The following is a 72,089-nucleotide window of genomic DNA, read 5'->3' as shown; positions in this document are numbered from 1 at the left end:
TTATTGAAAGTAGACAGTGCAATGCTCAATGTCAAGAAGACTCAGCAAAGGCCAATAAGGTATTAGCATGTATAAAAATGGGCAAATGAAGACAATGTAATTATGCCACTGTGGAAATCGTTGATAAAGGCTTATCTAGAATACAGTGTATAGTTCTGAACACCATTTCATAAAATGACACATTGGAACTTGAAAAGGTTCAGAGAAGAGCAATGAAAAGGGTTTTCAAGTAACTGGGTTATGAGGAAAAACTAGCCAGGTTAGATATATTTAAGTTTAAGATTAGATATAATTAATATATTACAAATTTATAAAGGGTCAATACAGTAAACTATCCGGCAATTTGATTACCAAGGTCAACCCCTAAGATTAGAGGAGAGGAAATAAACTTCTCACCCAGTAAAGGAAGGGTTTATTTACAGTAAGGGCAATTAAGATACTATTAAGATATTAAGATAAAATACTCTGCCAGAGAAGGTTGTGATGATAGATTCTAATGATACATTTAAAAATTCGTTACACAAAATGTTTTCAGAAAATTGTATCCAGATTCAAAATCATTACTTGTAAAGTACTGTAGTGGACTCAAATTGAACAGCTATTTAGGGAACTCTGGTTTATAATGGATAGGTGCCGGTGGTAACCTTATCCGGGTCATTAAGATGAAAGGAGATCAAACATACAGTAAGTTGAACTTGATGTTGTACGTTACTATTTATATGCTGCCCTGTCAAAGTAGGCAACAGTTTACAGTAGCTTTCTGGGGTTGTAGTCATCACATTGTTACACACCTTTCAATGAAAACATAAAAATATATAACAATACAGGAATTGGTCACCCCGCCAGAGTGAAAACCTGCCCTGTGCAAGGCGGCCTAGCTGCAAATCACCATTGAATAATTTTCACAGTGTGTGCATTCTGTGCATAACCCAGAATCTACTATGCCTGTGTGATAGAAACAGGCTGATCGAGGCCAGGACTGATGTTACACAACCTCCCTGAGAAGGTTAGGGTATGCCTGTGTTTTCTCTGACACTCCCAGATAATGGGCAGTTACCACCCCCAAATGCTGGCTTCCTGTCAGTCACACAGCGGCCAGCTTGCAAATAAAATAATATACTGTGATCCGTACGCATGTGCAGTCACTTGATAATCGGTTGCCATATGAATTCACATGACAGCGATCAGGTCTGAATACACACCAATGCTCTTTGATATGCACAAATACAATTTGAAAAAAGTATTTGACTTAAATGAAAACGACTGCAGTAAACTTTACATTGTCACATAAAGTAATGCACCTCTAAAGTATTTTCTACTTACATCAAGTCACACTTTTAGATTGCACAGATAGCTTCTGGGAATAATTAGTAGGCATTTTGTTGTTCAATTTGTTGTGCTCTGTAAGTAACTCACAGAGTGTAATCTGACCGCAGGCAGGTGTGTCCTCATATATCTACCTTTTGTACCATAGGCCTAATTCAGTATGGATCACTATGGCTATGTGTGCTGCCTTCACATTGCACATGCATTTATGCATATTGCAAATCACTGTAACAGTGTCTGATTGACAGGAAGCCGGTGTTTAGGGGTGAAATCATGGTGTGTTTGTAAAATTTTCTGGCTCTGATGTCAGAAATGTCCACTTCCAGCCAGGTTTTTTAACACATTAGTGGAAACCTTACACTTACTCAGAACTCTTTGAGGTTTTGGTTGTTGCAAATGTATGGGGCGTTTATTCTTTCTTTCTGATCAGCAACTTTTTCTTGACGGGCAACTGCCTTCTCTCTAATTAGCAATTCATGCTGAATTAGGCCCCATATGTGGTAAGGTAATTTCTATGCTTATAACTTTTTCCTCAGTTTTGCTACTTCGGATCTATTACCTGCATGGCAAGGGTCACTGGTATTATACTGTACTCAGTGGCATAACTATGCCATGCGCCCCCCCCCCCCCCACCAGAAATTAAATTAATGCAAATGACTATCACAAAATGGCTGCCCCCTAACAGCATACCGTTTCTGATTTAAGTGTCTGTTTTAAGTCTGTTGTATAGTCATTTGCATTACCAGGAGCCAGGAGGAGCACCGTTCGAACCATTGGAAAGGAGATTTGCGGGTCCTGATGGCGGCACATTTGAAGGGTAAGGGAGACTGGTCAGCATATCAATAGCCCTGCAGACCCCCGGTGCCCACACTTAACTCAGCGCCTCCCCACGACCTGGGGTCTGCGGAGCTATTGTTACGCCACTGACTGTACTTATCTTTTAAGCTTTATTGTGCACTTTTCCCTCAAGCTTGCAGCTTACCGAATCCCTGTGACTCTGCTCCGCCACCCTGGTGAAACACTTCATAGTAAAATGAATCTCTAAAAGGTCAAATTAAAGTCCAATCTTCAAACTCTTAAATACTGTACCTCCACTTGTAATACAATACATAATCCTCATAGTTGCTAGACAGACTAGCACAAGATACAAAGAATGCCAGTGGTCAACCAGCAATATAAAAAAAAACAGAACGGGTGCAGTAACAATAGATACTGTACATTGTGAACTAAGGCCTCTACTGTCTTAATGTCCAGACAAAATAAAGTGTCTTTGGTGCTAGGGACTAAAGTGGCGTATTGTGTCACCCTGCAGCCACCACGCTGGAGGAATGCCATCCTCCAAATATTAGCACAACAAAGGAAAGAAGCGTGGGGCACTCAAAGGGACACGACAAATGAATAAAACTAATTAAAGACAACCACACAAAACTGTACATATAATAAAAAGTATAAGAGCAATTAATACATATACCAGCTGATAGTTGTTTCCAAATATCATTTGTAAATTCAGATGATATAATGCTATAATAAGTCCCTGCTGATAACCAGTTTGTGGTTATCATCAGATTCCGCTATTAGTGATAACAGGCAGCTCCAGGGGCACTTTTGAACTTGCACGGTTCAATGCAGGAAGCCAGCTTGAAAGGTACTGGTAGCGCTTACTCTGTTTGGCATCCCATATCTCCCAGCTGAATGTCCTTTGACAGGGCCGTAACTAGGGGGGGGCTAGGGGGTCACGCGCACCGGGCGCTGGAGGGGGAGGGGGCGCTTCAATGAAGAAGCGAGTCTGCGAAACGGCCGTCTGATCCCTTGGGCACACCCCCCAATCCCTTCCGTCACACTGACACATACCAGATGTCAGCTGACGGTGGGACTTTGTGTGCAGCTGCCGCTGGAACCAGCAACCCGGCGGTTCCTTTTCCTTTTCCGGCTAACGCTTAGCAGCCAAAGAGGGGGAGACCAAGCATCGGGCAGGCACCACTGTCAGTGACGCAACGATCCTTGTTTCTCCTGGCTTAGTGGGTGACGGACGCTGCCAGGTATCTCTGACCTAGCATTTACATTTCTTTTTAATTTCTGTTGCTAGGGACACGGTGCAATCGCACGGACGTTGTCCCCTATCTGCCTCCTCTCATCCCGGGGAATCCACATGTCGCTCGTGTATCGCTCGCTCTCCACCTCTACTCATGTAAGTGGGGAGCAGCAGCGTACACCCGCCACAGGGACCCCACTGTCTAAACTATACTTTGTCACTCTCCCTTAGTTTCTCTCCCTCTTGGGAATCTCTGCACCTGCCCAGGTGTCGCTCACTCCCCACCTCTGCTGCTGGCAAGTGGGCAGCAGCAGCACATACTGGACGAACAGGGACAACCACTTTTCTATCCAGTACCTTCTTCTACACAGGTGCACACTCATCCCTAGTGTTTGGACCAACACCCCCCCCCCCCCCAAAAAAAAAATGCCCTAAATTTTTAGTGCACGTCTTGGGCGCGCACTGTCCTTATTTGTAATACTATATAAAGTATCATCTTGTTTGTTGGTTTAATATCACCCTTCTGCTGTCTGTAAGCATATATATATATATATATATATACTGTATATATTTTTTTTTTTTGGGGGGGGGGACACTAAATGAATGTCTTGCCCCGGGCACCAGAAACCCTAGTTTCGGCCCTGCCTTTGATGTTGCGGCTGGCCAAATTTCACCAGCAATAGCTGTCTCCTGCATGCAGCTGTAGGAAGCATGTGGTGGCTGATTAGCGCTCTGCCACAACATAGTCAACAGAGCTGTGATGCAGTCTTGGGTCAAACGATTTATTGAAATGAGTTGAGTCACAAGGCTCAGCTCGGTGAAGTGTGTTGAATCAGTGACATCATCGAGTCACTACTCATATGGAATTAAAGGCACAGGGAGACAGTGCACGGCTCACAGCACACTCAGGGAGTTGCAGAGGCTCAGTCACTCAGTGTGCTGGCAGACAGGAAGTAAGAGTGACTGGGCTCATGACTCCTCCCCGAGGCAGCAGTGGGCTAGCAGCGGCAGCATGCAGCGGCCAGGAGGGCTCGGTCCTGCTGCTATCCCCGGGCTGCAGCCTGATTCACAGCGGCGTTTCTGCAACCCTGATCCTCTCTCCAAGCCCGAGCTGGGAGACTCGCCGAGGCTGCTGTGCGCTGCGGACCCCCTGGGTGGAGGCTGTGTGGCGGAGTGTCCGTGCTCCTAGTGACGGAGGACAGTGGTCAGTGCACTGCCGATCTAGGACAGAGCACAGGGATGCTGGCACTCACTGGCACATGCTGATCAGGTGATCACTATAGTAAGCAGCACACGCCTCCCCTTACTGCCAGTGGGGGATGCCCACTGCCCACCAATGTGGGTTTTTTTTTCGTTTGGGGGGGGGGGGGGGCAGTCTGTCTGGGCTGTCCTGGGCCTCACAATATGTAATGGCAGCCCTGGGACTGATTATATCATCTGAATTTACAAATGATCCTTTGGAAACAACAAGTATCAGCTAGTATATGTATTAATTGCTCTTATACTTTTTTATTATATGTACAGTTTTGTGTGTTTGTCTTTAATTAATTTTATTAATTTGTTGTGTACCTTTTATTCATTTGTTCTGTACCTTTGAGCACCCCATGCTTCTTTCCTTTGTTGTCTTAATGTCCACTCTGCTTTTAAACTATTTGGTGTCGAGCCTGTGAAGGTCCAGCTTGGATCTGATAACATTTGTTTGTCCAACTTGATTTTTCAACAAGTATATATTTTACTAAGTGCTTGATTAATTTTTTTTTTTAATGCACTGGGAAAAAATAAGAAAAAATTATATTAATAGCCGTTAGTAACATTTTCCTTAAAATCTTAATGGCTAAAGAGTGTTTCCATATTTGTTTGATATAGCAGATGAGCGTAGGAGTCCATTGGAAGCATGACATGTGAATTTACATGAAATCTGCACTTACAATCTGTTATCATCTAGAATTTTTCTGTGTGCTACAAATTTCCTCCTCACTTGGCTATGTTTAGAGAATGTAATTTCAGCTGACTGTAACATGTTGCACACATATGTTGGCAACTGCATAAAGTACATATATACTGTAGCAAGCTCAACAAAAGCTCAGAGACCCATGGTAGGATATACACTTATCAGTCATATGGGTGTTTTGAAAACATTTCAATCCTTCATTACAGTATATTACATTATTTTCTTCTAATATTTCATTTAAAATAATATAAGAACTTGTTATTACTGCAGAACTCCCCCCAGTACCATTTGATAAAAAAAAACTGGTGATAGAAATTTTTTATTAACCCTTTCAGGTCCAACGTATAGTCAGGCTCAACAGCCTTAGCACTAGTAGCAGATCCAATGGTGAGCCACTCTAAAATAAGAACATTAACATCATTCAACATGTAATGTAGACCATTTTTTTTTTTTTTTTTTTATTAATTTAAACATTTAAGCCAGACTGTTTGAATTGAAAAAAAAAATGGACTGCAAAGGGTTAATGATAAAAGAGATGTGATAATAATGGTTTTGGTTCTAATTCATCAATGGATTTTGGTTTAGATTTTGCCAAAACTGACCACACTGGTTTTCATATCCAAAAATTTATAAAAACAACATTTTAGTAATTCAATTGTCTGTATCAGCCAGTACATAATAGTGCCAAATATACTGTAAATTCATAATATAATGGCCATTATTCAATGGCCGGGGGTCGAGGGCAGCAGCGAATCCTGTGTAGGATTCGCTGCACTTTCGCCCAGATTCTCCCTGCTGGGAGATTCGCTGGCAGCTGCCCGTTCACATTATTCAACGCGTCAGGGGCTCTCAGCCCCTGACGGCGATAATTACCTTCTGCGGCGAATTGCACTCTGCTCTCTCCCCTGCTGCTGTGGCTACAATGCCACTGCAGGGGATTGAGCGGAGTCACAGCGGGGGAGCACGCTGATGCTGCCAGGAGCCCCCGCACAGCTTGAGGACGGGGACGGGTCCAGCAGCAGTAGCAGACTTCCAGCTCCAGCAGTCCCAGCGCTGACATCTGCTATCACCACGCTGGGGCTGCCAGAGCCGGAGGACTGCTGCTGCTGGAGCCTTCCCCGCCCTCAGGCTGTGCGGGGGCTCCGTGTTGATCAGATGTGCCGGAGGTCTGCTGCTGAGAGCTCGTAAAAGCAGCTCCTGTCCTGCACTGTGCACTGCTCTATCTCCTGTCAGCGTCTCACAGCAGCAGGACAAGACGCTGCTGGTGATGCTGCTGCTGCCGCTTGTGAGGCTCTGAGCGCGATGAATGGTGAGGGCAGCTTGCACTGCTTTGTCCCCCACTGCTAGGATACACAAGTAGGGGGGTCCTGAAACTCCCCCTGTATGTTCTGCATGACTTATCCCCCATAAAATAAATCATGAACCAAAAGCACGGAGGAGTCCGGGTGTCTGACAACTTCCCACATTACAGGCTGCTGCTGCTGCACGGAGCTCTCCTGTGTTCAGGGCTGCCCCACACAAGTGGTGAGTTAACTGTTTGAAGCCTATGGCTTCTGTAGCAATTGCTCATGCAGTGTATGCTTTATTTTATAAAGTACATGTTCAGTTCTCCATAAAAAGCTGCCGAATGCTAAATGGAGAATCATGGCGAATTTCAATGGAGAAAGCAGTTCTCCATTTGAGCATTGAATACACTCTCGGCGAATTCCACTAAAAACCCCATTGAAAATCACAGGCGAATTGCGGAGAATCATTTACGGCGAATCGGCAGACATTCGCTGTTCATTTGTGGCGAATTGCCTCCATTGAATATGGCGAATTTTTTTTTCTAACAGAAAATTCGCCGTTTAACCCAGCGAATTGCCAGATTCACTGAAAAAAACGGCGAATCTGAGGCATTGAATACTGGCCAATGTCTTACTTCAACTGAAATAACCGAACATGGTATAAGCAATGATACACATGAACACAGCCCAAACAGATGAATTCACCCACCTTCTTTTAAAAGTAGTATATACTCATTCTATAAAATAACTATAGAGGATGTTTACATTTTTTTGCAGACTCAAAAAGTTAGAAACAAAGAACTACATTGTCTAAGAAAGAATAGAGTCCTTTGAAATCTTTAACACAAGACATGTCACAAGAATTTTTACCAAAAAAGCTGATGAAGGGAGATGTTTAGTGATGATGAATTGTATGGAATTCATAGCTGAGGCCTTCCGGAAGCTTAATGATCTCTGATTCTATTTAATTTTGTGTAAGGAACCCATTAACCTATTTCTTTATCAAAATGAGAGTGTCTTTTTGATCAAGCTGTCTCCATGTGGGTCATATCCAAGGTGGAATGATGATTCTTGTTTCTCTCCCTCCACATCATTCCTACTTCCTACCACCTTATTATAATTTATAAGTCCTTCATTTTACCTCCAGATCACCCATTACATTTCTGGGAATAATTCTTGAACTTCTACAGTTGAACATGCTGAACACGCATAGATAAATCTTACAAAGGAAGATCAGAGTGGTATGAATTTTGTGTAAGAAATAAAAGATAGCTACACATTACTTTCCAGTATTGTAACAAGAAATTAGCAAGTGTCAATGAGTTATTTTTAATGAAAATAGGAAAAAGTTCCAACTGTATCTGCCCTATGCGATGTAAACAATCACAGGGCAACCCCTCCACTTTGGTGGCAATGCAATCTACTGACTGGTTTTGGCAACAAAAATACTCCTCTATATCTCAGAAATATACAAAATATTGTAACCACTGTAATTTATTTCTATGCTTATTTTTACTTTTATGACAAATAAAAATTAGTTAGTGAAAAAAAAAACAGTAATATGTGCAGATAAGGCAGGTATTAAAAAGCAGATATGTCCCAGTAAGCATTATTATGTATGCAAATCATACAATATAATCACAAGAGTTAGGTCTGGTGGTATTTTCTAATCCTGAGGTAAAAAGGGCTTTAAATGCCATGCAGGAGATTCCACGTGAGCAGAGGCAAATGTGACTCTGTGTTGCTAAATGTATTTATTATTGAATGCTTAGATAGGGAAAGTTAGGTGCTGTATCCCCCGGTCAAAGGCGCGTCTACTGGCTTAGAGCCGACGCTGCCAGTGACTCACATCAGTGAGCTCACATACACTGTGGGATATCTCATCCACACAACAGGGCAGATTTCTGCCAGACCGGGCGCTCAGAACACGGAGGAGAATTACCTATCTCCGTTCATGTATACAGTGCCGCAGACGGCTCTGTATTGTCAAATGTATTTATTGTTGAATGCCTAGATAGGAAAGTTTGGTACTGTACCCCCCCAGTCAAAGGCGCCTCTACTGGCTGAGAGCCGACGCTGCCAGTGACTCACATCAGTGAGTTCACATACACTGTGGGAAATTTTCTCCGCACAGCAGGGCAGATTTCTGCCAGACCAGGGTGCTTACAACACGAAGAAGAATCACCTATCTCCGTCCGTATACACAGTGCCGCAAAAGGCTGTACATACCCTCTAGCAGGGAGCGCTTATACAGGCTACAGCCGGCGCTGTTATTTTTCTATAACAGTGGGATTATCTCTGAGGCGAAAAATATCCGCACATTCCCACTGCACAGAGGAGGAGTATACTTACCTCTATCCATGCATACAGCAACTAGTGTAGGATCAGAGCGGCTGGGACGCCGCCCGTATCTGGTTCTTAACACTCAAGCCACCAAGCAATTATCAAAGTATTTGAACTCTCATGGTGAATAAAGCATAGTGGCATGGTCCCTATCTCTGCCACTACACTTATCAACTAAACACAGTGAACACATTCTTTCCTCTGCCACGTCAGAATTATTACATCCTTTTTAGATTGTCCAAATTGTTATATGTTGTATGTGTGCTTTTAAACATTTTGCATCTTAAATACTAATAAATAAAGGTTAATTTTTACTCGTTAAAATTAAGTTTCTTTAAAGTGCATCACATAGAGACTTGCTTTCTCTGTAACCCCAAATTTTATATGTTTTTTTCTTGTCCAGTGGTAGCACGCCTCAGTCCAAAATTATGAATTCCCTATGATGACAATGAGGTATTATGTTTAAAATGGGAGAACGTTTCCTCCCCACACCCACATCAGACCAGTGCGACTGACAATCCATTTCCTTGTTCCCCCCTCTTTTTGTCCATGCAGGAGATTGTAAATGACTATTGTGGATGGATTTTTAATTGCCAACATTGAAACTCATGCACCATTTGAACTAATGTGCTTTCATCATTTTTTTACATAAAAAACATACAAACAGGGCCGCACAGTTGAAGCAATTATCAGCATTGAGATCTCCAGTTTGACCCACACAACGGCTTCAAAACACAAAAAAGAAGATGAGAGAGATAGGAGAAAGAGGTGGACAAAATGATGGACAGTAACAGGGATCAGATTATGGAAAGGGTGTAAAGATGCCAGATAAATGGGTACAAAGACAAAAGAGAGAGTGGAAAATGGAATGAGAGAATGAGAAACATTGGGAGGGGAAAGGAGGCACAGAGATGAGCGAGACAGGCTGGGGATATTGGAGAGCAGATCACAGAAATAGAGAAACAAAAAGAGGGGGGTAGCTGGGGGGGTTGAGAAGAAAGAGACATGGGCATATGGCTGGAGATACAAGGGTGTCATAAGGCTGAAGACAAAGGGGGCATTATTCTGAAGATAAATGGGTAGCATGTTGTTGGAAAAACATGGTGTAATTGGGCTGGAAAGACCCTGGGGAAAATCAGGCTCAAAGGCTCGGGCTGGAGAGACACAGTAGTTTAAGATGCAGGAGAGACATGTGGGCCTGAGGCTAAAGAGACATAGGGTGGCATTAGACTGGAGAGACATACAGGCAGTTTGAGGCTGGGGATAACACTGAACAGTTGCTGACACTACTGCTTGGGGGAAATGTGATCCTATAAAAGTAATTAACATGCTTCCAATTACAGCTGTTAGTGGGGAATCCCAGTAGATCTCTACTGTGCATAAAATAGGCTGCTTATATAATGAAGTTGGTTATATAATAGATTATGTGAAACATTGGAGGACACTTATGGTTCTAGGTGTGCCATTTTTAGATACACATTATATATCATGTTGCGATGGAGGCATGCGGTACACATATGACTTGTCTATTTGGTTCAAGGAAACACACAATACATTCTATTTGGTTCTTATCAAACTAAAAATAATTATCTGACTTCAATCATCTAGTGTTCTTAGTTTAATCAACTGTAACACATCATTCATTTCTTACATGTTAATTTCTAACTCCATTGGGGTAGAATGCAATTGAAATAAATCTACTGCTAATTAATTTACTATTTAGTTACTCAAGCCATTCTGCCAGTAAATCTAACAGATACATATTCATTAGATAGATTTTCATTAAATGGACATTTAAGGAATTATTCACCAGAACTGAATTTTAGTTCTTGATTATTAATAGAATGATATTCTGCCAATCACAAAAAGAAAAAAAATTACGTGCTAGGTTGAGAAATGCAAAGGATCATTTTGAACTGATGGTCATGTTCATTTGAGCTCAAAATCAATATTTCCTCTATTGTGACATCACATGGATGCTTTTCAGCATATTGCATCCCATTAGTCATAGTTCAGCTGTATCCACGATGCATTAACAGAAGTCTTTACAGATTTCTTCAATACGGTTTCTGACAAAGGAGTATTTTTTGCTGGATAATACTGTAGATGGCTCTGCGTGATCATAGCATAACTAAATAAAAAAATTGATAAAATTTATATGGACAAAAATGTGGATGAACATTTTATACATAAATATTAGCTATGAGGTGTTTCATAGGGAAAACTGCAGGTGTTTCATAATTTACATTTTTATACAAAGCTCCCTCTAATATAAAGAAGTTCTTAACTTTTATTTAAAAAGTGGTGTGGGCTGCAAATATATTTATGTTATTAAAATGTATTTATATTAAGTGAAGTCACAAAGGAATGGTATATCACTTAAACAGTTACAAATACATGAGATATAATTGATTTATACTGTGTACACACGGGGGCGATAGGGGCTGAAATCGCTGGGAATATGGTCGCTGAGCGACCATATTGCCAGTGATTGGAGTGTGCACCAGCGATAAATCGCCGGGTGCGCGCTCCCATTTTCAGCCCCTGAATGGTTGCTGGTCGGAGGAACATGCTCCTCCAACCAGCAACATCCCCTGCCTCTTCTGCCGGCAGTGTTTAAATTTTCATCTGCGACCATCTCTGGTCGCAGATGAAAATGGGACACGGGGCAATATGATTGCTGAGCAATATATTGCTAGCAATATATTGCCAGTGATCATATTGCCCCGTGTGTACGCACCTTTAGACATTGTTGACATTCATGATGTTTACATCACAACTATGATGTCATAATTGTTCAAGCTATTGTCAGAAGGATGACTAGAGTAAATCAGGATTAGGCTGTGGGGAGAGGTTACGGTTATGTTGCAGATCAAGAAGAGTTTTAGGCACTAGAGAGAGGTTTAGTGTTAAGGCCCCTATACATCAGTGAGATATTGCTGCAAGTTCTTGATACCCCAGTTGCAGGATCAGGGAATTGGGAATTATTAACATGTCTAGAAATCCTAAAACCCTGGATCGAAATGAGAACAGTTAGGATCAGCAATTGAGGGATTTTTAACATGTTTAATTTCCGTGATGTATGAGCATTGATTGTTTACTGCTGATGAGAGGATTCTCGGTTCTGAAAGGAAATCAAATGCTGTATGGGAGCCTGTAAAGGTAGGGATTAGGATCACATCTCTGACCTGGATGTCATAGTCACATGACCCCTGAAATCCTGAGGTCTTACTGGAGTCACCCTAGTCATCAGGATCAGATAAGGGCTGATATGCTAACATTATTCGATGTCAACATTTCATCACTGTCTACATGAGGAATTTTAAAATTATGGACATAATGAAGTTCTCATGAGGACATTAATTTTGACATTATGACTGTCAACATATCAAACCAAAACCAAGATATAAACATTATGAAAATGCATGAAAGATAATTCAGCAGTACATGTTCAAATTAATTATGCTATAAAAAATGGATATGATTCAAAAACTCTATTGTTAAACAGATTGGAGATGCCCAATGGTGAAATAGGTAAGTAAATGAATTGCAGCTAAAGTCAATGCCAGATTATACACCTGTGGTGGGATGAAATGCTGCCCAAATTCGGCAGCTGTGCAGAACTTTTTATTAAAGGCCTATCACAGACAAAGCAAAACCATGCCTTGTAAGTGATTGCCTCTTTAAAAGCATATCCAGGTTCCGCCGGCATTCCGCAACTCCGATAGCATTTCATCCTGCCATAGAAATTAGTATGTCAGGGAAACATTGTTTCAAGATTTCCAGATCCTTAGTCCCAAATGAATAGGCATACCCCACAGAAACATATAAATAAATACATAGTAATAGTAATTAAGGCTAAAAAAAGATGTTAGTCCATTGAGTTCAACCTATCTAACTTGTAACTACTGACTTGAATAAGTCACATCTATAGGATTCCCTTAGTGGCCAAAAATGTATCCAGTTTTGATTTAAATTTATTTACAGTAGTTGCTGTAATCACCCCACCGGCAATGAGTTCTAGAATTTTACTGCTCTAATGTCTTCTTAATTCAGTACGGAATTTATTTTCCTCGAGCCTCAGTACATTCCCCAGTTCCTTATGATTCCCAATCCTGTATTTAAACATACTAATCATATCACCTCTCAACCTCTGTTTCTCCAGTGAAAAAAGATTCAGCCTGATTAACCTATCTTTGTATTCTAGTGATTCAAGACCTTTTATTAGCTAAGTTGCTCTTTTCTGTACCTGTTTCAATTTATTTATTTCCTTTTTAAGGTGCGGTGCCCAGAACTGAACACAGTATTCCAAGTGTGGTCTCACCAATAGCTTGTAAAGAGGCACTATCACATTGGCATCCACTGAACCCACTCCCCTTTTAATGCATGCCATCAGGGCCGGCGCCACCACTAGGCAGCTTTAGGCATTTGCCTAGGGCGCCGGCCACTTGAGGGCGGAACTGAGCCGCCGAGGAGAGTAGGAAGAAATCCTGTATGGTACCCAGCAGGGAGAAGTTTAGCCGTACGCCCCCACCCCAGCCTGGATCCCGCCCGTGGATCAGGATTAAACCCGCTGCCCCCCCCCTTCCCCTTCCCTTCCCCTTCCCTTTCCCTTCCCTGTGCTGGTCGTCCGCATCAGCAGAAATCTTTGGCGCGGGTAGCGCCGGCACCCCCCCCCCTGGAGCCCGCCCATTGAGCTGGAAGCTGGAAATCTTCGTGGCTGCCCCCCCTAGAGTGCGGTAATTCACAGGTTGTGCCCGCTGCCCCCCCGCCATGTGGATCGGGTATTTGCTGGTGAGCACCCGGGAGCTAGAGCGTCTGAGGCGGGGGCATGGTGCGGGGCGCAGGGCAGAGCCAGGTTTGCTGCTGAGAGACGAGTCCGGGAACAGCCCAGGAAGGGAGAGCTGCTGCTGCCGGGGCTTCTATGAGAGCCCGTGTGACCAAGAGACAGCCGGAGCCATGTCCCTGGACCCCGAATCCGTGATCACTGAGAACACCTACAAGGTGAGGCGGACGCTGGGCGGCCACACGTCGCTGTATATGGAGACAGACCCAGGAGATGCTTGGGGAGGGGGGGAGACAGTCGGGGGGGTCGCCTGGGGCGCTGACATGGCTTGCGCCGGCCCTGCATGCCATTGTCTGGTGTTCTTTTGCTGCTGCAGTTGAGCAGTGTGCACTATTACACAATTTTTAATCTATGATGACCCCCAAGTCTTTTTCTACAGCAGAATTCCCTATAATAACTAATTTTAGCCTATAAGTAGCTTGTTCAGTTTTGTTCCCATAATAAAATACTTAAAATTTTTCAATGTTAAACTGGATATTTCATTTTTCCGCCCACCTTTCCAGTTAAATTAAGTCACATTGTAGTGTATCCACATCCTCTCCTGAGTAAATCGCCTTACTCAATTTTGTGTCCTCCGCAAATACTGCAATGTTACTCAATATGGGCCTTATTCTAGTTCACTCTTTCTGACAAAATCCTTCTTAGATGGACAAAACCATGTGCACTGCAGGGGGGCAGATGTAAAATGTGCAGAGAGAATTAGATTTGGGTGAGCTATTTTGTTTCTGTGCAGGGTAAATACTAGCTGCTTTATTTTTACACTACAATATAGATCTCACTTTGAAGTAAAACCCCACCCAAATCTAATTCTCTCTGCACAAGGAACATCTGGCCCCCTTCAGTGCACATGGTTTTGTCCATCTAAGAAGGATTTTGTCATAAAGAGTGAACTAGAATAACGCCCTATGTCACTTCCTATATTATTAATAAATTTATTAAACAAGGTGGGTCCCAATATTGAACCTTGTGGGACTCCACTTTAAGGTCCATACACACTGGGCGACTATGCCCACATATGTGGACAAACAAAGGTGAATCCTGTCCTTCACCCCATATCTGACCCTAAGGATCACATATAAATACAATTTACCTAATTTAATGTTTTTCAATAAGAAACTTTTGGCCTAGGGGCACCATGAAAAAAATTCTGATTGGCCTAGGGTGCCATGATTTAAAAATTTTTGGAAACCCATGCTAGTGCATAAATAGCAGTAGTCAGCAGTAGGATGGCAAAGTCAGCAGTAGGATGGTCCGGCGGGTGGTGCGGGGGGCTGGCATCCCTTCCTCTTGCCGCAGTGTACCTCTGCCCTTGTGTCCAGCGCGCTTCTTCCGGTCTTTGTTCCTCTGGTCCTGAACAGTTTCCAGCCGGGACTTGGTTACATCGGGTAACCAGTCCCCTCTCCATAGAGCTGGTGGTGCGCGGCTTCTGGGTGGGTAGGATCATGGTACCCTCACCGCCCGGTGTCGCGCCCTCCGCTGGCTCTGTGCGCTCGACTCCTGACTTCCTGTCGGAAGGAGACTTTGGTGGGTGTGCTTTACGTGTGGTGGGCCGCCCACGAGGGAAGAGGTGCACTGCGGCAAGGGGATGGGACGACAGCTCCCCGCACCACCCGCCTGACCATCCTACAGCTGACTTTGCAGACTTTTGGACATCCAGGTACCTTTCCAGTGAGCAGTCACCACGGTGACCACACACAACTGTCCCCACTTTCAGTGACAGGTAGCGTAGACTGCTGTCACTCAGGACGGAGACCAAGACCCTCTCTTTCCCCACCCCCACCCTCTCCATTCACTTTGCCCCATTGGCAGTAATACATGTACCTGTCCCTGTGCAATAAATGTCTATATGCATCGTATATCTCTGCCTATTTTGTCTTTGTAGACTGCATCCTCTATATACTCAATAGTGCACATTTGGTAACCTAACATCATCACACAGATATAAATTTACCCGACAGGGAACTTCTGACCGCCAGTGGGCCACCAACATAGAGTGCGCATTTCTAACCCCTATCCATATCTACCAAGACCGGGCCCCCAGACAGGACCCAGAAATTGCTGCACCAATACAAACCAATCAGGGTAGAGCACAGTACTAAAACCCCTACCAACAAATCTGAGCTGCTTTCAGCTTAATATTGACCAGTGTATATGGCCCTTACAAGTGATATTGTAATATTTCTCTTGGCACTGTAAAACATTTTTTATCGAAGAAATCCAATATACTGTAAACTCCAAATTTTAGCTCTTTAAAACAAACACACAATCACAGTTCTGTATACGTCATCTTTCTTAATAAAAATAAAGAAAGTAATGTAGCTAATTTATGATGTTGTTCATGATTTCCCTTGAACTTTTTGGAAATTTGTGACAAATGGGATACATTGTTAAAGCTAAAAAAAAGCTCTTCAGTGGCCACATCCAAGAGCATCCTGTTGTTAATGATATAGGGGTTATTCAGACCTGATTCCTGAAGCGCAATTTAGCAGCATCATGTGATCACCCTGCGATTAGATAGCCGAGGCCCAGTCTGAATGAAATCCTGCCCTGTGCAAGCCTGAAAATTGCTTATCCTGTGAAATTAGCTGGATCGGTCGTTAGCTGCAAATCCGTATGCAAGCAGCTCACAATCTAAAGATTTCTCTACTCTATGCAGTCTGTGCATAGCCCAGGACTTACTTAACGGGTTTGATTAGAAGCAGACAGATCAGGCTGTAGCTGACATCAGGTGAGTGAAATAACTGTAAGGACCAGTGGTGTAGCTAGGTGCCACAGCGCCCGGAGCAAGAGCATGTTTCGCGCCCCCTCCCCCCCCCAATTTGTAGTAGATGAGGCTCCTGCGCAGTGAAAAGTGGGCACGGACCAACATTATACCACACACCGTAATGCCCATTGCACAATTTAGTAAACTTTGTAATTCCAATTACACATAAAGCCACATGCCATAATGTCAATTACACATAAGGCCACACATGATGCCCACGACATACTATATGACACTCCACAATGCCCACGACATACTATATAACACTCCGCAATGCCCACAACATACTATATAACACTCCGCAATGCCCATGACATACTATTTAACACTCCGCAATGCCCATTACATACTATTTAACACTCCGCAATGCCCATGACATACTATATAACACTCCGCAAGGCCCATGACATACTATATAACACTCCGCAATGCCCATGACATACCATATAACACTCTGCAATGCCCATGACATACCATATAACACTCCGCAATGTCCATGACATACCATATAACACACCGCAATGCCCATGACATACTATATAACACACCGCAATGCCCATTGCATAATATATAACACACCATAATGCCCATTACACATTTGACACATAAGTACCACTTACCTACATGCTCAATGCCAGGGGCTTCATGCTCGATGCCAAGGGGCTTCATGCTCAATGCTAAGGGGCTTCATGCTCGATGCCAAGGGGCTTCATGCTCAATGCCAAGGGGGACTGAATTTGCTCGTTTTCAAGGGGGACAGAACTGTGCAGCGGCCTGCTCCCGGCCGCTATTTTCAATTCAATGCACCGCCGGTGGTGTGCAGCAGGGAGGGAGGGTGGGAGCGTTAGTATGCAGCAGGGTACAGTAGGTGGGTGCAGTAGTGTGCAGCAGGGTGGGTGGGTGCAGTAGGGTGCAGCAGGGTGGGAGGGTGTGTGTGGGAGGGTGGGTGCAGTAGTGTGCATCAGGGTGGGTGCAGCAGGGTGGGTTGCAGTAATGTGCAGCAGGGTGGGTTTGCACTAGTGTGCAGCAGGGTGGGTTTGCACTAGTGTGCACCAAGGTGGGTGCAACGGTGGGTGCAACAGGGTGCAAAGGTGGGTTCAGCAGGGTGGGAGGATGCTCGCAGCTTACTTAGCCAGCCAGCCACCGGTTAGCCACTCACCTCACCCGTCACCCCTGCCTGTGCTGCATCCTGAGTCCACCCTCCCCGCAGTGTCCGGGAGAGACTCAGAGAGAAGTGCTGCTATGTAAAATTCATATCTCCCGCTGGATTGCTAGCCAATAGGCGCTCGCAGTCCAGCAGCCACCAGTTTATTGGCTGCTGGACCGCGAGCGCCCATTGGCTAGTGGTCCAGCGTGAGACGTGAATTTTACATAGCAGCACGTCTCTCCCGGACACAGCGGGCGAGCGAGCTGGCGGTGCCGGCAAAGCTCCGGCGCCCGGAGCGTGTGCTCTGCCGGCTCCGGGCTCACTACGCCTCTGGTAAGGACCCTGGGCGCACAGAGGAAAATGATTGGTGTAGGTGTTGAATTTCTTTACAATTACTTCACTCACCTAATCCATGTGGTGTTTGGAACACCAGCTAAGGCACCCAGGCAGCTGTGAGGAGGTGCACAGGGGACATCAGATGATTTTCCCTCAATCAACGGGGCATGCCAGCATTTTCCCAGATACTCAAAGAAAACAGACAGTTACCACCCATAAATGCTGGCTTCCTGTCAATCAACTAGTGTATAGGCAGCAATAAAAAAAGGTAGCAGGATTTTATTGCAGAATGGCCTCACTCATGTGAGCTATGATCCGTCTGCATACACAACAATCGATGATCGCTCACTCTGCAAAATTGCACTCGTGCAACCAGGTTTGAAAAAAGGATTGAGCCGCATGTACAGACAACAGAGGGGTCATCAATGACCCGCCAGTGGGAGCGTGCATCGTCAACAATATAGTGCATACCGACTAGATTAAGTGCGCAAAAATATTATTAATGATGGTCATTATACTGCATATCATTTAAAATGTTGTCTAATGTGTATGTACCTTAAGTTTACAAAGAAATTTACAAAATGGAAAGTTGCAGTTTCTATTTTTTGGTAATGTTTTACAAGATGTTTGCTATATCATATCGGGTTGCAACTCTAAAGTAATTCAAACATGCATGTAAACTATTTTAGTGGCAACAAAACATAAAGGAAGTGTCAAATATATCAAATGTTTTCAGATGTCTTTTGGAATGTTACATTTTTACATAAAGGGCCTTATTCTAGTTCACTCTCAGAGGCAAATTCGTTCTTAGCTGGACAAAACTAGGTGCACTGCAGGTGGGGCAGATGTAACATGTGCAAAGGTAATTAGATTTGGTTGGGGTTTCTCTTCAAAGTGAGATCTATATTGCAGTGTAAAACTAAAGCAGGTAGTATTTTCCCTGCACAGAAACAAAATAACTCACCCAAATCTAAATCTCTCTGCACCTGTTACATCTGCCTCCCTGCAGTGCACATGGTTTTGTCCAGCTACGAAGGAATTTGCCTCTAAGAGTGACCTAGAATTAGGCCCATAGTTCCAAGTAAAACATTTGAAGGAAAAATTAATGACATACATGAAAAGCTTTAAATTTATTCTCATTTTTAAATACTTTTACATGTTGAGAATTATGTGCTGGGTTCATTAAATATAATGAAAATGAAACAGCTGGAAACATTACCGGAAGTAAATACATTCACATGATATGCAAGTAAATAATTTTATGGAACAATTATGAGTAACAGAGCATTTTTTCTCAGCCTTATGAAAATTGCATCATTCACTGTGTTACATATAAATGTAAAGCAAATATGTAAAAAAAAAAAAAAGATATTGATTGATATTCAGAGGCCAGTATAAGCATTAACCTGTATTTAGAATTACACATAATCCTCTTATAAAAGTATGAAGCCTATTAAGTGGGAAGCATCTTATAATGTCAGAATTTAGCATATGGGGAAAAAAATGCCCGTTGGCATTAAAAAAACAGTAGCTTTTGGAAAACTAATCTGAAAATTAATTGAAAAAAAAAAACGTATAATCGAAATCATTTTTCAAACTTTTATATCCATACAAACTCTTAATTTTGAGTACCCAATTACCAAATAACAGTTATCTGCATTTAATGCCTAATATGTTTAAGTACTTTTTTTAAAATAAGAATTTACAACCATTATATTCAGTAAAATTAACTGAATGGAGATCAGACGGAACAAGCACGTTTCTAAATTTAGGGGTGATCCAATATGTACAGTATTTAACATTCTTCCTTGTTCCAAATGTACTGCACTAACATATAGTACATTACTGTACTCTAATGATACCTTAACTCAGGCATGTCCAAACTATAGCCCTCCAGATGTTGTAAAACTACAAGTCCCATCATGCCTTGCCACAGTTTTGCGATTAGGGAATGCTAAAACTATGGCAAGGTATGCTGGGGTGTGTAGTTTCACAACAGCTGGATGGCCACAGTTTGGACATGCCTGCCTTAACTTAACATACATCTTACAGTTGTTCATGCAAGTTACTCCATCTATGACAAACTTTGCAAAATTATATCCTTAAATCTATATATATATATATATATGGCCATATGGGCCACAACTTGTGAAACCCTAATCATTAATTTTACTCTTTTATGTATTGGAAGTATGGCAGTGTAGTATATTATGGATTCCTAGGAGGAGTGTCTGAATTTTTTTTTACTCTGCAATAGGACAGGAATAAAATAGTAATGGGAGGCAAGACCAGTGATTAAAGTGAGGGGGAACAGGGTGGAACTCTAATGTGAGATGGAACAATGTAACCTCTACATTGGCCCTGCACAGTAACTCTCACAGAAAAGCATTCGAGTTTGCAGGGGGGATGCCAAAAACGCAACCACTGTCCCCGTCACTGCCTAATGGGGGGAGTGGAGGGCTTAATTAGGTGGCATAGAGAAATGGAGTGCCCCACCTCTACATGAGCACTTTAAGCCCTGGGTAAGATGTGACTGGTCATCATTAGTCTATTGTATACATTGTGAAAAAGTATGCCGTATGCTTCATCTATAGCCATGTTAGCTACAGTATTAGCTCCTTTATACTAGAAATAGGTATGATATAAATGGTCAGTAGTGTCCAAGTTGACAGATAATAGGCCAACACCAAAGGGTCAACATGCACAAGGTTGACATAGACAAAATATCAACACAAGCAAAAGGTTGGCATGAAAATGGTCAACACGTGTCAATTTATTGTGTCAATGCATTGATCTCATCATGTGGACTCCAAATAAGTGTACTGCGTCCCCTCGCATGGTTTGAGTCTCTCGCTACCTGCGTCTTACTGATATATAGAAAAAGAGAGCTTGTCTTATATAAAATGAGGAAAAACTAAAAACAATTAAACTGCTGAAGAATGGTACCTAAAATAAAATAAAAACACAATATTTTTATAAGGGCGGATGTTTATCAGCTCTTGTTTCAATGGTTGGTGAGGGTACATGGGTGAGGAAATCCGTTTCCTTGAGGTTTCCAGTATGCTAAACTATCCCTATAATACCTTTGTGTCCTCTTCTGGACTTGTAGGGGATCTCAGAGTATTGATTTCTGTCTGGCAGCTTGCTGCTGTGCAGTGGCATGTGGTCCCATCCCATCTTCTCCGTCTGACTGGAAGTTCGGCTGCCTACACTGGAGGTCGTCAACGGTCAGCAATCCAATGTGTTTCGAGCATGCGCTCTTTGCAAAAGGATGCTCCCCTGTAGTTACTTCCCTCTATTTATTCAGTTTTTCCTTCTTTTTTTACACAAAACTTTATTCAAAAAGGTGGAGGTTAAAAACAGGAAGTTTCTAAAATTTGGTAGTAACCATGTGCTTCGGAATTCTAAGTGTGTTGGTAGTAAAATTTTGATGTGAAGATATTCTGAGTCCGTTTTTTTCTTTTATAGGAATGCGTTCAGTTCTATTTCTATATTCAATCCAGCTGGGGTGGATTTATAGAATGGCACTCGGTGCCATCTTTTCCACTCCTAATCAGAGTCCATGTGTCTCTCTCATCTAGCACCCACAGAGTAAGGAATATCCTTCACTGAAATACATTGCATCCTTAGTTTAAATCAATGTGACCTTTAAAATGTTTTCTCCCTTGATCATGTGTTATTACTAAAGAATACTCCTGCCCTGCAAAAATCTAAATATAGTTGAAGGATGGATTAGCAACTATCATTCTGGCTTCAGTAAACTTAAAGGTGAGTCCCTTATTTCATATGATGTGGCCACCTAGTGATTATTATCTAGTGATCACCAGACAATATCAAAGTGCACTGCAGAAATACTAGGAGATGGTGGATAAGAAAACAAAATTACACCCCTTTCACATTGCAAATGCGGGTCATCCCCAGGATTTGAGCACTGGTCCACCTGGGGAGCGACCTGCATTTGCAAGGTGAAGCTCCCCATAGAGACAAGGCAATAAGATGGGTCACCAATGTCAACAGGGGATGAGGCAGAGCACCGGCACATCATTGGGAGGGTGAGGAAACAGCGCTCCCTATAGTGTGAACATGACCTGCGGCATTCATCCCGGATTGCGCGTTCACACTACCCAGAAACCTAGGCCTGACCCGGGTAAAACCTTTCTTTTAATAGGTCAACATGGCTAAGGTCGACAGGGTTGGAAAGTTGACAAAGGCATTAGGTCGACAATGGGAAGGTCGACATTCAAAAGGTCAACATGTTGGGGGGGATATTAAGAGATACATTTACTATACCTTCTAAACATGAAAACAGGTGATGTTGTCCATAGCAAACAATCAGATTCTGTCTATCTTTTCTATATTGCATCCTAGATTAATGATAGATAATAGACAAATTCTAATTGGTTGCTAGAGTATATTTACCATAAAAATATCAATAGAAAATAAATTGTTGAATGTTTTATGTGATGGTTAGACAAAATATATGCAATGAAAGTGCTATTCAATATGCTCTATGTTTATTTGGACTTCATATATTGGCAGTGGCGTAACTATAGCTCCGCAGCCCCCGCGGTGGCGGGGGGCGCAGAGAAATTGGGGGCGCCGCCGGGGGGGCTGCGGGGCTATAGTTACCTGCAGTCTCGCCCGGCTCTCTGTCGGGACCTTCCTGACGTCACGGTCCCGGCCGGCTCCTGCTGCAATGAAAACTGACAATTAGAAAATGGCTGCCCCCATACTGCAGACAGTTTTCTGTCTGCAGTATGGGGGCAGCCATTTTCTAAGAGTCCGTTTTCATTGTAGCAGCAGGAGCCGGCCGGGACCGTGACGTCAGGAAGGTCCCGACAGAGAGCCGGGCGAGACGCAGACCGCGGGTAAGAAGGGGGGGCAGGTTAGGTGCGGCGGGGGGGGGCGCCCCCCCACGTGCGGCGGGGGGGCGCTAAATAGTTAGTTACGCCCCTGTATTTTGGAATACAATATGTTTGTTGTATAATATATATGTAATGTCTCAATAAAAAAAAAAAAAAAAAAAAAGAAATAAAATTGTGGGAGTAGAACATAAATACTATAATTACTGGTTTTGATGGTGAAACATAAAAAAAACCCAAAGTGCCAAAGTGGGCTCAGCAAAAAAAAAAGGGGGGGATTAGTATTCTAGGTAATTTGCAAATCGTTGGTGAGTTATATTTCATAACATTTCCTTTTCAGTGTAATAGAACATTGTTTCTGATAGTATTTTAATATACACTAATATATAGAAAAATGTTCCTGTTAACGTAGTGATTCAACAGAATTACCTCTTTCACTCCTTTCAGCACATTTTATTTAACGTCTGAAGGCTTAGTTGCAATATTGTTGTTTGCTTTACATAATTAAAATTAGGAATTCACTCAAGTGGTAAGACTAATACTTCACAGGTTATCTAGATGTCAACTCAAGCAGGGTTAATACATAAGAACAGGAGAATTCTCATCATTTAAAGCTCAATAAGACTTAATTGGTTTGTGCATTACCAGTGCAATATTAATTGAAAGTAAAATGGCTAAAATAATCCCCAATTTATGTATTCTGCTTGACTGACAGGTTTAGCCTTGAACTGTGCTCTGTTTATATCATTAACTTGAACACAATTTACAACAGCAAATATTATACAATATGTGTTTGACTGTATACCTTGGTAGAGCTTTATGATTTTGACAACACCTACTTGAATGCACACACAATTCCAAATAGTAACATATAGTAACAACTGGCAGTATATATTATATACAATTCTTATATACAATATACAATATACAATTTGCAGTCAGGAAGTGCAGGGCAACCTACTGTAATCAGCAACTTTGTTCTCAATCATGTCATTGCTGGCATCAGTTTCCTATCTCATGCCTTCACTGTTTTTCAAACTGGAGGGAATAATTTGATTTAGGAAGTTCAAGAGCCATTATACCCCGTTCTCACTGCTAAGCAAATCCACAAGTCTAGCATGCTGACACAGTCATTTGCCTTTTAACACAGGTTTTTTTTTTCAGTGTGAACGTGTCAACCCGTGTGGAAATTCCCAGGTCTCCAACCCTGCTTTTTACCCGGGTTTGAGACACGGGTATGCAGACACGGGTTGATCTGTTCACACACAAAGAAAAATCCTTGTTAAAAGACAAATTACCGGGTACAAATGCTTCACCTGGGAATTTTTGCTTTAGCAGGGAGAATGGGGGTCCGTTGGTGCAGTCCTCAGAATTACAATGCCAGGTAAAAGCTGGGTATTTCACAAGAGCAGTATGAACATGGCATTAGAGATATGAGCTATAATCAGAAATAAGCATTATATTTATACTCTGTACATTCTGTAAAGTATAAGCATATGGTAAATCTATCCCACATAATATACTCAATTTATTGGTATGTGGTTATATGAAAAAGGTAGACATGCATTAGGTCGTTATGGTCAAAACATCGACACAAGCAAAAGGACAACATGCGTTTTTCATGATTTTATTTTTTAAACCAACTTGTTCATACTTACTACATAGAGGGAGAATTTAATAGTGTGCCGAGTGCAGTGAGACACTGTACCCAAAGCATTGTGAGCACAGTGAGCCATACAAGGGGACACAGTACACTAATAGGGTAATGGCCACCTATGTCAACATTGACACCCCAAAAAAAGGAAAAACGCAAGCCAACCTTTTTCCATGTTGGATTGTGTATCACAAAGTTCTTAAATTACTGTAGATTATTAGCAATATGACAGTACAGGTTGAGTATGCCGTATACAAAATGCTTGGGACCAGAAGACTTTTGGATAACGGATTCTTCCATATTTTAGAATATTTTTATAATTCAATGATTAAGCACATGAAATACACACAAATTATTATTTGTACATAAAACAAGGTTTTAAAACATGAAACAAAGTTTGTGTACAATCTCAGACACTGAATTTAAATGCCCAGCAATCATTTTCTTGCTCATATTTAGTGCTAGTTACGGTACTTGTTTCCTAGCACGGCCACACCGATATCAATCTTGAGAGTCTTGAGCATCGCGTCGCATCGGTGGTTTTTTGGTAAGGTAACGATGCTCCTGACCGATAAGATACCCCCGATATAGTTATGTACTCACGATGTATTTTTTATGCGTCGTTATTCATATCGGCATCTTGTTGATTGAGTCGGGGCCCTTTAAATTGTGTACCCCCGACCGACGCGATACTACCGATTTACTTATTTTCTCACGATCTTTGTATTAAATCGCGTCGGTCGCGTCGCATGTTTAAGGAAAACACCCCGATGCTCACGATGCACACGATTTTCATCTGTCCCATTGGCCCAACGATTTTCCCGCTGTTTAGGCCCTTTTTAATAGGCCCAATTAATCTATATAGTCCATCCCCCTATAAAATCTACCTAGTAACATATGTTTTAATGTGTTGGAATGTGTGTTTCTATGTCAATATGAAATCTTCCCTCTGTAATCTGCTCAGTTACAGCGTCAATGTCAATATTTACTGTGATAGTCCGGCCCCTTACTTTGACAGCCCCTTCTGTTATTATTTCCCCTACTGCCTTTGTGGGTTTGTCTCGGTAGGAGTGAGACGTGTATTCAGTTGCTAGTGATTTCTTGGACGATTGATCCTTTGCTGGTGATATCTCCCTGATTGATCTTGTGCTTTGAATACCATTTGCTGTTGATCCTGAGCCTTGTGCTGCGGATTGCTGTTCATCGAGTGGATTATTGCTGATCCTGATTATTCTGCGATTGACTTCTGATTGATTTCTGCTGATCCTGACCCTGAGCCGTGCTGATCTTTAGTCCTGAGCTGTGTATTGGTCTGCTGCGGAGTGCTCTGTGGGTGATTTCAAGACCTCTGAGATGGCTGAGGTGAATATGTTCTCACTGCCTACAAGTGAGGAGGAGGCAGTGGCGTTTCTGCAGCGCCATCATCTGCTGCCATCAGAGGCTACGTGCGACAATGGTCATCCGATGCGGCTGAATTTGAAGGAGACCATGTGGCGCTGTAACGTGAGGGACTGCCGTTTGAAGAGGAGTCTGAGAGCAGGACTGTTCTTTCCTGGCTGTCGTTTGCCTTTCTCTACGCTGGTCCGCTTCATATTTTCCTGGGTGCAGGAATTTACCAGCATTGACTACTGCGAGAAGAATTTGTCCCTCTCTAAGAAGACGGCTGTCCTGTACAATAAGTACATGAGGGAGGCCTGCCTGCTGGACCTCATGGCGCAGCCGCAGTGCCGGATCGGAGGTCCCGGCATGATCGTTGAGGTGGATGAGACCCTCTTCGTCAAAAGGCAAGCCAATGTTGGACGAGTTCTGCCTCAGCAATGGGTATTTGGTGGCATATGCAGAGAAACTGGCCAATGTTTCGCCACCAAGGTTGCCACTCGGGATGCCAACACCCTCATGGAAGCTATCCTGCAGTTTGTGGAGCCGGGCTCTCATGTGTACACTGATTGCTGGAGAGCATACAGTACGGCCCAGCTGAATGCTGCAGGATATGAACATGCCCAGGTGAATCACCGTTATAACTTTGTAGACCCTACAACAGGGGTTCATACCCAGAATGTTGAACGGATGTGGGGGGCATGTAAGTGGCGGAATAAACGCCACAGGGGCACCGCCAGGCATATGCTCCAGAGCTATCTGGAAGAATTCATGTGGCGAAAGAGCCTGGGACAAGAGAACCCTTTTGCCCGCATACTAATTGCCCTGACTTTATTGCCCAAGGACTCTTGAGATTTACCCCCATTTCTGTTTCCCCCATTAATGCTCATGTCATATGTTTTGTTTGCCATTGATTATATACAGTTTTTATATTTTCATTTCAAAAGTAAATTTTCAAAAATGCTTTTAAAACACTTGTGTTTCTTGTCTCAGGTGAATGATTTGTGATGGATGAATGCTATGGAGTCACACCACCACTATCCAAATAATTTTTGGAGCGCGGTGAGTGTAGTGGAGCACTAAGTCAAAATCGTGGTAAGCGCAGCAAACCCCAAGAAGCCTGTGTGGGTTATTAACATTATAATTTTCATAGGCTTCTGGGGCTTGGGGCCCTCACCATGGTTTGGACACAGAGAACCACTTTTTTTAAGCATACTAAGCATGATCAACTTGAAGTTGACATGTTTAGTCGACATGTCGACATGATACACATGTTGACATGTTTAAAAGCATATCGCGTCGGCCGCAATGTACTGTGAGCTTAACAGCTCAATGCTGCCGACCGACGTGACATGTACTTGATTAAGCACTGTATAGTGCTTAATCAAGATCTTAACATGTCCGTCGCGTCGGGGCCGTTTTACAACGGCTCCGACCGACGCGACCGATCAGTATAAGCACTATACAGTGCTTAATACTGTTCTTAACATGTCCGTCGCGTCGGGAGCATTTTACAATGGCTCCGACCGACGCGACCGATAAGTATAAGCACTATACAGTGCTTAATACTGTTCTTAACATGTCCGTCGCGTCGGGAGCATTTTACAATGGCTCCGACCGACGCGACCGATCAATTGCAAAGTAACTCCCTGTATTACGCGCTACACCGTCAATATACAAAGAAATATCGCGTCGGTCGGTCTTATGCATTGTCGTGAGCGTAACATCACCGCCCGACCGACGCGATTTTTCTGCCTGCCGGAAAAAAAGCGCCAAAAGCACTCTGGGGAAGGACATCAGCAGCCATTTTGATGGTAATCAGTGAGCACTACGCAGCAGCTGTGTCTGTCTCCCTGCCCCTGCATAAAACAGTAAGTAGATTTACAGACTTACTGAGCATAGGTGGGCCTTTGGGTTTGTGAACAATATATACAGGCTTAGGAGGGTGGGGGTGGGGTGGGGGTGGGGTGGGGGGGGGGATTTGGAGGGGTAGGGGCGCTTACTGTGGTTATACATGTGTCCTTCATATATCATTTGTTTGAGGATTAGGGGTTTATCATTGGCTGTATAGAGTGGATAATGCTTATGTTCAAGGGGTAGTGCTTATCTAAATAGCTATAAAGTGTTTATGTGCAGTAGTTTATGAAGTGTATGACTTTAGTGTCATGGCAATAATGATAATATGGATAACACAGGTTTATGTGCAGAGAATATCATGTGCCTGGAAATGATGTACTGTGTGTTATAATACATAAAAAATAGTCTGTTGTTTCTGATAGTAATGCATGGTGACATAGACTGTAATGATTTCTTGGTACATATTTGTTAAATAGAGCAGTTTGAGGTGTGTTGTGCTTGTTATTGAAATGGTGCAGCAGGCAGTATGCTGTGTCTACTTTATAGTAATGTGCATGTAAAGTGGTTGGTAATTGAAGTGTGAAATGGACCCCACAATTGTTAACACCACCCCCACTATCCACGTGAACCCGAAGCGTGGCGAGCGCAGCGAGCCCCGCGAGGGGCGGCGGTACGTGTCCTCCGACCTTTTCATGCCCTACTATCCACGTCGGCGTGGAGTTGAGAATATAATAGTGTGGCGAGCGCAGCGAGCCACCGAGCCCGAAGCGTGGCGAGCGCAGCGAGCCCCGCGAGGGGACGCGGATACCTTCACAGGTAAGCGCGTCCCCTCGCGGGCTTCACAGGTGTCCGTGGTGATGTGGACACCTGTGAAGCCCGCGAAGAGACGCGCTTACCTGTGAAGGTATCCGCGTCCCCTCGCGGGGCTCGCTGCGCTCGCCACGCTTCGGGCTCGGTGGCTCGCTGCGCTCGCCACACTATTATATTCTCAACTCCACGCCGACGTGGATAGTAGGGCATGAAAAGGTCGGAGGACGCGTACCGCCGCCCCTCGCGGGGCTCGCTGCGCTCGCCACGCTTCGGGTTCACGTGGATAGTGGGGGTGGATTTGTATGTCATTCCAGTTTGATTATTGATGTTTTTTTTATCTGTTTTGTGGAATTGCAGTTGCGGTTATCGGTGAATTAACACCTGAAAGGAATCTAATTCCATTTTTGCAGAGAATAATGTGAGTTGTGCTTAAATTGTGCTTCTAATTAATTTGTTAATGTACCCAAAATGACTTTTTTTCACAGTGTACCAGCCCCACTATCCACGTGAACCCGAAGCGTGGCGAGCGCAGCGAGCCCCGCGAGGGGCGGCGGTACGCGTCCTCCGACCTTTTCATGCCCTACTATCCACGTCGGCGTGGAGTTGAGAATATAATAGTGTGGCGAGCGCAGCGAGCCACCGAGCCCGAAGCGTGGCGAGCGCAGCGAGCCCCGCGAGGGGACGCGGATACCTTCACAGGTAAGCGCGTCCCCTCGCGGGCTTCACAGGTGTCCGTGGTGATGTGGACACCTGTGAAGCCCGCGAAGAGACGCGCTTACCTGTGAAGGTATCCGCGTCCCCTCGCGGGGCTCGCTGCGCTCGCCACGCTTCGGGCTCGGTGGCTCGCTGCGCTCGCCACACTATTATATTCTCAACTCCACGCCGACGTGGATAGTAGGGCGTGAAAAGGTCGGAGGACGCGTACCGCCGCCCCTCGCGGGGCTCGCTGCGCTCGCCACGCTTCGGGTTCACGTGGATAGTGGGGGTGGATTTGTATGTCATTCCAGTTTGATTATTGATTTTTTTTTATCTGTTTTGTGGAATTGCAGTTGCGGTTATCGGTGAATTAACACCTGAAAGGAATCTAATTCCATTTTTGCAGAGAATAATGTGAGTTGTGCTTAAATTGTGCTTCTAATTAATTTGTTAATGTACCCAAAATGACTTTTTTTCACAGTGTACCAGCCCCACTATCCACGTGAACCCGAAGCGTGGCGAGCGCAGCGAGCCCCGCGAGGGGCGGCGGTACGCGTCCTCCGACCTTTTCATGCCCTACTATCCACGTCGGCGTGGAGTTGAGAATATAATAGTGTGGCGAGCGCAGCGAGCCACCGAGCCCGAAGCGTGGCGAGCGCAGCGAGCCCCGCGAGGGGACGCGGATACCTTCACAGGTAAGCGCGTCTCTTCGCGGGCTTCACAGGTGTCCGTGTTGATGTGGACACTTGTGAAGCCCGCGAAGGGATGCGTTTACCTGTGAAGGTATTTGCTTCCCCTCGCGGGGCTCACTGCGCTTGCAACGCTTCGGGTGCGTGTGTATAGTGGAGGGACACAAATATATAATTACTTCTGTTGTCAAATGTGGTGTAAATTGCATTTATTGTATCATATGCTATCAATATCTCAGATAAAAGCTTTTTTTTTTTGCGGTTTCTATTTCAGTTTGATTGTGATTTTTTGGCCCTTTAGGGGAATTAGTTTAAAACTCTTTTTTTTTTACACCTGCTACTGACTGAGGTAAATATTAGTGGTTTTTTTGTAGTGTGTTAATGAATAACAGTGCAGTGCGTTCATTTTAATAGTGTAAACCTAATTTTTTTTTTTTTTTTACAGAATGGCCCGTCAGGTTGATAGAAGCATCATGAAGAAGTTGATCGATCTCTACAAAGAGAATAGATGTCTGTGGCGACAAGATCACATAGATTTTCACAACCAGGCAAAGAGGAATGAGGCCTTTGGGAAGATCTCGGCCTACGCTTTGAGACGTGTCCCTAATGCAGACGTCACGTGGGTCCGAAAGAAGTTCACTAATATGCGGACAGTGCTGGTGAAGGAGCACAATCGGGTCCAGCAGTCGCGATCTTCAGGAACTGACCCTGCAGATGTGTACCAGCCGAAGTTGTGGTACTACGACCGTATGCTCTTTATTGTGGAGGAGCAAGGAAGGAGGGAAGCAGAGGGAACTGCTACGGATGAAGACTCTTCATCCACTGCACAGGAGAGTGCTGACGTAGCAGTTCCCTCTGAGTCGTCGCAGCAGGGTGAGTCGTTGTCGGAGGTGGCGCCTCCTGTGGTGGCGAGCACCTCATCAGCTCCCCCCAGGAGGCGTAGAAGGAGACGGGCGACAAGACCTGCTGCTACCGGCCAGGAATATTGCTGCCCATACAAGGAGGAAGCAGTAAACAATCCCCCAGATGACTGCAAAATGTTCACGAATCATGTCTGCGCAGAAATGCGAAAGTGGAAGGGGTCAACACAACACCACTTTAAGCGTGTGCTGTATGGCCTGATGTTGCAGGCAGCAGAGGATGATATCTGTGCTGACTGCAACGGAACGTCATGCCGCAATGCGCACAGACAGCCACCACGCCCACACCCACATCACCCCCCCATGTTCAGTGCGCCGGTTGCTCCTCCGCCTGCCCCTTACTATGCGCCGGGACCCCCTATGCCACCTCCCACTGATCCCTCGGCTTTGCCTGGTGCTGTGTACTCCGCATTGCGGAATGTGCAGCCCCCCACCCCAGGCGAAGAGCGTTATTCAAATTATTAATTCGGCTAATTTGACTTTTAATTTATAATTTGGCAGCAATGTTCTTGTTTCTCTTCCTTTCTGAGTACTCTACAATAATTAGTTTTTAGTCATGTACTACAATTTTGGTTGGTGAACGTTGCAGTGCGGTCTTCCTGAATTTTGCGATGGCTGTACTAGTTTTGCTCCTTCACTAACCACTGTTCTGCATATTTGTAACTTCTTTTGGATTCATGTGATTGTTTGCATTAGTGGGCACTGTTTTGGAGTGTGCCGTGATCTTCCCACGCCTCATTTCAATTTGCCTGGTTGTGATAGCCAGGCATCTATTCTCTTTGTACTGATCGATCAACTTCTTCTGAGTTTGTATTTTGTGTCTGAAAGACATTCATATTGTTAAAAAAGAAAAAAAAAATATCAAAAAGAAAAATGACAAAAAATATAAATAAAATGACAGTTATATTGTTAAAAAATACAAAAAAGACAAAAAAAAAGACAAAAAAAAAAGAAAAAAAACATAATATTTTTATTTATTTATTTTTTTGTATGTTATGTTCTTCAAATTTTTTCCCGTAAAAAACAAAATAAAGGAAAAAAAAAAAATTTAGTTCAATACGTTACAAAAAAGAAAACGTAAAAAAAAATCAACTTTTAAATAAAAGTGTTGAAATCTATTATCATGTGTCGTGTCATTTATTATTTAGGGTGTAAATGTGTGTTTAAATTTGAAGCAGCCATGTGAAACCATGAGATGGGTGCTTGCAATAGAAAATATTGCGTCGCTCGCATCAGGGCCATTGAATAATGACATTCAGTGCTCCCGATGGGAACAATAGTTCCGGTGTAGTTTTAAATAGTGTGTAAATTGTAAATGGGTGCTTGCAATAAAAAACATTGCGTCGCTCGCATCAGGGCCATTGAATAATGACATTCAGTGCTCCCGATGGGACCGATAGTTCAGGTGTAGTTTTAAATAGTGTGTAAATTGTAAATGGGTGCTTGCAATAAAAAACATTTCATCGCTCGCGTCAGGGGCATTGAATACTGACATTCAGTGCTCCCGATGGGACCGATAGTTGAGGTGGAGTTAAAGATAGGGTGCAACTTGTAAATGTGGGTGTAAATGTGGGGTTGTATTGGAAGCAGCCATGTAAAACCATAAAATGGCTGCTTTCGATAAAAGAAAGCTCCCAATGGGACCGATAGTTGAGGTGGAGTTAAAAATAGGGTGCAACTTGTAAATGTGGGTGTAAATGTGGGGTTGTATTGGAAGCAGCCATGTAAAACCATAAAATGGCTGCTTTCGATAAAAGAAAGCTCCCGATGGGACCGATAGTTGAGGTGTAGTTAAAGATAGGGTGCAACTTGTAAATGTGGGTGTAAATGTGGGGTTGTATTGGAAGCAGCCATGTAAAACCATAAAATGGCTGCTTTTGATAAAAAAATCGCGTCGGTCGCGTCGGGGGCATTGAATACTGACATTTAGTGCTCCCGATGGGACCGATATATGTTAAAACACCCGATATCGGTGAATGCTTCAATTATCGCGTCGGTCGCGTCGGGGACAATAAATCCTGTCATTTAGTGCTCCCGATGGGACCGATATCTGGTAATCCACCCGATTTCAGGAAAATCTTCAATTATCGCGTCGGTCGTGTCGCGGTAATTGAAGCATGGTACACGATACACAAGATTGGCAAAAATCAAGAGAATCGCGTCCATCGGGGGTGATCGCGGCCCTTAAAGTGCACTAAATAAGAGCCGCGACCAATCCCGATTGTGGCCGTGCTAGGAAACAAGTACCCTAGTTACATACATATTTCCTTAGTAGTGCTTTTATAAAAAAAAAACTTTTTTCTCTTTCATCCATCCTGGTGACACAGGTCAAAGGAGCCAGGCACCTAGGCTAAAGCTTTCAGAGAGGCCGGCTCCTCCCTTCTGCATCCCAGCATTCCCCAGTTTGTTTTAGCTGCCCACCGGAGTGGGTACTATGCTGAAGGGCTGCTGGAGTAGCCATGCATTAGAGTAGCTAGGGGTTTGGTTTTTTATTAAAAAAATTGAGCCTGTACCCCATGCCAGAAGAGCATGTCAAATTGTGGGAAAAAGTCCCACTGGTAGATGCCCCGGTTGCTAGGCTGTCTAAAGCAACTGCTTTGCCTGTGCAAGGGGGTGCTGCATTCAAGGATCATGTGGATAAAAAGTTAGAGGGTTGTTTAAAAGCAGTTTTTGAAGGTGTTGGTTTTACTCTATTATTGCTTCTGCCTGGGTCTCCAAGGCCATGATGGTGTGGGCAAATAACCTGTGTGCACTACTTCAGCCGGATTCAGAAGCATTTGCCTTGGCAGAAAAGTTGAATGTGGTGGCTGAATACACCTGTGAGGCTGTAAAAGAAGGAGTCAAGATGGCCTCTAAGGTGTCGGCCATTTCCGTGATGGCCAGGAGGGCCTTATGGCTTAAGGCTTGAGATGCCAACAATGAGTCCAAGAAGTCTCTTTAAGCATTGGCTTTTAAAGGGGAATTGCTTTTTAATTCCAAATTAGAATCCCTCATAAAGCAGGACACAGGGGAAAAGAGTACCTTTCTCCCCACAGCAGCAGACAGACAGGGAACCTCTAGGTTTGCTGCCTTTCGCTCATCCTTTCATCCCTCCTTTAGAGGGGGGCTTCAACCAGAGGGAAGTTTGGTAGAGGAAGATTTTTTTTTTTTTTTTTGAAAATATATTTATTGAAGAATTTTTTCATATTAAACATGAACATAAAGAATGTTGAGCATAACGGGTACAGTAACTGCGTTTGCATATAGTATACAATAATTGGCATCTCATCCAGCGTTGGATATAGTACAATCAGTTTGGGTTTAATCCAATCAACTAGAGATGGAAGGATGTAATTAAATATTGGGTAACAATACGTATTCCAAGTAAAGGGAAACCATCCCAGAACATTGTTCAAAACTCAACATATGACATTAAACATTTGCCCCGATATGAGGGGCACATAGAGAGACAAGGGAGAGAGGGGGGAGGGAGGTGGGGGGACATAGGGAAAGTAAAACATCTAAAGAGTTTAGTCAGTCTATTCAAACAATATATATCTCTATTTCGGGCAGACGAATAAAGGGATTATTCCATATACAAATCTGTTCGATACGAGTCAGGGGGAATGAAGTATGAGGTTAGGGTTCATCGGCTATGCAGCGGAGTAAAGCCCAGGATGTGGAATTAAATAGCATCATAATTTTCTGTTGTTGGTCCGCCTCCAGTGAGTCTATTAATGGGCCCCATTTTTTGTAAAAGCGTGGTACATTGGACTCCACGTCAGGAAGGGTAGATTGTCGCTCCATAAAAAGGATATAAAGAAGGCGGGTCTTTAGAGAGTCTAGTCTAGGGGGCTGCCTAATTATCCAGTTACATAGGATCATTTTCTTACCCAAAGTTAAGATAACATATAATATAGGGAGTAGGTGTTTTTTATCTCTTGGGATACCCCACCCTGCAAAATGAAGAAGGAGCATTGCTCTGGGGTTTAGTGTAAGGTTGAGGTGGAACGTAGCGTTAATGTATCCCAGAACCTTGTACCAGAATTTCTTTATCTTGGGGCAGGTCCAGAAACAATGCATATACAGAGCGTTCTGAGCCCCACATTTCAGACAGTTGCCCGTCTCAGAAGGGACCATATGTTTTCTCTGTCCCGGTGTGATAAAAATTCGATTTAGAAATTTGAAATGTGTTTCCTGTAATTGTACTGAGGGGATGCGGTCATTTGGTCTACTGCATTATGGTCGACAGTCATTAGGTCGAATCCATTAGGTCGACATGCTAAAAGGTCGACATGACTCTAGGTCGACATGGGAAAAGGTCGACATGATTCTAGTTCGGAAGGTCATTAGTTCGACAGGTCATTAGTTCGACAAGGTCATTAGTTCGACATTGTCTATGTCGACATTCACAAGGTCGACATGGAGTTTTTCACTGTTTTTTGAGCCAACATGTGCCGACAGGCGGTATTTCATGCCCTACCATCCACTAGGGCGTGGTGGGAGAATAAAATAGTGTGCCGAGCGCAGCGAGGCACCGTGCCCGACGCATTGCGAGCGCAGCGAGCGATGCGAGGGGATGCAGTGCACTTTAAACTGTGTCCATGTCGACTGTGTTGACATTCTGGTAAAAAAAACAGTGAAAAACCCCATGTCGACCTTGTGAATGTCGACATAGACAATGTCGAACTAATGACCTTGTCGAACTAATGACCTGTCGAACTAATGACCTTTCGACCTAGAATCATGTCGACCTTTTCCCATGTTGACCTAGAGTCATATCGACCTTTTAGCATGTCGACCTAATGGATTCGACCTAATGACTTTCTACCATAATGCAATAGACCAAATGATCCCAACCCGTACTGAGTGTAATGCCTTACGAACATTGGAGAGTTTTTTTGTCAGGTTCAGAGGCGCTGTTGTGGGGGGCAAATCTGTCTCCCATCTATTTGTCGTAAGAGCCCACAGTTTACGGTCATCCCCTGCTAAAATATCCCAATAAAGGTAGCGCGTTCTAAATGGGGAAATAGCAGTCAAGTTACATAGTGAAGTAAGAGGGTCAGTCAGGGTGGCTGGCAGCAAGGGGCTCTGGCTGGGTGGGGTCTCAATCAATTAACTTAAACAGCTTTTAGTATATATTGTGAGCACAAGGCTGACCACAGCCTTGCTGACCATTGCAAGCTGACTATTGTTAGTTTGTCATATTTTAAAGTAGGAATATTTTTAAGTAGGGCGAAAACCGTTACATAGATTAAAGCTTGGACTTATTCTGGACTTAAACTGGACAGAAACTGCCAACCAACTTAACATCTTCGTATCAAAGTGAATCAGAAAGACACCAGCAACCCAGAAAACCAAGACTGCTTTGAGTGAGCTCACTTCATTCTCACATCACACTACTCCTGGCTGCTTAATCTGCCTATTCAGCTGTGATATCACCATTTCTCCATCTGCTAAAACTTTTTGAATATCACTCTTTATGCTTGTACTTGCACTGTCAGTTTTGAAAATGCCCAGCTGTACCTCTTATGACTTTACCTCTCTTGCTGTTCCATTGAGAGTAGGTGTCCCTGATTATTTTATTCTTGGCCCTCTTCTCTATCTCTACATGTCCTCTCTGGGTGAACTTATTTGTTCACTCGACTTCCACTATGCCGGAAATACTAAAATCTACCCCTCGTTTCCTGATCGCTCTCCTTCCATCCTAACTCATATCTCCAACTGTCTCTCTGCTGTCTACTCTTTGATGACCCATCGCTTTTTTAGACTTAAAATATCAAACACTAAGCTGACCTCTTCCGACCCTCCTGCATAAAACCTGACCATCTCTCATCCTAACCTGTTTATGCCCACCTCTCCCCCTTCTGTGTTATACCTGTCTGTCTAAGCCTCCCCTTTAGAATGTAAGCTCTCACGGGCAGGGCCCTCTCTCCTCATGTGCCTTTCTTAGAATATATAATCCACTGCCACCCTGATAATTGCTTCAGTGTCCTGTCCCCTGATGTAACTATCTGTATTAACCATGTACTTGTCCTAAACTGTCTTGTAATGTAATTTTGTTTTGTGTTTGCTCATAACTATGCTCTGTACAGCGCTGCGGAATTTGTATGCGCTATATAAGAAACTGTTAATAAATAAATAATAATAAATAATAAGGGGTTGGGTAAGGTCTGTATATAATGTCTCATTTGGAGGTACATAAAAAATTCAGTCCGGGGTAGTTGGAATTTGTTCGCTAGGTCTGTAAAAGACATCAGGTGGCTCCCCGGGTCAAACACATCTTTGATAGATGCAATACCCTTCTGCCGCCAGTGTTGGAACTTCACATTGTCCATAGCCGGAGGGAAGCATGGGTTGCCACAGAGGGGTATATATTTGGAGTGGGCCGGATTTCTTTTTAAGGATTTCTTCACTGACCACCACGCTAGGTATGTACTCCAAAATAAGGGGTTGGACCGTGCTTCATGTGGTAATTTAGATTTTGGGGTATGTAATAGAGCTCTTAAATCATATGGAGCAGCCAAGGATTGTTCTAAGGCGTAGTTGGTGTAAATAGAGCGGGCATGTATCCAATCCAAGACATATCTAAAGGCAACTGCTTTGGTAAAAGCTGGGATATCTGGTACTGCCAATCCTCCCTTATCTTTATGTAGTTTTAGTTTTGTCAGTGCGATGCGTGGTCTTTTCCCTGCCCAAAGGAATTTCGTGAAGATTTTGTCGCAATGACGTAGGTCAGCTTTGGAGAGGCAGTAGGGTAACATCTGAATAAGGTAAGAGATCTTGGGGAATATGATGCTTTTCAGGACGGCCACTCTTCCCATGAGTGAAATAGGAAGAGAGGACCACGCATCTAGCAGCTTGGAGACTCTTTGAAGTACTGGGGTATAGTTAGTAGCATAAGTGTCGGTTAGTGAGGGAGTGATATAAATACCTAAATATTTTAATTTGATGTTGTTTATTTTTAAAATAGAAAGTGTGGATGCCTCCGGGGAGGAAAGGAAAGAGGCTGCAGTGTGTGACAAAGGCAGTAGTTCAGATTTTTCTTTATTTATTTTATACCCTGAGAATAAGCCAAAAGATTTAATTAATTGTAGTATAGCTGGAATAGAGGTAAGAGGGTCAGAGATGAAAAGCAGCATGTCGTCTGCAAACAATGCTAATTTTATAGTATGATTAGCAATTTTCACTCCTTGAAACTCTTGGAGTGAGCGAAGTGCGATTGCCAGCGGCTCAATGGCTAATGCAAATAAAAGCGGGGAGAGTGGGCAGCCCTGTCTAGTGCCTCTAGATAGTTCTATAGGGGGGGAAAGATAACCATTACATTTAAGTCTGGAGTTAGAGTGGAGGTATAGCATACGAATTAGAGAAATAAGTTTTTCTGGGAACCCAAATTTGGAAAGCGTATGAAATAAATGGTCCCAAGCGACCATATCAAACGCCTTCTCAGCGTCTAAGGAGAGCAGATAGGAAGGGGGTGGGTCGGGGGTTGATTGTAGCCAAAGGGAAGCGGACAGTACTTTGCGTATATTGGCTGATGAATGTCTGCCCACTATGAAACCTGTTTGGTCCGGATGGATCACTGCAGGGAGAAGATGTTTTATCCTATCCGCCAGTAGTTTGGTGATGGTAGAGGAAGATTTAATGCTGGAAAAGGTAAAGCTCCCAAGTCCCATTTTGGTGCCTTCACAAAAATGCAGGCTTCCAAGGTAGAGGAGAAGCCCTCCACATGATGGGCCGGAGGTTCTCCATTCTGGAATCAGAGTGGGGGGGGTCGTCTCCTGCTGTACCGGTACACTTGGGCTCTCTCCACTCAGGATCCTTGGGTCCTCAATGTGGTTTCCCAAGGATACAAGATCAACCTGAGGGGCGTTCCTCCAAAGATGTTTTTTCCTACACCCTTACCAAGGGAGGCACGCTTAAGGAAGGCCCTTTTGTGGGCAGTGAAGTCTCTCCCAGAGAAGGGTGTGGTGATTCCGGTACCACGAGAGGAAAGGAAGAAGGTGTTTTACTCCATTCTTTTCTTGGTGCCCAAACCAGATGGCTCGTTCAGACCGATCCTGAACCTGAAGTCACTGAACCTCCACTTGTGGGTGGATCACTTCAGAATGGAATCTCTGAGAACAGTTCTCATGAGCTTGGAACCGGGAGAATTCCTAGTGTCTGTGGACATTCAAGAAGCCTACTTGCATATACCTATATGCGAAAAACATCAGTCTTTGCTGCATTTCGCGATAGGCGATTTGCTTCTGCAATTTCATGCCCTCCTCTTCGGGCTGGCAACAGGCTCCCAGGATATTCACAAAGATAGGAGAAAGACAGTGCTGATTTGGAGTATAATATTAATAAAAACATTTTTATTACTTATAACAACAATTAATTGGCATAAGTCACGCAAATCACCGGCTGGTAATAATCATAAAAAACTTCTAAAAATTAAATAAAATTGACTCTATCCACTATCCACTCAATATGAGGTAATGCATGGGTTATTTGGTTAGTAAAACATAGCAGAAAAATGCAACTGTTATGAATACTTTCTCTACTGAAGTTTAATTAGTCCAGGTTTTGATTTTTATTGGAATTCCTTTGTTTGTATGGAAGATGATTATAATAAACAGTCAGTAGTTTATTGGCTCTCTCACAGCTTGGTTGGTTAGTAAATCAAATGTTAGTAGCATTCATACTAGCCAGATTTAGCAGGGGGATGTAATTTCAATCAATACTTGAGAAACAAATTTAATGCCTGAGCCCATACGAGCTCTAACTTGCCAGTCTTACGGTAGTGCTGCTTGTCTGAAACTGTGGCTTCTCGGCTGCTGGTCCTTTGCCAAAGTTGATGCAGCCCTTCAGCCTACACCTTTCTGAGGATGCCGCCAAGGTACAGGTGGAGAAATGTGTAAAGGACTCTGTGTACACTGCCGATCACCTTGCCGATCACTCTGCCACCCCGAAGATTGTCCCGTGGAAGTAACCCTGAAGGGCGGTAGATGCCATGACAGTGCCCTGGAATTTCAACATCTTCCCGCCATTTTCCATGCTGGCACAGGTCCTCAAGAGAGTGAGGACGCAAGGAGCAACCATCATTCTGATACATGTAGCACCGGATTGGCCAAAGAGATCTTGGTATTCCAACATTCTGAGCTTGTCTACAGCGTTGTGGCATCTTCCACTTCACCCAGACCTTCTCAGGCCTTCATCAGGACCTAGCTCGGCTCAATTTGATGCCCTGACTCTTGAAACCTCCATCGTAAAAAGGAAGGGTTTCTCAGACGCAGTAATCCGAACCATGATTAGTGCAAGGAAACCGGTTTCTGTAGCTAATTATTATAGAGTTTGGAAGACATACATTAGGTGGTGTGAGAGACAAAAAGTTCACACATCCTAGATTTAAAGTTTCAAGACTTATGGAGTTTCTCCAGGATGGATTTTCCTCAGAATTATGCGTTCAATCATTGAAGGTGCAATTGTCGGCCTTGTCTATTTTCTTTCAAAAGAAGGTGGCCTTGTTACCGGAGGTGCATATCTTCCTTCAGGTGGTTACCCATCTTAAGCCTTCTTATAGACAACCAGTGGCTCCTTGGGATTTATCTCTGGTGTTATCTGTTCTGCAGAAACCACCTTTTGAACCGATAAGGTTGGCTGACCTTAAGTTTCTGACTTGGAAACTGACCTTTTTGTTTGTCTGCTAGGCATGTATCTGAATGTCTTTTAAGTCTCCATTTTTGGTGTTCCATGATGATAGGGCTGTGCTGAGAACAGTTCCTAAGCTTTTGCCTAAGGTGGTATCCACCTTTCATTTAAACCAGGAAATTTTGATTCCGGTGTTTAGTCCTCCAGAGGAAGTCAGGAATAGGGACAAACAAAAGAAATTGGATGTTGTTAGCGCTTTGCACATTTATGTGGACAGAGTGAAGGAGTTTCCTAAAACTGACTTGTTTTTGGTTTTGTATGATGTACATAAAAGAGGCTGGCCAGCTTCAAAGCAGACCATTTCTAGATGGTTATGGTCATTTATTGCTTTTGCCTACACTAAAGTAGGCACACCAGTTCCCTCCTGAATTAATGCTGATACCACCAGGTCGATTGCTTCCTCTTGGGCTGTGCGACATGGGGCTACTGCAGAGCAAGTATGCAGGGCTGCCACTTGGTCCTCTGCTCACACTTTCACCAAATTCTACAGGTTCCATGAGTTCGCATCGGAGGAAACTTCATTTCGGCGAGCAGTGATTAGAAATGCGGGCCTGAGCGTACACTCCTAAAGGACCGGCTCTTAAATGTCCCATGGTTTAGCTGTGTCACCAGGATGGATGAAAGAGAAAAGGGGATTTTTGTAAGAACTTACATTCAAATCCCTTTCTCTGAATCCATCCTGGTGTCAAAGCTATCCCTTCCTTATGCTCAGTAAGTTGCCATTTCATGTCTTGTCATGTTAAATGATTATTATGTTATTGTGCATAGTAATATGTTCAGGCATTGTACTGAGTTAATGTATCCTTTTATGCTCTGGAAGTTGAACCGAGGAATGCTGGGATGCAGAAGGGAGGAGCCTGCCTGAAATCTTTAGCATAGGTGCTTGGCTCCTTTCGACCCTCCTACATCCCAGGGTTGAGTTGTGTCACCAGGATGGATTCAGAGAAAGGGATTTGAACAGTAAGGTCTTATAAAAATCCCCTTTTTTTAACTTTCTGGAATGTATGGTTCTCGGAATAATTTGGATAACAGATATTTGGATAAGGGATATTCAACCTTTATATGTAAATATATTCTGTACATTAACTTTAGAGGTTGGCTACCATTTTATAGAGCAAAGCAGTATATAGGTGTATACTATTATATAGCATTATAAGATTAATCAAACATTACAGTTTTTCTTGTCAATGCCACTTTCTAACCATTTTTTCCTTAAATAATTCTTGACACATTACTAGTAACTAGATTATACAGTTTGGGGCAAGGTCTTTCATATGCAAATTACTTGTAATACTATTTTCTCTTCCTGTCCAATAAACTGCAAGTAATAATCCTACTACTAATGTGTAAACTTACACCTGAGTTTGCTCTCCCCTCATCTTGATAAAGTAACTAACCATCTAGGTATCTAGTCAAAATCTGGTTAAATGGGTTTCAACTTCTATGTGTCTATACTTCCCAATTCAATCACTTGATACAAATCTAGACATTCCCTCTTTGGTAATTTATGTATAATAAAAATAAGTAGATTTTAAAGTAAAGGCCCCATCCATTAGTGCGATATGGGCACTTTTCATGCGATTCTGATGCATTTTAGCAATGGATCAAATGAAAAGTGTCATTATTGCATGTTGTTTTTCTGTAATTACGAAGCGAGCCATGTTCCTGTGAGCCTCTCATTACATTTGCAAATCTCAGCGGGGTATAGCATGCGAGGAACCACATGTGGTTCCTTGCACTAATGGATGGGAGCTTTAGAAGAAACATACATACTGTATATCATACTAGAGAGAGAAGTACTAGGTTAACGCCTTGAAAAAGCTACAGAGCGAAATGCGCATCGGCATTCTCTCTCTGTGAAATCTGTAGCAATTAGCCTGTGTAAAATATTTAATGTGTAAATTATCTGTCTGTTTGGTGTAAAATTTACCTGTACCAGCAACAACGTAGCCCCGCAGTGAAAAGCGCCTAGGCGCGATAGCACACGCCGGCCAAGGAGACTAGTTCTCTGGCATCAGGCGAGGGGATCTAGGAAGTGCGTCTGCAACAACACATATTTGCCGTAACATAACACTGTATACTGTTCATACGCACAGAGTCATCAGCGCCGGGCAGGAGCGTGTATGACTCCATTGGGTACATGACAACGTACAACAACAGCCATGGCAGACTACATTCATTTTTGTTTTTTTGTGCAAGACGGTAACAAACACTGTTTGGGCAGCAGTGGGTACATGATAGCGTATAACAGCAGCCAAGACAGACTACACTCATTTCTATTTTGGTGTGTTAGACGGTAACAAGCACTGTTTGGGCTGGATTAGCTAAATGATAGCGCAAAACAGCAACCAAGGCAGACTATATTCATTTCTGTCTGGCCTTCATTTCAGCTGTGTTACGTGTGAGCGCATCAATCACACAGGTATTAAAAATACCATTGAACAGTAACACGGTATACAAAGGCAAAAATCTGCCGCATAAGCATACTGTAAGAATACCACTTATGTTGTATGAGATGTCATTGCCTAGTGTGTAGGCAACTCATGAGACAAAAACACACAAAAACTACCAGCACACTCATGGTCTATTGAATACCCATGGAGAGTATCCAATCACTGCATTGCCGTGTGTGTACGCAATTAAAATGGCAACAAATTGTTTGCTAAAATTTGCTAACCCCACACGCTTTAAAAACAATCGTTGAACAGTAGTGCAACATAGCAAGACATAGAACTGCCATATAAGCATACTATGAACCACCTACTGTGTGTGATAGTGCATTCCTGTGTCATTACCCAATGTGTAGGCAATCCCTGAGATAAAAACGCACAGGCACTGTTAACACGGTCAAGGCTCATTCAATAATCTTTTGCTAGCACTCAATTCCTGCATTGCCGGGTGTGTACGTAATCTGAACAATAAAATTGCAAAGAAGGGGCTTAATATTCAATCCCTGCATTGCTTAGTGTACATACAATTTCAAGCAATACCACCCTCCCAATACAATAAATGCTATAAACCTCATGCTATGCATTGAATGTGCTATCTTGCCTGAATAAGTACGCAATTTTGAATAAAATCCTCCTCTGACCATAGGTTGTGAATTTGAAACAAAGCTATCAAGGAGCTTTGACAGCCCTTATTGCTCTGATAAAGAGAGCACGACCCAATACCCAAACAACTGCCAAATCAAATGCCCAACCGTTGTTGCTAACTTTTTAGTATCACTGTGTATATGGACATAGCTTGCCATTCTTTCACATGAACACATTCACTGAGGGTTCCTCAAGCCCTGTACTTAGCCCATTATATGCAAAGAGTGTTAGAGACCACACGTATAAAACATAATAAACCTCATACAGTATTGGGGTGGGAGGATCCAATCTCAAGATTGCCACATGTGTATGCAACTCTTCTTGGATCACACGCTGTGAACTGGAAAGAAAATTGCCAAATAACTTTTTCTCCTTCTCTATCCAATTCCTTGTTTGTCCTAGGTGTACACAAATTGCACTAATGCAATAAAAGGACATTTCACAGACAAATGTGGATATCTGGACAGCAATAAAGAGTGACATTTGCGTATACAAAGGACAGGGTGTCAGGCTTTACAGCAAAACACCTGCCATCATTGTTACATGATAATACACTCTGAGCACACACAGTGGAGAGATAATAGTATACTAATTAAGAAAGGAAAAGTATCTCCTTCAGACCGCAGGATCCCCAATACACTGTGTTTAGAACATGGAGATACTAATCACCAGTTGAATAAAGTGACAATAATTGGCAACAAAATAAGAAACAACACAAGTGATGAGTGATACAAATAATATTTTATTACAACAGACAGTGATACAATAATCATTATAAAACAGACACAGGCTCCAATGTCAATAAATTAGACATCTGCATCTTAAAGCAGGATATAGACTAAGATTATCAAGCTACAAACCACAGAGACTGATTTTAATCTTTACAATTTTTCTTCTTTCTAGATCTTTATCTTGTTTTAATATTTTTGCTACTTTAAATCCCTGGCACAGGGAATTATTCATCAGAGGTCATATAGAAGTAATACATTTCAACATTGATGAACATATAATGATGACCTGCTAGTTAACAAAATTATTAAAGTATACACCTAATTGTAGGTACGGTTTTTAAGAATAGGTCTCTAAGGAGACTAAGTGGATGAGGAGTGCGTCCTAATCAAACTGTTTTCTCTTTTCTCCACCTCTTATATTATACTGTATATCATATCAATTCTTACTTATGGAGTAAAAAGGCCCTTCAAATTCTATCTTTTAAAAAATATATATTTTAGTGATGGATATTTTAGATATCTGCTAAAATTTCCAGTGCCATATTCGAGGAATATGAATCACTTTAGTTAAATACTGCACCCCAAAAAAGCCTTGATGTGAGCGAGGCTGGCATTTTTAGCAGATATTTGCACATCCTTCACAGTAACGTTGGCACTCAAAGGCAACCCCCATCGTCAGAACATGCAGGTCAATTTCGGCTATTCAGTAAATGACCTGCATGTTCAGTGGCTGCAGGGGATGTCACTGAACATAATTGGTTACCGATATTGTTCAGTGTGTACACACTTTCTAGTTTGACCAGTGGCACCACCGATATAATTAACTACAGTATATTGGCAGTGCCCCATGTCATCTAGTGTGTATGGAGCTTAATGTGCATGCTCAGATCTATGGAAAAATTGTGCAGCAGCTATTTTTTGTGCATTTTCGGCAGTGATGCTGCTTTGTGGGACTCCAGAGAGGTAAGTATTAAAAAAGTAGATGCACTCTGTACTGTGTGAGCTGCTCAGAGGTCTTTGTACACACTGCACCCATTCATAAATATGTCACTGAATCCAAATAATATTTGCCCAAATAAATTTTAAAATATCTGCCAATTTAAGTGATACATCATAGAATAAAGCACTATAATATCTGGAGTTATTTTAGACTTCCATATTGTTCCATAACAGTTAACATAATTTCTGTAAGTTTTCAAACATATTAAAAATATATTGGTTTTCTTTAGGCATGTTTTTATTTCTAAATTAGAAAACATTAAAACAATGTAAATCAGCAATTTGTATTCATTGGATTTCATACAAAATATCTTTTGTTTTTCAATATCATGCAAATCATTAATAACAACAGTTCTTCTATGATACAAAAAATAAAGGAAATAGGTTTAGCTGTTGGGACTCAAAAATGAATGATCAATTGTTGAGATATACAGTATATAGGTTAAGATTCCGCAAGATTTCACACCTTGCATGACATGATCAAAAACATCTATTTATGCACCAATTCTAAAAAATATGCAGAAGGAAAATGGCAAATTGAATTTATATAAACTGTTATAGTCATAGCAACGTCTTTAAATTCTGTTAATATAAGTGTAATTCAGTACATTAAATATTGTCATAATAGAACAAATATCATATCCATGGTAAGTCATAGACACAGGCATTTGTCTTAACTAAAATGTGCGTTGTACTGTATGTACATCAAAAAGATCCATAGAAACGAGTTGCTAAGGTAATTGCTTCATTTATTTTCTATTTTTATACAGATTCTATCATGGATGGCTGTTTCTATTGTATAAAATGCAAGTGATATAAAAAAAAAATAATACATATAAAAACTCCTGTAAATTATATCTGCATAAACAATTAATTCTGCTGTGATTACTTATTAAAAGTTCTGATGTTTATGTAGTAACGTGTATTTTAATGAATGAAATCACATTAGGAGCGAGATGTTATAGGGTGGGATTTTATAGACTGTTAAAACATTGCAACATATAACACATGTCACATGTGCGATTTTCAGCCTAAATTCCGCACTTGTAATAGGGTTTGAAGTCAGAAATCACTTAAAAAAAATTTCAGTAATGGGAATGTGAGATTTTTAGAAAAGATGCGGTTTTTAGTAATGGGAATTAGCAATTATGTTTTTACTAATGGAAGTGTGAGGTTTACAATAAAATAATAATAAAAAAAAACAGTGTAGGGTCGGAGTCCCCCCTCCAAAGAAAAGCAGCTCCATGCTTCAATCCTAGCTTCTCAAGTAGGGGGGGGGGAGTTATGAGGTCCCCCTGTATTTAAGAAACCAGCGCCAGCCTCTTGAACCGGTCCCGGTTCCAAAAATATGGAGGACTTAAAAAGAAAGACTGGAGTTCACCCATATTTTGGAAACCAGCACCAGGCTCAACAGCCAGCAGTATCATGCCACAGCTGAGGGACAATTTTTATGTAAAGTCCCCGGCTGTCATATGAACACCCTGACTGGTCAGCCCTATATGACCAGGGCTAGATGACCAGGGCAGACTCCTAGATGTCCAGGGCTCAAGGGGTCCCCACAGGCTTAACCCTTCCAGGCAGAGGCGTACCTAGATATTCGTAGGCCCCATAGCAAAATTTGGTAAGGCCCCCCTATTTAGCAACTACATATTACTTAGCCAGCAGAGGTGGGTCCCCATAGCAGCTGCACCCCTTGCACCTATGGTAGTTACGCCCTTGCTTCCAGGGTTGAAGTCCGGGGCTATCCCCAGAATCTATGGATGCAGGACTGATCATTTTGTTGTAAAACATGGAATAAACATTTAGCATTGGGTTGTGTTGCAGAGCAACAAGTCCCAGCAAGACTCCCCCACATTTGTGGACTTGGAGACCAACAACAAGAGGAAGGGTCAAAATTCCCAATAAAGTTAATTATGTTATATACAATTTTCACCATTGGATGATATACAGGGGCCCAAACAAACTTTCGCCTTGGGGCCTACAATACAGTATATTAAGTAATGTGGCATAAAATGAGCCGGGAGGGATTGGTATCTAGAAGGGTGGTGACCCAGACTCTAGAAAACCCTGGCGCTTGTAATAATATATAAAAAACTCAAATAAGAAAATATAAAATTGGCCCCTTTAGCTGCTGCAAGTGCCAAGAGCCTACCATGCTCTAAAAAGTGTTGCAAAAAGAAAACAGAAATGTGCACTACGCTGGAAAACGGGCATCAAAAATGTATATATCGTTAATATTGGTATTTATTGTACTCACGCTGAAAATAATGAATACAGGACACATTTTTTAAATAAAACACTTTAGAAGAAAAATGATAAAAATACAAAGAGATAAACACCAACAAATATCAATGAAAGCTTTAAAATTCTCCTTAATGAAGAATGACAATAATATAAATCTGGCGTCCCAGCTGTAAAGTCTGTGCATTAGATTGATGCAATTTGATTTGAATTGGGGAAGCCGGTAAATGAGTCCAAATGGTATAAGCAGAAAGCAGCAAGAGATGTTAGTAGCTGTGTTACCCAAGCTGGGATAGCAAATGATGTTGCCTCAATTAGCATGTGTGTTGACACGCATAATATCCATTAGTTGGAGGTAAATGTTAGTTAATCAATATGATTATTAGATATTGCTGATATATTGAAATGGTCTCACCCACTGGAGGTAGTCGATAGTTTCCACCTTCTCTCTGTCACGGCAATAGGTGGTAACCTCCGCTGTACTGGTGGGCGGTAAACAAGTCCGGAGCACGGTGTGTGCCGGGTGCCGCTGCTGGTGGACAAGTCCGGAGCACAGAATGTGCTGTGCGCCGCTGGTAGTGAAAGTGCAGTCCGGCAGGGTCTGACAGGTGGAGGAGGGTGCGTGCACCAGTGGGATCTGCGAGATATGGCACAGATGTGGGCGGAAGTGAGATGAAAGTCGGCTTCAGTATACTGGCAAATGCAGGACCGGATGTAGAGCAACGTGTTTCGTCTCTAAGAAAAGGAGACTTTTTCAAGCTGAATATTACCAGCATCCAGGTTTCATACTGTATATATAGAGTGTCACCAATAGGCAATTACAGTAGTAATTAATTTATCAATTAAATATAAGTTATAGCTCATACTAGAATTTCACATATATAAACGTACATAAAAAGATATATATTACTGAATGACGTGTCCTGTGTTTAACGTGATTAACTAATAAACATAGCAAGCAAGTAATATGTTTTATACAGTTTAATTCAATAATTAATCGCAGATATAGGGAAAGCAAGAAGGAGAAAAGAAATTATTTTATATATATAAATAAGTAATAAAAATACAACAAAAAAGAGGAAGAGGAATGTAACAACCCATGGCGGTGGAAACCTACTCATGGGGTGTAAATCCCTCCTCCAAAATATGATGCACTCTTAATCTAAACATGAGAAATTCAATGCTTCATTTAGACCAAAGGGAGCGAGAGTATCTAGTTTGAAGATCCAGGCAGATTTAGCTATGCACAATCTTCTGAATCGATCACCTCCTCTTTTAGTGTTGGGAATATGTTCAACCCCTGAAAATAATAGATCCCCCATGGATTTCAGAGAAGTGATGGAACACACTATGCAGTGCAAAATTTTTTATGATATTATTTCTATGTTCACGGAACCTACTTTTTAAGCTGCGAGTGGTGCGACCAATGTATTGTAAATTGCACGTACATTGTAAAACATATACACAAAAGGTACTTTCACAATTGATAAATTGTTTAATGGGATATGTACTGGAGTTATGCATGGAAATAATGAAGTAAGGCAGATTGCCTTATTACATTTGAAATTACCTTTCGGTTTTTGTGGTAGCCACAAAGTATTTGGGGTAGGAGGTATACTTATTAGCACACTGGGAGCTATAAGGTCCCTGAGATTTTAATTTCTTTTAAAGATTATTTTTGGTTGAGCAAGACATTTAGCCAATATTTTATCATATTTTAAAATGTCAAAATTATTAAGAATTACTTTTTTAATAAATTTCGATTTTGTATTAAATTTGGAGATAAAGGGGTTTATTCTAGTTCATTCTTTCTGACAAAATCCTTCTTAGATGGACAAAACCATGTGCACTGCAGGGGGGCAGATGTAACATGTGCAGAGAGAATTAGATTTGGGTGAGATATTTTGTTTCTGTGCAGGGAAAATACTGACTGCATGATTTTACACTTCAATATAGATCTCACTTTGAAGAAAAACCCCACCCAAATCTAATTCTCTCTGCACAAGTTACATCTGCCCCACCCGCAGTACACATGGTTTTGTCCATCTAAGAAGGATTTTGTCAGAAAGAATGGACTAGAATAACCCCCAAAGAGAGGAGATTCTCTATCTTCTAGAGAGGACTTTCGGTGAAGTATTGATTTCTTATTGTTCTCAAGTTCTAATAAATTTTGCCTCGGAACCTAAAGAGCACCTTCAAGAAGTTCTTCTGGATAGCCTCTTCTCTTGAAGTGTTGAAGCATTACAGTATATCTAATTGTTTTAGGAAATCCTCATTAGTGGTACAATTACGGCGGAGTCTTAAGATTTGATTTTGTGGAATATTGCGAATCCAGGGTTTATGGTGACTGCTATTAAAATGTAAAAAGTTTACTGTTCCCACAGGTTTCATATAGTTAGAGGAGATAAGTTCATTATCCAGAATCGAGAATGTGATATCCAAGAAGTTAATAAATGAGCCGGGGGCAATATGAATAGAAATGTGCGTGCTCAGTTTTCAGAAAACTGAGCCTGTCTGAACTTTAGGATTCTGAGAGAATTCAAGCCATGGCTTGAGGTTTCCCACAAAGCTCCGATTCCAAAACAAGCTAAAATGTAATCTTCCTGGAGTCTGATCTTGCGTGGTTTGGATTCAGGCTCCATTTCACACAGGCAGGGGCACAGAGAGAGAAGACAGTGGCCCTTATTCAGATCTGATCGCAGTACAAATTTGTTCTCAAAATGGGCAAACCATGTGCACTGCAAGTGGGGCAGATGTAACATGTGCAGAGAGAGTTACATTTGGGTGGGGTGTTTTGAAACTGAAATCTCAATTGCAGTGTAAAAACAATGCAGCCAGTATTTACCTTGCACAGAAACACAATAACTCACACAAATCTAACTCTCTCTGCACATGTTAAATCTGCCCCACCTGGGGGGCACATTGTTTTGCTCATTTTGAGAACGAATTTGTACACAGATCTGAATAAGGGCCAGTGTACTAATTACCCGGGTCCAGTGGGACCCCGCCTACCAGGCAGCAGCAGCTGTAGCAGCTCTCATCAACCCAGCACATGCTGCTGTGTGCTGGGCTGCAATGTGACAAGGGAGGTACTTAAAGTTCTATTGGTTCATGGATGCCAACTACATTAATTAGGCCATGCCCTGAAAAGTCCGGCCAGGCTCTCTACTGCTCTGCACACAGGACTGCTGGAGAGTAGCAACAGTGTGGCTCTGAGCTCAGCTCTTAATCCTTCCTAATACATTACAGACATCATTAGCATTACTGGTGCACACTGGTACAGCAGTATGGCTGAGAGTTCCAAACCATATTAATGAAGGAAAGCATTAGCCTTACTTATACACACTGATACTCTAACTGCCCAAAGTGCAACAGCATGAGGGGGATGTCTTGATGGTGAAGATGCTGTTGTAAAATTCAGCAGCAGTTCTTAATTATGATTTAAAAAAAGGCCACTGTCATGTCTGTCATAAGACCAAAAAGGACACCTTATGGAAATGTGGAATTCTTTTTACCCAAATCCTGACAACATTTGTAAAGGTATCTGTTTCCTTTGTGTGATCAAAGGCATGATTCAGACCTGTTCACTATGCAGCATACTGCCTAGAGAGCAGGTAAATGGCACCCGCCCAGAGCCGGCCTTAGGCATAGACAAACTAGGCAATTGCCTAGGGCATTTGGAATGCCCAGGGGCATCAACAGCTTCTGCTGATTAAAATGATATGCAGCATGCCTATATTCTGTGTGTGAGTGTGGCTGTATCTGCATATGAAATAGTGTATACATGGAAATCACTGTAACATAGCGTTCCGTATGCAGGTCCAACCACAGTGGCACACATAATATAGGCATGCTGCATATCATTTTAATCATTGGAAGTTCCTTGTGTGTGCTGGTCATAACAATGCAAATAAGATGAATTCTCAGCAAAAAAGGCACCCAACGTTAGCAGAACTGGCCAGGAGCTGCATGGCCTATTGAGGCAAGATGTATGATGAAACATCTGTATCTAAGCAGAGGTAGAGGTCACAGTGTTAGCGGCTGAGCGAGTGCTATCTGCGGGTGGGTTGGTTGTGCAATAGTGTTCGGCATATGTGTAAGGGGCATTATATGTGTCATGTATAAACACATTATTAATGTGCGACATATGTGTAACAGGCATTATGTGTGTCATGTGTAGAAGGGCATTAATATTGTGCAACATATGTGTAAGGGGCATTATGTGTGTCATTATGTGTATGAAGGGCATTAATAAAGGTTGGCATAATGTGTAAGGGGCATTATGGTTATAAGGACATTAACAATGTGTGTCATGTTTAAGGGGCATTACTGTGTGGTATTATCAGGGGTGCCGAGAGAAAGGGGTAGGGGGTACAAATTACCCAGGCCAAAGTCTGATGGAAGGGCCCAGTGGGGGCCCCGGGCCCCCTCCCCTTAAGTGACAGCAGCAGCTGCAGCAGCTCTTCTCCTCTGCCCAGCACACACTGCTTTGTGCTGGGTTGCAGTGTGGCCATGGAGGTGCTTAAAATACAATATTTTCTCAGGATTTTTTCTAAGGGTATAATGTGAAGAGTAATGTACATACGGTAAAGTGGTACTACTGTGTGATGTAACGTGAATAAGGGACACCATCAAATGATATAATGTGAATAAAGTTGCACTACTGTGTGGCATAATTTGAATTGGGGGTACTATTGTGTGGCCATGCCCCTTCCCAGCAAGAACACACCCCTGTTTGGGCTGTGCGCCGAATGTGTGCACTGTTTCTATTTAAAATATTGCGGGTAGGGGCACCTAAATTATGACTGCTATGATCAGGGTTGATGGTGCTGGGAAAGGGGAGCAGGGTCAGAGGCGGAACTAGTGGCGGTGCTAGGGGGCACCAGACAAAATCTTGCCTAGGGCATAATTTAGGCTAGGGCCGGCTCTGCACCCGCCACCCTACCGAATGCCCCCCAACTCTGCTGCACAAATCCCGCATTAGCATGCGAGTGGATGTGTACGCTTACACATCCACTCGCATGCAGCCGTACGGGAGAAAAATCATTTGATAGCCACTGATCCATCTCTTGGTCGGAGATGGATGAATTTGAGGCGGTCGCTGACATCATGTGACATCATATGCCCACCCCAAGCAGGCATTGACATGCCTGTGTTTGTAGGGGTGCATCCAGCATTTCTATGGGCACCCATAAAATGCTAGGCATTCCCCTGCTAAATTTTAATTTTTAAAATAAAATAAAAAGTCCAGTATCAGATATTGGGCCTAATTCAGCATGGTTTGCTAATTAGAGAAAAAATAGTTGCCTGCAATCAAGAAGTTGCTGGCCAGAAAGAAAGAATAAGTGCAGGTTGCAAAATTGCCAGTGTATCGCAAATCACAGATCCATTCACAAAAAATGAAACATCACAGAGTATTTTTTTCCCCATCTGAGTAAGTCTAAGGCTTCCACTAATCTGCTAAAGAAGTAGGCTGGAAGTGGCCAAACCTGACATCAGAGACCTACCCAAAAATATCTCAGAAAATTAGATGTTTCTGCTCCTAAACACTGCTCAATCCAACTGCCTCTACAATGCAACAGCTATGCGTATGGATGTGCAATGCAAATGATCCGCTCATCCATTCCTTCGATAATCAACCAATTGTAAATTCTCTAAATCCTGGGTCTGGGAACCTCTTTACCTCTTACCCCAAAATATATTTCGATACGCCGACGTTACCCCCTTGATTTGTACCAAACACAGCCATACATGGTAATCGTCATCATCCATGGCTGCCAGGCTGTGTGTGGTATAGCAATTGATAATGTGATGTCCAGGCAACAATTATTGTCAGTATTTCAAGATGATATAGTGACAGTCTGTGCAATTTTTTTCCCTAAACTAGAGATGGGTATACCTTGACAGGAGTATAACGAGGCAAAGAAACTCGGTGCCGCAGTGGCAGTACAGACTGCGCATTGCCGAGATGGTGCAGAAACTAGTCGGCTCTACTGAAGAAGTGGGCGGACTTCATGCAGGGAAGCCTGTTATACACAAGGGATTGATGCACTGCACTGCGTCAGGTCCTTGTACACTACAGTACTGTAACATACACACACACACACACAGCAGGGCATGCATACAAAATCCATATATAGATTCTATATGCAATGTAATTCCAGGGGGTAATGGATGGTCATGCTGCTGAGACACAGACGGTGCATATAGATTCATATGTACTGTATGCCCAGTTGTGTCTCAGCAGTGCGACCATCTATTACCCCCAGGAATTAAATTTTTACCCCATTTAGGGTAATTTGCCCCTGTTCCCGGACAAATGCTCTAAATAGTGATCCATATTGAATGAGGCCATCTGTATGTAGCATGAACATTATTATATAAAAGAAAATGCTTTAGAAAAGTACTAGTATATGAATAGGTATTTCCAACAAAAAAAATTATGTGTTCAAATAAGATATATGAGATATAATGTTACCATGGAAACTAATTACTTTTATTTAAACTTCTTTTCTTATCATTACCAGAACTTATTAATTGCCATGGCAACACCTTTAAGACAGAACATCGAGTCTTGAGCTATTAAAAACCCCAAAACCTCATGGTTTCCATGACAACAATGTTTAAAGTATAGTTGGATGTATTACTGTATATTTCAAATTGTTTACAATGTATGCTATAATGCACAATCATATTTGATAAATTATAGAACAAAATATATTGAGTTGATGAAATGCTGTATGTTTTATTCCATATAAAAAATGTATTTGAATTCACCTATTCAAGGTAGTGAATGTATCAAGCACATTAAAAGGATTATCATATTGTGATTTTTTTTTCTATTTAAATTTAAGATGAATACTCTTAAGGTGCCCACAAATGAAAATTTTGACAACCTGTTTGTAGTCTAATGCAGGGTACATACTGAACAATGTCAGATCAAAGGATGGTATGGTGTTATGTCACAATACATCACAACATCTGTACATTGGATGACAATGTATCATTGCATTACAGGATGCCCAGGGTAGACACTGATTGATGTGACGAACATAGGCGCCGGAACAGGGTGGGGCAACTGCCATTGTTTCAGCCAGCGATATTTGAATGTGTTTTAAGTGGCAGTTGGTGGTTGCTCTCCTATTTGAATTAAGGACTGCAGAGCAGCCACGGCTCTGGAGCCGCCAATGGTAAAATTACTAATATCTTACTAGTATGATTGTGAAATGTAAGATGGAGAACCTATAATCTCTTTAGATTGTGAGCTATTAAAACATATACAAATAACATTACAAAAAATCTAGTTAATGCAGAAGGTGAATAATCAACAGTGTTATCTGTTTCATTTTTATCATAGACCACAAGCATAATCTACAAAACAATTTGCAAAGTATCTATACTTTCAACCCCATTTAACTTCCTAAAATGAACAGATGGAAGAAATAAAAAAAACACAAATTTCCATTATTTATATGTTTAAAATAAGATGTTAATTTCAAAACACTTGCAAATGCTAGCACAGCAAATAGAAATTGGCAACATCATTTACTGTGGATTTACAATTTATCTTTTAAATTGTGTGTTACAGACAAGAAACTGGGCATCTGTCAGTCAAATAATTAGTTGCAATGAAAATCCCTACTGTGTCTGTCAGCTTATTCGGGATAGAGGTCATTTCACCACAAGTGTTTTGACTTCAAACGTTTTCACAGCTTTGAGAATAAGATGCATTTTACATTTTACTATTTTTATCAGACAGTATGAAATTGAAGAGACTTTATTGTAAAATAGATCTAATGATTAAATATATGGTTAAATTGTCTTTTATCATGAGTCACTCAGAACACAACTGTGAATGTCTATGAACTATAGTATTAAGGAACATTTACAAGTAGTTTATGATAAAATGTCCTATTTTAAAACTTAGAATAATAAAATGTACTTGCATGATATAGATTGAACTATTAATATTGCAAAACTATATTAAATAGCTATATTAGAACCATGTTATATTTATTACATAGGCTATCTAAGGTCAGTTAGCAGACACACAAGCATTTATAGAGAAGGCAATGTAATCATTTAATGTACAAAAAGTGATTGCACACCCACATAGTCGGGAAGTTATAAAACTTTCCAGATCAGATGGATGTGTTTGGGTTTGGCAATTGCCGGGAGGTAGTCAGAGTGGCGTTATTCTGTGGGGCTGTTTCAGCTGCTTTTACAGAAAATCCTGTAACCCAGATGGACTGGCCAGATCTTAACCCTATTGTGAACCTCGAGGACAAATGGGTGTAATGGATGCCTTCTAGGCAAACTCAACAGTCTTCAGTGTCACAGTTGGTCATTAATCTTCGGACAAAATGGTAAATCATACAACCTGCTGTTGTCCAAGATCTTGTGAACAGTTTGCCAATAAGGGTGTCTGCAGTAATCACTGTACATGGTGGACCTACAAAGTACTGACTATTAAATCTCAATGATCTATTTGCTGTCAGTGTCCAATCATTTTTGTTTACATAAAGTAGATATGTATGATAAAATCACCAAAGCATTTACTTTTTACTGGTAGTGGGTAATATCAATGAGAACAAATAAAATACCAAATTCTTACAATATACAGAAGTAAATGTATGTTAAGATGTCTGTCACTGTACATATTACATAAATTGCACAGATTTTTTTAAGTATTGTAATAGCATTGTCTGCATCAGTTGTCTGTTTAGAAGAAGGAGGCTGCTGCTGTTCCCCTATCCTGCGGGTGAAATTCACTGCTGCTGGGGCAGTGATGACAAGGAAAAGTTTGGTACATGGAAGGTAGCTTATGGGTCCTTAGCTGTTGGAATACAGCAGAAGGAACTTCAGCAAACACATGGCTTAGTAAATTTACCCCTGAACACATTTTTCTTCCTAAATTTAATCCTGGAGTGTTGCAAGATTGAATTGTCCTTTGATCTCCTCATCCTTATGCTATGTACTGTATATAAAAAGGACTGGCTTAAGTGCTTGGTTTGTTTAGTCAGCCACAAAACAATTTATTAGAAGGAGTACCCCTCATCATTGATGGGAATGGTTTATGTGGTAGAGAATGCATGTCCATGCTGATTTGCTGTTTATCTTTTTTTTTTTTTTGATAAATAACTTACGTGAACTTGCTGCAAATAATGCAACATCATTTAATGGTTAACATCCATACTTCTATTAAAAATAGCCTTACAAATGGTGCATACTGTATGCTTTAACAAATGTGGTCAGGATTTGGGTAAAAATAATTCCACACACAAGAGTTGTCTTTTTTGGTCTTATGCTCAGGCATGACAATCACAGGAAAGAATAGCTGCAACTGGTGGATGACTGACATCTTAGACACAAACAACATCCTCATTTTGTATGTAATCAACTTTATTGCTCATTCCAACATTTGCAGAGGCTGCAGAAACAATGGAAATAGGCCTCTCTATGAGTACATTGTCAGAAATGTCACATTGACACATAGCTAACATTCAGGTGTGAATGTAAGACATATACAGTATCCTATTTGCAGCACTGTAACTGGAAACAGTTTCTACAAACTCAAACAAGAAGAAATGGTAGAACCACAGGTGATGTATAGCTACAGCTGCTGTATGGGGAGGGTGTAAGGTTCCCAATATTGTATAAAATAGAGAAAAACAGATATGCAGAACTCGGATTTGACTGAAGAAAGAAAACTAAAAAATGAATAAAGTTATACACATTTATTAAAGGACCTGGCAGCTCCTGATGAAGACAAGTGAACACGTTGAAACGCGTTGAGCCCCTTCCATCTGCATTTGCACATCTCTGCACTTTTGGAAATACCAGGCTGCTTCCTTCCATCTTTCCGGACCAGATATCTTTATACCAACAAGACTGCTCACTTCTATGCTAATATTTCTGAGTCATCTGATATCCTCTACTGGTCATTTATCCGGGACTTTGTAACATCTTCCATTTCCAGCATAAGGAAACCTTCTCAGCAATTCTGCTTATACAGCCCATCAGTCAGGTAACGGTTATATGCCCAAGTGCATTGAACTGTTGCTTTTCATTCATCAATTGGAGCAATACAGATGGAGCGTCTCTCATTTGAGTGGGTCCTGGCAATTTTATCGCCAATCTCCAGGACCTGCCATCAGACGGGCTGCCGCCCTCCGACACTTCCCCTCTGCTCTCCCGTCGGTGCCTGCAGCCCTCCACAACCCACCTAACCCTGCACATCTCCGTGCATGTGAGACGTTCACTCATCACCATCAGATGGAGCACCTCTCCACCTGCTCTCGCCAGCGGAGGGGATGAGGCGAGGGCTGGTGCTAAATGAGAGGTGCTACATCTGTATGCTAGAAATTTTTTAATACCTCCAATTTTCTTATTGAGAATTCTCAATTTTAATATATATTGTATAATAAATGTGTATAATTTTATTCATTTATTAGTTTTCTTTCTTAAGTCAAACCTGAGTGCTGTATATCTCTATCTCTATCTCTAGTTTCTAAAAATCACTAACCGCAGATCCAAAGAATTTTCATGCAGCTAATTCTGTCACATTAAGTTTATAGTTCTAAGGTTTTGTCTATTTAAAGTAGTCTTAATTGAGGTCCCTGGCTTCACCCAATTTTGTAAAATTACCTTTTAAAGAGCCTTGAGTCCTACTGGAGCAAGTTAAACTTACTAACTTACCTACTAAATACAGAAAACCCTTTTAGTCTATTCTGCTTCATCTTTCCTTATTATAAAGTCAATGCTATTAATACTGGAATATTCAACCCTATAGCTTTGATTATTGTACACTCCAAATTAACTTCTTGTTTCAAAGATATATTAAATTCCATGATTTGGACATTTCATTTTTACCATATTTATGACTTGCTAATATAATAATTGTGTATCCTTATAGTTTGTGTTGTATATTTGAATTTAATTGTTTTATTTTTTCAATTGTCACACAGCATATTTATATTTTCACTCAACAATATCACTAAATAAAACATATCATATTAGTGACCGCTTACACTTCATACTTTTGCATATCTTTTCATCATATACAGCACCCCTTTTTTTAAATGTACAAGATAACTCTAGCCCATTCTTTACACACACACACACACACACACACACACACACACACACACACACACACACACACACACATACACACAGTGCCAGGCACTATTGGGGTTTCCCCCATCCTCAGGGCACAATTACACAGGAGAGGTTTTTCTCTCCTGTGTAATTGTGCCCTGAGGACGGGGGCAACCCCAAATATGCTTGGCACTGCAATACACGTTTTTTTTTGCCATATGTATCCTGAGTGATCTTATGTGTTTTTGAGTGCCTCCCTCCAGCTGGATTGTGTCTGTATTTTTCAGGGAAAGGCACCTATTGTGGCTACTTTTTGCGAGTACAAGCATATTGTGGATATATCTATATCTATATATAGATATAGATATATCCTTCAAGAAAAGAAGCGGCACTCCAGGACTTGTATGAAGTAGATGTCACTCTTTATTCATCAATACTACTCGATATAGATATAGATATATATATATAAAACTTGAATGAACCACACTCATTAGTATCCATAAGGGGTGGGTGTTAAAAATCCTCAGTTGACTGAGTCAGTCCAGGATGAAGGCTGGAGTAGCCAAAACGGGCTTGTCTTTGCAAATCAGTCTCTTTGTAATGAACTGGATAAAAGGTGTGCTGCCTATCATATATCATCTGCTGATATACGTGTTATATACAAATCAAATCTTTGAATTGAACTTTATTGAGCATTAAAAAATTGGATTTTTTTCTGGATAAAAGGTGTGCTGCCTATCATATATCAACTGCTGATACAGTACATGTGTTTTATATATATATATATATATATATATATATATATACATATATATATATATATATATACATATATCTATCATGTGTAGACAACGTGGGTAAAATGGTTTTTATCTTCCTTCACATTCTTGTTTCTAACCTTATTTATCATATTAATAGCTACTGAAATATAATAGACAAGGCCTTGAATTCATTCTTTGCAAGCATGTATTTGTGAAATAATGTAGGACTCTTTTATAAGTGTTCAACACATTGGTACAGATAGTGCCCAGTAATACAGTACAGTATATTTATTTACTTACATGGAATTCGAGAAATGTGCTGTTCTATTGTTTGCATTTCGTAGCAACATGCAAGGTTTTTGTTATTTTCTAAGCACAGTAATCTTTGTGTCTTTATCCAAAAAAAATCCCTTAGAGAAAACTGGATTCTAATATTTTGTCATGTTGCTTTAAAGTTACTCTAACATGCCTAATTATCACTTATTGCATTTTCAATGGAACCTGGGTGCTAAATTTGCACCCAGGATCGCATTGCAGAAGAGATAAATGCAAATGTGATAAGGAGAGATAAACTTCCAACCAATCAGCTCCTTACTGACTTTTTTTCAAACACAGGCTGTAACATGGCAGTTAGCAGGTGATTGTTAAGGCTTAATACATCTGCCCCAATGTTTGAGTCCAGATGGCATAGTCCATTTTTAAGTGTCTTTAAGAAGTTTTTGCTAGTACTTTAAACAAAAAAGTGAGATACAACATTTTTATTATCATATTCTGAATTGGCACATAAAAGTTAACAGAAATGTACGTTTTCATGCATCTTCCTGAAAACTCATTGACAAGTGTAATAGACACTGAACTGAAGTCAGGACTGCAATTTAAAATGAGATGGATGAATGAACAGCTGAAGCCCATCTCTATATATATCAAAAGCAGTATCTGAGCAGGGCTCATAATCAGTGTGGATTGCTGTTACAATTTTTCACGCAGTTTCTAGATTATTGGGTAGTTACACATGTGCAGAATGGGTCCTGCATGATCCCATGCAGTCACCCTTCTGTCTCTGCCTGATTGACAAGCAAAGGTGATTGAGGGCGGCGGTGATTTTAGATTGGCAAGGTCGCGATCCTCAGAAAAATGCAAGGTGCTGATATTCAGAAAAATTCTGAAAAATGTATTTGGTTACTTTGTTTTGAAGTTATGTGGCACATCATTCACCTGCCATCATTCAATGCATCATTATTATGCTTTGAAAAAATGTGACAGTTGGTGAATGCTCCCTGTACACCTGTTGGGTGACCTGGAACATGTGACCTGAGTGATCTGGAAACTGTGAAAGCTGTTTGCAGCCCTCAAATAAATAATTTCCTGAAACTTGACTCTTAAGAAGTCAGAGGGGGTAAAATACAAACATTTTCTAGGTTAAAACCAGGCACATCAGCTAGTCTCCCTCTAATCATTTAATCATGGATTCTGGACAGAGCAAATCATCCTAAGAGAATAGAAAACTACCCAGTATCTCCATGACATTTTGAAAGGATGTAAGCACACCTACCAAAAAAACAGTTGCCATATGAGATGCCTATTGCAATGTTCATTAAACAGATCCAATCGGGAAAATTTACTAAGATGGGAGTTCTTTTTCACATGGGATGTTGCTATTGGCAACCAATCAGATACTATATACTGTCTTCTAGAAGGTGCTAAATAAATAAGTAGATTCTGATTGGTTGTGAAATAGCACTATCATCTTAGTAAATTTCCCCCAATGTGCCCAGGAGAGAATTAACAGAGTGAGGAGATTCAAGTAATCATAACAGATATTCTGAAATTCTGTTAACCATCGGTGAACAGGAACAACATCAATGTACCAACAAGCTTTTCAGGTGCTATAAACACTAGGAAATATAACGAATATTATGAAGGAAAACTGAAATGTTTTAAAAATAATTTCTTCCATGCAACTTAGTTACAGAAATCATGTACAAAATAAAAATGTCAAGTCACCATGACCTGATATAAAGATGGTAAAGAATACAATCAACTCCATTCTTTTGACAGCAACTAAACAAAAATAAAAGCCTTTAGGAAAAAGTGATTGCACACAATGAACTATTTGCAATTCCATTTACCTTATTGCACAGCATTATGTATGTAGTGTAGTGTAACAACTGCATTATCCACCGGTGAATGTAGTGTAACAAATGCATTATCCACCGGTTTGTTATAATGGACTCATTAACAGCTCATTGCCACAGGGGTCACATACTTGTCACCAGGGGGAATTACATGCTGATTGCCATGGGGGGTTATATGCTCATTGCCAAGGGGGTTTCATGTTCATTGCCAGTGGGGAGTTACATGCTTATTGACAGTGTGGGTTACGTGCTCATTGCCACAGGGATTACATTCTTGTTTCCAGGGGCAATAAAATGCTGACACCCATGTCCAGAGAGATTATAAGCATAGTGAGACAGTAGTGTTTGATTGGAAAGCCATGCTCAGAAGTATAATGTGCATTGTAAAGCTATTAGTATATTTTTGGAATGTGGAATTACATGCTTGTTGCCATGGGGGAGTGAAATGCTCACTGCCAAGGGGGACTATATGCTCATTACTACAGTAGAGTTAAATGCTAATTTCCACAGGGGATTTAAATTCTTGCAGAGCGGTGACAGACGGGCATGCGTGAGCCAGCCTGGGATTTGAAATAGCCAAGGACCTGATCTGATATAGCTAGTCTGTCCACACCTCTCTGTCCCAGATGTCCCTGAGTCCCCATTAAAGTGAGCAGCAGTGCAAAATAAGGCACCATAGTAATCAGGGCGCTGACAGCAATGGAGAAGACACTGACAGTGCCCTGATTACTATGTCACCTTACTCTTCTGCATAATCTGTGTAATGGGCAGGTTGTCCCTGGGTGTGTTGGTTATTAGGGCATGCCGGGACATCCTCGGCCCCCCGATGCACATCCCTATGGAGCAGAGTGAGGCAATAGTACTGTGTAACTATGCTCAGAGTGATAAAGAGAAAAGTTAGTCAATAATACTGTGATGTGATAGCAATGTTAATGTTGCTGATAAATATAATGAAACAGTAGTACTATGATGTGATGCACATGCTCAGGTGGATGAGGAGAATAGTGAGAAAATAATACAGTGATGTAATGTGATAACCACACTCAGAGGGATAATGAGCACAGTGAGACATAGTACTGTGAAAGCCATGCTTCAGGTGATGTTGAGTATATTAAGCCAGTAGTACTGTTCTATAATAGCCACAATGGGAATGATGATGAACAGAATTAAACCGTAAAAATATGATGTAACATTTACACTCAGAAAGAAGATATTGATAGTGGAACAGTAATACTATGATGTGCTATTCACACTAAGGGGGATAACGAGCATATTGTAGAAGACAGTGGTACTATGTGATAGTCATACACAGAGGGATGATGGGCATATTGAGAGATGATTAAGATAATTAAACAGTAATACTGTAATATACTATTATAGCCTTATTCACAGAGATGACGAACAGTGAGGCAGTAATACTGTCATGTGATAGCCACACTAAGGGGAATATATTTAAAAAAGTGTTACTATAGTTGTGCTATTCCTTCACAGGAGAAACTGCTGCCCACGTGAATGGTAGAGGGGTCCCCTCTATCCTAAAATATTTAGTAGGTTTTTTTTTATTTATACCTTATTTATTTGAACACCAAGAAGAATGTTAACTAAAGAGAGGCAGACATACGGTGAGCCAAGTACAGAGTTATGATGAGTACAATAAAACAGTAAAATAAAGTCTTATTTTCAGTTATAGCCTTTACCTTGTTAGCTTTTTATTAATACCTACTACTGATTTGTTAAAGATACAATTATGTACCACATCCAAACCCTGGACCAAAGAATCAAAGACATCACAGAGGGAGATGCAGGGGATGTGAACCGCTCCCGGGTGCCTTGGAAGGGGTGATACCCAAATTACAGCTTTTCCTCAATGACAGGAGTCGGGTGCTACAGTGTGACATTATCCTGCAGCAACTGGCTCCTGTCACTGAAAAGGGCCATCCTTGCAGACACGGGTCTCTTGGAGCAGCCCAGCATCTCTGGGAATTCTGGGCATGTCTCCAGAGTGATATAACCTGGGGGTACTTCTCAGTAAGCCCCATCCCCTCTGTGTGAGCAGAGGGGGAGTCTGTGAGCCCATTTTCCATTTTTTGGCCACACGGATACTATTGGCTGCACTGGATTTCACTGAACCCTGTGCTGCTAATTAAATTATTCCTGTAGCAGGTATGGAGAAAATGATTGCCTATATAATGATCTTCCAGTATGCATATTGATATTCCTATCATTTTTATGTACTTGACTACTACAGGATGTTTCAAACATCATCCCTGTTATTGTTCCATGTGTGGCTCAATAAACCAATTGTTCATGTGATTTTGCTTTGTTTCCTGTTGTATTTTGTTTTGCTATTACAGTATATTTCAATGTCAATTTTACTACATTTAAGAATTATAATGAAACCATTTAAATAAATATGTCATTTTATATCATTAAAGACTAAAATTAAAATGTGCCTTTATTCCTTAAGCAAACCAGTACCCAGAATTAGCCTCTTCATTCCAAAAACAAGCTGTTAAGCTCTAGAATATTTCTTCATGTCACACTGCTCATACATGTTTTATTTATAGAGTAAAACTAGGCAATATAACATTGAAAGGCTTTATTCCATTGAAGTGAGATGCCTACCCAGAGTGACAGCTCAAGATGAAATACTGAAGACAGCAAGAAAAGAGGAGGAGGTTGATGCTATTGTCTATTATTGAATACATACTGTATGGACACATGACCAGGTAAGCACTAAAGATAACAACATGGAAAATGTATTTTTCAAATTTAACCGGTGGTATGCCTGGATATCTTCTGTGCTGAGCTGCGCAGCTATCTTAGAAATTACAATTCCACTTTCTGGGGACTGTAGCACTGATTGTGGTGGCCCGGGATGCATTATATGCTTAAGCTCGCCCCCGGACTCCTATTGGCTGGGGGGTGGGCTTAAGTGTATAATGCATTATGCTGATTCCCAGGTGCAGGGAGGTGGATTACAGAACAATATATATGTAACCAAAGCAGAAAGAGCTGCATTTAAGACCTTGAAAGAAAATGAAGAAGAGACCATTGTGCTCTGGAAAAGCGTTGGCCGTGGAGTAGAGGGTGAACTACACTGGACTTACACCAGGAGAGGCTGCAGGGACGCCTGGTATATGTACCATCTGCCTATTTGTATGCATATATTGTGTAGACATCTAAATTCGGTGAGAGTCTGCTGTTTTAACACCCCCTTGTTTGTGTTTTAAATTGTATGTGAATAAAGCGGTATTACACCATACCAGCTTTTTATTTTTTCCATATGTGCAAGTGGAATTGGTTATCTGGGTGATCTGACGGTGACGTGACCGCTCCCCCACAGGCAATTTTGGTCTACTCTAAACAGTAGATCAATTCATAGGGTACGAGTCCCCCTTATTTATATGAGGGTATTAAATTGCATGGTTTATTTATATTAATATCATAAAACGGTATTATACTATTGTGGTTTTTTCATTTCTTTATTTTGGATACCCATTTAATGAGAATAAGTGAAAACACCCATGACCAGCGCCTAAGGAAACTGTTGTTACCTTTTCTTTGTATCTATTTGTGTCTGTATGTAAGGTGATCCATACAATCTGACAGAAACCTACAGTAGGGCAGCGATCAAGCTCCAGGTTAATCCATAAAAAACCTCCTTCTCCATTACCATAAAGCCCGCCATGGCAATGGGCACAGAAAAATATGAGAAGAAACTGTCAGAGATGCTATGTGACACCAAAACGTACTTCTCATTAAGCAAAGACCCTAGTAAAAATATGAAGAGAAATCTTTTCAATATAACCAACAAAAATTTTAACAAAGGAACCCTTACAAATAAAGAAATTGATTTTATTAAAGTTGAGGATCCAATCATCCCTGTCATATATGGACTTCCAGAACTCCATAAAAATGTTGGAGACCGGGGGCATGGCTTGGCAGCCATTTCAAGCAGCAGCAACTATAGTGAGCTCCAGCGCCGAACTCTTTTGGGGTAACCTGTTCCCTACCAGAACTCGCTGGGCACACTCTGGGTACCCATGCTCCCCTGCATCTTCCATCCCTGCAGCTGCGGAGTTGGGAAGCCAGTTTCTGCGGACAGCAGCCTTGTCCTTCAGCTGGAGCCGAGACCTGTAGTTCGGCCCTCCCCGGGCACCGGGCTCCGCGACGTCGGCATTGCAGAGGTGGTGTAGTGCTGGGGCGGCCTCCTGTCCATCTCCCGCTCCATCGGAGACTGGCGATCCAGCGGGGAGTCCACCTGCTACCTTGTGGGAGCAGGCGCTACCCCTGTAGGTGTGGTGGGGAATGGGGACAGCTGGGTGTCATAGTGTGGCAGCTGGTGACTCTAGCGGGCGGTGGGCTGGGCTGCCCCTGCGCCCTTCTACCTAATCCTGCTCTGACCCGGAGGCTGGTAAAGCCTCAACTCTGTGGGGACGCGGTGCGGCCGGCAGTGCTGCAGTCCCTGCCGACCTCCTGGGCTGCAGACCCCTCTGCCTGTTACTGGCACCTGCCTCACCCTTTCTGGCAGGTGCTGTGTGGAACTACAGTACAGCCAGAGGTGCTGGGGCCCCGGGTCACGGTGAGCACCCCCTCACTGTTTCCAGCTGAAACCCCAAAGAGGGTGGGTATCTATACCCAATTAAACACATTAGGTTATTGCCCATTTCATCACCGAATTAAAGCCCTCAGCTCCTCTGGGTGACACAAGCTCTCTCTCCCTCCGTTCATCTTAGAGGCTTATATCCCCTCCACCTGCCTCTACAAGGCTCTGCTGTACATACAGTATACCTCAACCTTCCCTCCCTGTATATATATGTGTGTTGCTGCAGCAATAGCTACGATGTAATCTAAATGTTGCAATCCCACCACCCACGTCTCTGATGCTTACCTAATATTGCTACGCAATCTCAAGTTGCCTTACAGCACCAGCCTTTCTCGGTCTGAACATTCTATATATCATTATGCGGTCAAAGAGGTCCAAAGGCATTATTCCCCCGAATGTGACATTTCCTTCTCAGAAGCCTGTCTCTGTACCCACCAAAGCAGTTGGGAAATCCACGATCCAAACCCCTATGGTGCACATCCGGCATCCCTCTCCTTTATCACTGGAGTGTGATCCTGAATCTGAAGCCCCCCTCATGGTGAAGACACTGTATCAGGCTCTCGCCACATTCAAAACAGAAAACAGAATTATCACAGGACTTTTCAGCCGCACTACGCAAAGTTAAGTTAGATGTCAAGGCTATTGGAGAGTGCACTGACCATCTGGAAAGGAAGCTAGAGGAATAAGTCGCCTCCCACAATGACCTCATCACAGCTCATGATCAACAACAGAGCAACCTTGACATCTTTAAAGATAAGATCGTGAATATGGAGGACCGTTCCAGATGGAACAATGTTAAAATTTGTGGAATTCCAGACTCAGTAGCAAACTCTGAACTGGAGGAGTACGCCCTCCCACTCTTCCACAAGCTCCTGCCTGACTTGGATCGGAAAGAGTTGATGATTGACAGAATTCACCGGTTTCCTAGACCTCGATCCATTGCCTCATCACTCCCAAAAGACACCCTCTTGAGAGTACACTTCTTCAAGACAAAAGAGCATATCCTGATGGCAGCAAGGGAGGCAAGTTACTCTGATACCCTTGGCAGCCTCCAGCTTTTTCCAGATTTCTCCGCTCTTACTCTAGCCAAATGAGCTTTGACCCCCATCACTCTAGCATTATGCTCTCAGGAAATCCCATATAAGTGGGGCTTCCCTATGAAGCTTATCATCTCCTACGACGGCAAGTCCCACATAGTGTCCTCACTAGATGCAGACGTCAAGCTTATCCTGGATTGGGACATTTCTGTTGAACTCCCCTCAGGAGCAAAGAAGCACTCACCTCTTCAATCAGAATGGGCTGTTACTTGACTATTTGTGACTCTCAGCTGTAGATGAACATTTACACTACAGGGTCAGATGTTGACCCAATTGGTTCTTAGTTACAACTTTGCTGTGTTGCCTTTCTGTGATCCGTAAGTTGATGTCTACATGTTTTTGGTTAGAATACAAGTCTATACGCTTAAAGGTTTGCAACTTGAGTACTTCTTTAGATTTCTTTAAATATTTTTACATTTCTTTAAATGTTTATGATCATATCTTGCTTCTATAGGTATGCTAATTTGTTTCTGATTTGTTTCTCAATGTTATATTTATGGGTGGTGGCATTGGGACACATGGTTTCCCCCTCTAATGTACAACTGCAAGTTTCCTTCTCCCCTGCAGAAGTCAACCTGTCCCGATGTACTGGGATGTTTTGGTTTTGGTTTTTCCCTTTCTGCCTGTCCATCCTTTTCTATTCCCCCCTGGTCACCATCTCCCACAAGTTAGCCGACATTCCCTGCAGCACCCTGATCGATCTCTACATAGTTTCGCTTATACATCGTGTAACTCCTATAGCTATTCCCTACCTCCCCCATGATACAATTACCATCCCTTATTGTAAAAGGATTAAACTCCCCTAATAAAAGGAGACTAGCATTAAGATATTTTTCTAAACAGAAAGCAGATATTGTCTCACTTCAAGAGACCCATTTCTCGTCTTTACACATTCCTGTATTCAAAGACCGCCAATACTCGACTGGTTATTTTGCTAATGGCCCTCTTGAAAGGAATGGAGTGGCCATTCTATTTAAAAATTCTCTCTCATTTACCCTGAACTCCCAGGTTGTAGATAAAAACAGTCGCTATCTTATACTAATTGGATCTCTAGATGATAGACTGGCTACTTTAGTCTCTGTCTATGCCCCCAACTCTAATCAAATACCCTTACTCCGTAAACTAATTATGGAAATCCAGTAGGTCCGTAAAGGCTCCCTCCTCCTCCTGGGAGATTTTAACCTTGTTTAAGACCCTAAACTTGACAAAACTGCTAATGCTCAGCCCTCCCTGACCTCCACCATTACATCCACTTCTTTAGCATTTCGGAACCTCCTAGCAGAATATGACCTGTATGATATCTGGCGGGTGCATAATCCCTCTGGCCGGGAGTATACTTACCACTCCCCGGTACACAACACATATTCTCGCATCGACTACATCCTCTCAGATAAGTGGACCCTCCAACTAGCTAAATCTAGCGATATCCTCCCCATTAACTGGTCGGACCATGCTTCGATAACCTTCCATGGGACATGCTCCGCCAATATCACAACCCCTCGCCCTTGGAGGCTCTCTCCTCACTTGTTGGCCAACTCTACGTCCAAACAGATCATAGCAGACTCCAACCAATTGTTTCAGCAATGTAACTCGCCTTCAGACACAACCACTCTGAACTATTGGTGCTCTCTGAAGGCGGTTACCAGAGGAGCAGCTATCCAGGCAGGGGCTAGGCTTAAATAATTACACCAACAGACCATAGCTGACCTTGAATCAAAATGAAAGGATCTGGAGAATCAAAACAAAAATAAACCCTCAAAACTTTCCCAGAAACAACTCGCTGAGGTCAGATCCCAACTCCAGAAATTCCTTTTAGCCCACACACAAGCCGCGCTAAATAGACTCAGGCAAAAATTGTATCTAGAAGGCAATAGGTCGGGTAAAATGCTTGCCCGTAAACTTCGTGTACAACAAGCTAGAAAATAGAATTCAATGAAGACTTCTGACCCTTATGAAATATCTAACCAATTCGCCTCCTTCTACTCACGGCTCTACAACCTTTCCACTGAACCCTCCACACCCCAACCCACGCTCACAACGATCAACGCCTTCTTAGCTGACCTAAACCTTCCTTCTATTAATGACGAACAATTAGAAACCCTGAACTCCCCATGGACCCCAACTGAAATTTATGCAACTATTAAATCCCTTCCAAAAAATAAAGCACCTGGCCCTGATGGCTTTATTAACCACTTCTACACTGCCTTCCACGATCTTCTAGTCCCCACCCTTCTTAATGTCTATACTGACATTACTTCCTGGGGCACAATCCCCAGAGAAATGCTAGAAGCCCAAATTGTCACTATACCCAAACCTGGAAAAGACCCTTCCCTCTGCCAAAACTACTGCCCAATTTCCTTATTGAATGGTGACATAAAAATGTATGCTAAACTTATAGCCTCTCGCTTAAACGCTTTCCTCCCCTCATTAATTCATCCAGATCATGTGGGATTTGTCCCGGGGAGGCAAGCATTGGACAACACCCGTAGGGTATTTGATCTTGTTGACTCCCTTTCAAAAGACATGGGACTTCTCTTATTGTCTTTAGATGCGGAGAAGGCCTTTGATCACCTCAATTGGACTTATATGCGTAAGGTCTTCCTAAGATTTGGACTGCGAGATCAGATACTCTCCTCGGTTCTTGCTCTCTATAGCTCCCCGTCTGCTCGTGTGTATAGTAACGGATTTCTTTCCAATCCCTTTCTAATCCACAATGGGAGTCGCCAGGGCTACCCCCTTTCCTCCCTTATTTTTGTGTTAGCGATTGAACCATTAGCGGCCAAGATCCGGGGCGGATTTGCTTTTCCCGGGGCTCTCGATTGGATCATCTTCCCATAAGCTCTGCACGTTTGCAGATGATGTCCTTTTACTAGTTTCGAATCCAGTAGATACCCTCCCCCACCTACATAACATATTAAATGCAAAGTCCTCTGTGTCATACTATAAATTGAATACAACCAAGACTGACACCCTCCCTATTCACCTAGAACACTCTATTGACACCCTACGTTCCCTGTACCATTATAACTGGCAATCCTCTGCAATTCGTTACCTAGGTGTACGAATCCCCCCATCCTCCTCCTCAGTTTTTGAGGCTAACATCCCCCCACTTCTCAACTCAATCTCATCCTTATCCAAATCCTGGCTCAACTATGACATTTCTTGGCTGGGCCGGATAGCTGCCTTCAAGATGTCACTACTTCCCAAACTAATGTTCCTCTTCCACACGATCCCCTATACCTTCCCAAAAAAATATCTGAACAAAGCTAATTCTATCATGATGACATATGTATGGCTGTCTTGCCCCCCTAGGTTGGCTTGTACCAAAATGTGTTTACCTAAGCTAAAAGGTGGCCTAAACCTGCCCAACTTGGCCCTATACCAGGAGGCTGCTCTCCTGGCTCAACTGAAGGCTCTATTTACCCAATCAGACACTGGGGGGTGGAGATGCCTGGAGGAGAAGGCCTGCCCTAAGTTTCCCTTGAGGGACCTATTTTGGCCCCCTTCCAGCCTTCGCCCAAAACCCTAAAACTACTCCCTTCCACCCGTGCTTCCCTGGCTGTTTGGGATAAGCTGACTCGAGCCCTCACTAACAATTTCCAAAACCTGCCTTTAATCTCCCTACATACTGTGGCTTGCATCATTCCCAACTTCAACCCGATTAAATAGGTCAGACAGGGAATTACTGTGTTTGGAGATTTGTTGAATGGCCTTGTCCTACGCCCTTTCACAGAGGTACAGCAACGCCTTTCTCTACTGGACACAGATAGACTACAGTATAATACTATCAAATCAATCATTGTTGGAAAAACCTTTCCATTACCTCTATAGCATCGACACCCAATTTAGTGAGTATAGGCAATAGACTTCTCAACAAGATCAAAGAGGTGAGATCTCCTATTGGTATAAAACTCTAATTGACCTGACTCCATCTCCCAGACCCGATGGGAAGCAGATATTGGAGAGGTGTTACAAGAGCCCCAGTGGAGGAAAATCTATACCTCCTCTTATACAATGATACATAGATTATATCTCACACCAGAAAGAGTACACACAATATGGCCTTCCTGTTTGAAATTTTTGTTGTCCTCTCTGCGGTGAGGTTGGCCACCAGTTCCACATCTTCTGGTCCTGCCCTAACATCACTACATTTTGGAAAGATATTTTTAACCTAATCAATAAAGTTCTATCTGTATCCCTCTCACCTTCGCCTCTCATAGCACTCCTAAATTGTTTTCCTAGCTCAGTTCCCTCCCACCTACACTACATCTTGGATCATATCTGCATCGCTGGAAACAAGCACCACCTCCTCCCTATCTTAAAGTTATACGTAAGATTCATTTGCACTTTTTAATGGAGACAGAATATCCCCACACTGACCATCTGACACATACCTCCTCATCCCGATGGAACTCCTGGAGAGTATTCACTATGTTTGGTGAAGGTGCTGATCTTATACAGCAAACTCTGTGCGACCCCCCTCCCGACCTATCTCCCTAGTATCTACCCAGCACCTCTTTATTCTGATTTTTCTAAGAAAATGTATATACATCTAACCCAGTGCCAACTGATTACTATTTTTTCACATACTGCTTGCTGAGGATTAAACCAACGTGGATGGTGCTGCTGGGTTAGCACATCTAATTGAACATACACTAACAATAAGGATGTGAATCAGCGCTAATGCTAGGGATTCCCACTGGCGATTGGTGCTTGCGATCCCCCCAGGTGACCCCCCCCCTGCACAATTAAA

At 42.1% G+C, this 72,089-nt stretch overlaps 1 protein-coding gene across 1 annotated transcript; it reads left to right on the top strand.

Moving 5' to 3' along the window:
- The first annotated feature begins 26,257 nt into the window (after positions 1-26,257).
- LOC146073008 (uncharacterized) lies at positions 26,258-33,804 on the top strand. Its single transcript, XM_083180181.1, has 4 exons — positions 26,258-26,510; positions 29,641-29,701; positions 30,422-31,028; positions 33,616-33,804. Exons 1-4 carry the CDS (start codon positions 26,258-26,260, stop codon positions 33,802-33,804), a joined length of 1,110 nt encoding a protein of 369 aa, XP_083036307.1.
- Positions 33,805-72,089: the final 38,285 nt, after the last annotated feature.

The sequence above is a fragment of the Crinia signifera genome, chromosome 4 (assembly GCF_055691185.1).
Source record: "Crinia signifera chromosome 4, ASM5569118v1, whole genome shotgun sequence".
Taxonomy (NCBI): Eukaryota; Metazoa; Chordata; class Amphibia; order Anura; family Myobatrachidae; genus Crinia; species Crinia signifera.
Note: the sequence above shows the minus strand (reverse complement) of the source record. Positions and strands in the feature narration are given on the sequence as shown.

Bases quoted from the DNA above. Each gene is read 5' to 3' on its own strand.
- LOC146073008 (XM_083180181.1), top strand. From the start codon at position 26,258: ATGGCGCAGCCGCAGTGCCGGATCGGAGGTCCCGGCATGATCGTTGAG. The intron at 26,511-29,640 runs GTACGGCCCAGC...GTGGAATTGCAG, and splicing joins TGATTGCTGGAGAGCATACA to TTGCGGTTATCGGTGAATTA. The intron at 29,702-30,421 runs GTGAGTTGTGCT...TTTTTTTTACAG, and splicing joins CCATTTTTGCAGAGAATAAT to AATGGCCCGTCAGGTTGATA.